This window comes from Gastrolobium bilobum, unplaced genomic scaffold (assembly GCF_033153095.1).
Source record: "Gastrolobium bilobum isolate Gb01-03AN ecotype WA unplaced genomic scaffold, APGP_CSIRO_Gbil_v1 utg646, whole genome shotgun sequence".
In the NCBI taxonomy this organism is placed as follows: Eukaryota; Viridiplantae; Streptophyta; class Magnoliopsida; order Fabales; family Fabaceae; genus Gastrolobium; species Gastrolobium bilobum.
In genome coordinates this window covers 230,848-284,583 of record NW_026897095.1, presented here as the reverse complement: position 1 = coordinate 284,583, position 53,736 = coordinate 230,848, and the positions used below count along the sequence as shown (strand labels likewise).

At 33.7% G+C, this 53,736-nt stretch overlaps 5 protein-coding genes across 7 annotated transcripts; 2 read left to right on the top strand and 3 right to left on the bottom strand.

Moving 5' to 3' along the window:
• Positions 1-2,767: 2,767 nt before the first annotated feature.
• Positions 2,768-4,306, bottom strand: LOC133304086 (uncharacterized). Its single transcript, XM_061504054.1, has 6 exons — positions 4,157-4,306; positions 3,995-4,067; positions 3,411-3,507; positions 3,187-3,311; positions 2,981-3,065; positions 2,768-2,885 (listed from the first exon to the last, which is right to left on the bottom strand). The coding sequence occupies exons 1-6, from the start codon at positions 4,304-4,306 to the stop codon at positions 2,768-2,770; spliced, it is 648 nt and encodes a 215-aa protein (XP_061360038.1).
• Positions 4,307-8,570: 4,264 nt separating this feature from the next.
• On the top strand, positions 8,571-9,419 carry LOC133304085 (AT-rich interactive domain-containing protein 2). Its single transcript, XM_061504053.1, has one exon. The coding sequence runs from the start codon at positions 8,571-8,573 to the stop codon at positions 9,417-9,419; it is 849 nt and encodes a 282-aa protein (XP_061360037.1).
• A 13,507-nt stretch (positions 9,420-22,926) lies between these two features.
• LOC133304089 (ubiquitin-conjugating enzyme E2 4) lies at positions 22,927-25,373 on the top strand. Its single transcript, XM_061504058.1, has 6 exons — positions 22,927-23,097; positions 23,232-23,311; positions 23,816-23,930; positions 24,049-24,101; positions 24,209-24,337; positions 25,071-25,373. The coding sequence occupies exons 1-6, from the start codon at positions 23,054-23,056 to the stop codon at positions 25,199-25,201; spliced, it is 552 nt and encodes a 183-aa protein (XP_061360042.1). The 5' UTR covers positions 22,927-23,053; the 3' UTR covers positions 25,202-25,373.
• A 1,196-nt stretch (positions 25,374-26,569) lies between these two features.
• LOC133304081 (ATP-dependent helicase BRM) lies at positions 26,570-39,399 on the bottom strand. 2 transcript variants are annotated; one of them, XM_061504048.1, is made up of 15 exons: positions 39,014-39,399; positions 38,717-38,924; positions 35,948-37,258; positions 34,471-35,787; positions 34,139-34,251; positions 33,839-33,926; positions 33,667-33,753; positions 33,353-33,445; positions 33,179-33,262; positions 32,891-33,094; positions 31,078-31,320; positions 29,449-31,002; positions 28,803-29,342; positions 27,908-28,141; positions 26,570-27,537 (listed from the first exon to the last, which is right to left on the bottom strand). In XM_061504048.1, exons 2-15 carry the CDS (start codon positions 38,894-38,896, stop codon positions 26,881-26,883), a joined length of 6,705 nt encoding a protein of 2,234 aa, XP_061360032.1. In that variant the 5' UTR covers positions 38,897-38,924; positions 39,014-39,399; the 3' UTR covers positions 26,570-26,880. The 2 variants fall into 2 exon arrangements, with proteins under 2 accessions (XP_061360032.1, XP_061360033.1); XM_061504049.1 differs by having other exon boundaries at positions 38,717-38,919.
• Positions 39,400-49,079: 9,680 nt separating this feature from the next.
• Positions 49,080-52,909, bottom strand: LOC133304091 (bifunctional L-3-cyanoalanine synthase/cysteine synthase 1, mitochondrial). Of its 2 annotated transcripts, XM_061504062.1 has the most exons (10): positions 52,621-52,909; positions 51,983-52,092; positions 51,420-51,477; positions 51,073-51,336; positions 50,740-50,877; positions 50,593-50,644; positions 50,285-50,364; positions 50,126-50,185; positions 49,869-49,949; positions 49,082-49,485 (listed from the first exon to the last, which is right to left on the bottom strand). In XM_061504062.1, the coding sequence occupies exons 1-10, from the start codon at positions 52,801-52,803 to the stop codon at positions 49,387-49,389; spliced, it is 1,125 nt and encodes a 374-aa protein (XP_061360046.1). In that variant the 5' UTR covers positions 52,804-52,909; the 3' UTR covers positions 49,082-49,386. The 2 variants fall into 2 exon arrangements, with proteins under 2 accessions (XP_061360047.1, XP_061360046.1); XM_061504063.1 differs by lacking the exon at positions 52,621-52,909 and having other exon boundaries at positions 49,080-49,485; positions 50,126-50,172; positions 50,245-50,364; positions 51,983-52,108.
• Positions 52,910-53,736: the final 827 nt, after the last annotated feature.

The following is a 53,736-nucleotide window of genomic DNA, read 5'->3' as shown; positions in this document are numbered from 1 at the left end:
GGAATAAAACAGTCATTTGTTTTAATAACAATGAATATCCCTTTTTTTTTCAAAAAACGTAAAGATTTGAATTAAACAGAATAAAGGTTTAAAAAAAATGATTAGATTACATGATCAACATCAATTATTTAAAAAACAAAGATGACGACAAAAGAGTGATTTAATAGTTATAAATGAGATTTTCATGGAATAAAACAGAAATTTTTTCTAATAACAAAATACTCATACCTGATTCCACTGAATCAAGAGGTTAATAAAAGATTCAAATTTAAAAATCCGAAAATAAGGAACAAAGGTCGGGATATGTATGAGTGTTTTTTTTTTACTAATTAATTTTTTTTTCGAGTAAATAGAATTATATTCTGTAAAAAATGTAAAGTTTTTCAATTAAACTGATTAAAGATTTAAAAAACAAAGATAACGACAAAGAGTGATTTAGTAGTTATAAATCAATGAATATCCGGTTTTTTTAACAGTCATTTCATGGAATAAAACAGTCATTTGTTTTAATAACAATGAATATCCCGTTTTTTTTTCAAAAAACATAAAGATTTGAATTAAACTGAATAAAGGTTAAAAAAATGATTAGATTACATGATCAACATCAATTATTATAAAAACAAAGATGACGACAAAAGAGTGATTTAGTAGTTATAAATGAGATTTTCATAGAATAAAACACTCATACCTGATTCCACTGAATCAAGAGGTTAATAAAAGATTCAAATTTAAAAATCTGAAATTAAGGAACAAAGGTCGGGATATGTATAATTATTATTATTTTTTGCTAATTAATTTTTTTCGAGTAAATAGAATTGTATTCTTTAAAAAATGTGAAGTTTTTGAATTAAACTAAATAAAGATTTAAAAAACAAAGATAACGACAAAGAGTGATTTAGTAGTTATAAATGAATGAATATCCCGGTTTTTTAATAGTCATTTCATGGAATAAAATAGTCATTTGTTTTAATAACAATGAATATCCCGTTTTTTTTTTCAAAAAACGTAGAGATTTGAATTAAACTGAATAAAGGTTAAAAAAACGATTAGATTACATGATTAACATCAATTATTTAAAAAACAAAGATGACGACAAATGAGTGATTTAGTAGTTATAAATGAGATTTTTATGGAATAAAACAGAAATTTTTTCTAATAACAAAACACTCATACCTGATTCCACTGAATCAAGAGGTTAATAAAAGATTCAAATTTAAAAATCTGAAAATAAGGAACAAAGGTCGGGATATGTATGAGTGTTTTTTTTTTACTAATTAAATTTTTTTTCGAGTAAATAGAATTGTATTCTTTGAAAAATGTAAAGTTTTTGAATTAAACTGATTAAAGATTAAAAAACAAAACGATTAGAACCTACTTAAAAAGAACAAACGAATACATTAATAAACACAAACGAATAAGCAATCTTGACCATTGATTTAAAAAACAAAGATGACGACAAAAGAGTGATTTAGTAGTTATAAATGAGATATTCATGGAATAAAACAGTCATTTGTTTTAATAACAAAACACTCATACCTCATTCCACTGAATCAAGAGGTTAATAAAAGATTCAAAATTAAAAAACTAAAAATAAGGAACAAAGGTCGGGATATGTATGAGTGTTTTTTTTTACTAATTATTATTTTTTTTCGAGTAAATAGAATTTACTTCTTTAAAAAAATGTAAAGTTTTTGAATTAAATTGAATAAAGATTTAAAAAACAAAGATGACGACAAAGAGTGATTCAGTAGTTATAAATGAGATTTTCATCGAATAAAACAGTCATTTTTTCTAATAACAAAACACTCATACCTGATTCAACTGAATCAAGAGGTTAATAAAAGATTCAAATTTAAAAATTTGAAAATAAGGAACAAAGGTCGGGATATGTATAATTTTTTTTTACTAATTAATTTTTTTTCGAGCAAATAGAATTGTATTCTTTAAAATATGTAAAGTTTTTGAATTAAACTGATTAAAGATTAAAAAAACAAAACGATTAGAACCTACTTACATCCGGTTCAGTTAAAAAATAAACAGAGATGTAAACAAAGGAAATTGGAGTTAATAAGGTTAATATAATTAAAGTTAAAATTTGTAGCTTGTGATGTTAAGATGAGTACGGAAATTATGTTTGTTTGGAAAACAAAAGAAATACTTGAATTCCAGTTATTAACGTTAATAAAAATAAAAGAGTGAATTATATCCCTTACACAAACAATGAATTATTTTTTTTCTTAAAAAGAAAAGCGCAAACGAATACATTAATAAACACCACGTAACATTTTGTTTTTGTTGTACTCAACATAGCAAAACATCACAAACTTGGACATTTAATAAACGTAAGTTAAAAAAGATGCAAACACTTAAAGATGTAACTCCAACAAAAAAAATGTCTATGCAAGAGTTTGTCAAATAAACATCATGTCCCAAGACGCAAAATAACACTCTTCAGTCACAGCAGCCCAATCTACAGCGTACTCTCATCTGCCTCTGCATCAAATCTATTTAAAAAAATAAAGAAAAAATAAATTATCATTGTTTTCACTTCGCGTAAAAATGGACACTTTTTGCATGACTTGTACCACCAGTTGTATTTGCTCTCAATTGCCTTTATAGTCCCGTATGTGATGCAGGTAGTTACCTTAATTAAAGCAATCGCAGTTTAACATAAAATATCATCAATACAAAATTGACAGAATTAAAGGAAAGTAAAAATTAAAGAAAAGTAAAAATAAAATTTGAACATTTACCTCAACACAAAGTTTCACATCACTGATAGACTTTTTTCAGTCTCCTTAAGAAAATCATTTTTGAAAGAATAGGATGACTGAGTAGACAATCGAGTCATCCTTGTACTACTTTCCACACCATCAATCGAGAGACTATAACGCAAAAATTAATAATTAAAAAATCAAAAAAATATGAAAATCCATTAATCAATAACCGAATAAATGAGCTGAAGAAAGAAGGTACACACCGTTTTTTGAACTCAACAATCTCATTCAGTTTTGAATCCATTACAATCCTTGTTGTATATTTTGTATTTGTTATCCCGACCTTACCTATTGAGTTAAAAGGTTCAGATAAACATTGAATACAGAAGCAAAATTAATTAAAATAACGTGCATAAAAACTGATTATAAAAGCAAAAATTAAAACAACGTTGTTTGGAAAAAAACATACCTCTAAAACACTTAATCCTTCCCAGTTGGACTATCAGGACGTTATGAGGATCGTCGTTGTCTGCCAAAAAAGATTGGACCTCATCCACATAATGCTCCCACAAAGTGCACTCCAACTTATGACCCCTACACGTGAGTTGCAGCAAGCACAACGTTAATACGCGTAAAATATAAGCTAACAGAGCTGGACAAAAATAATTCATTTAACTAAACATTTGTAAGTACCTCAGGTCGTCAAGCTCCAACACCACCATTTTTTTCTTCTTACCAGAAACTACACGATCACAAACTTTCCCAATTCTTGAGATTAAACCAATGACGTCTACAAAAAAAAGCGCAGCAAAGAGTTTGTGAAAAAAATTATGCAATAATAAAAAACGAATACAGAAACGTAAAAAACACAGTTAATGAAAAAAATAATGATACAGAATAAGATTACTCGTGACAAAACATTAAAAACACAAAACTATAACCGCAAAGAGTTTAAAAATAAGGAAATAGTCATGATACAGAATAAACCAATGACGTTTAAAAATTAAAAAAAGGCAGCAAAGAGTAAGGGAAAAAAATAAAACCCGCAATAATTAAAAAAAGGATAACAGTGAGGAAGAATCTATTACCGACTAAATAAGGGGAGTCAGACGTTTCTTTCTCAATGATGTTATAATCAACAAAATCAAAATCACTCGCACAAATATCAGAAACAACAATCGATTTAACATCAGTCCTCAAGTTGAAAGACAAACGATACTGATGCTTGGTTGGCCTAAACACTTCGCTATTGAATCCAACTCCAAATTTTTTTATACAATAGCACTCTCCTTCGTTGATTTTATTCCGCACCTGCAAGGTATCTTTGACAGTGGCGTGGATCCTACCACCCTACAAAAGAATGGAGCCAACTTATGTCAACAACGTTAACTAAAATGATCAAAACAAAGATAGAAGATTTTTAAAACACAGAACACAACCTGTTCACCCAATAAAACCATTTCAAGATTGTCCTCCAAATTTTTACGCTGAAAGTTAGGAACTTTCCAAGTCCGAACCACCTTCACCTTAATCCTCCAGTCCTCCTTGGCAGGATTAACATCCTTCAGAAAATCATATTTTGAACTCATATTTTGTGTAAGAAGAAAAAACAGAGAAGCAATCACCGACGTTGAAGAATAATGCGTATCAGGAATTGTATAAATGAGAGTGATTTATAGTTTTTGAATTGTCTTCTTTAAAAAATGTGAAGTTTTTGAATTAAACTTAATAAAGATTTAAAAAACAAAGATAACGACAAAAGAGTGATTCAGTAGTTATAAATGAGATTTTCATGGAATAAAACAGCCATTTGTTTTAATAACAATGAATATCCCATTTTTTTCAAAAAACGTAAAGATTTGAATTAAACTCAATAAAGGTTAAAAAAACGATTAGATTAGATGATAACCATCAATTATTTAAAAAACAAAGATGACGACAAAAGAGTGATTCAGTAGTTATAAATGAGATTTTCATGGAATAAAACAGAAGTTTTTTCTAATAACAAAACACTCATACCTGATTCCACTGAATCAAGAGGTTAATAAAAGATTCAAATTTAAAAATCTGAAAATAAGGAACAAAGGTTGGGATATGTATAATTTTTTTTTTTACTAATTAATTTTTTTTCAAGTAAATAGAATTGTATTCTTTAAAAAATGTGAAGTTTTTGAATTAAACTGAATAAAGATTAAAAAAACAAAGATAACGACAAAGAGTGATTTAGTAGTTATAAATCAATGAATATCCCATTTTTTAACAGTCATTTCATGGAATAAAACAGTCATTTGTTTTAATAACAATGAATATCCTGTTTTTTTTTTCAAAAAAAGTAAAGATTTGAATTAAACTGAATAAGTGTTAAAAAAACGATTAGATTACATGATCAACATCAATTATTTAAAATACAATGATGACGACAAAAGAGTGATTCAGTAGTTATAAATGAGATTTTCATGGAATAAAACAGTCATTTGTTTTAATAACAATGAATATCCCATTTTTTTCAAAAAACGTAAAGATTTGAATTAAACTGAATAAAGGTTAAAAAAACGATTAGATTACATGATCAACATCAATTATTTAAAAAATAAAGATGACGACAAAAGAGTGATTTAGTAGTTATAAATGAGATTTTCATGCAATAAAACAGAAGTTTTTTCTAATAACAAAACACTCATACCTGATTCCACTGAATCAAGAGGTTAATAAAAGATTCAAATTTAAAAATCTGAAAATAAGGAACAAAGGTCGGGATATGTATAATTATTTTTTTTTCGAGTAAATAGAATTGTATTCTTTAAAAAATATGAAGTTTTTGAATTAAACTGAATAAAGATTTAAAAAACAAAGATAACGACAAAGAGTGATTAAGTTGTTATAAATCAATGAATATCCCGTTTTTTAACAATCATTTCATGGAATAAAACAGTCATTTGTTTTAATAACAATGAATATCCTTTTTTTTTTTAAAACGTAAAGATTTGAATTAAACTGAATAAAGGTTAAAAAAAACGATTAGATTACATGATCAACATCAATTATTTAAAAAACAAAGATGACGACAAAGAGTGATTTAGTAGTTATAAATCAATGAATAAGCAATCTTGACCATTGATTTAAAGTAACAAATTCTGTCAATTGAAAATATAATTCTTTTTTGTATTTATTATATTCACTGATTTACCATTAAAGGAAACTTTTTTAAATGTTGTAGTGTGAACACATTGGTGAAATTGAACCACAGTGCGACACGTCAGCAAGGTTTCCACAGAATGGAATTCCTTTATAATATAAGATATATATAGAAGCTACAACCCATGATTCTCAATCGGTTCCTTGTCTCAATTCTTGTTGGATTTGTGATCTTTTACTAAAGTTCAATTAGGCTATTAGTACGAGAAGAGCCCAAGAAACTTAAAAGCCCAATGAGCTAGGATTTCTTGGAACCCATATAAATAGTACCACTTAATTCATCAGCCTCCCAGGTCATTTGTGAGAAAGAGACAAGCTCGGATCTGATTAGTGCCCACACACTTCCCCTTCTTCCTCAAGAGATAGTTTGGAAGGTTTACCACAATAGTTCATAAGTTCGTGCTATGACGCAAAGGACTCAAGCGTGAGGAGCATCATCATCTCACATCTGCGCCATCCAAGAGGTAATTGATAAAACCATGATTATTCTTATACATCCAAATCACAATGGTCTCATATGCTTCTGCAGATGCAATTGCTCTTACAATTGGTATCAGAGCCAGATTGTGTTTTTGGACGTGGATCTAGTTTTATTTTACTGCAAAATGAGCGCCAAATCATGGACCAAAATGACCCTCCCATCGGGTAAAGTGAGTGTGTATTTCATATTCAAAAATTATAAGAGGGTTATTTTCATATTTTTAACTCATTTTTTCATCAATATTTTACTTTCAAGCCAAACATAGACTCAGTAAACTTAACCAAATTTTTCTGGTAATATTTCGGCCTACCAAACAATTTTTTTTTAACTTTCCTATCAAACTCACTTTAACACATATTCCTAGTAATTATATTTTCCTGGTAAAAAAAATTTCTCTTCTACCAAATGCCCCTTAGGGGCGTTTGGTTGATGATAAATTTTAAGAATACTAAAGAAATGTAATTACTAGGTATCCATAGGGAAAGTTGAATAGATGAGGAAGCTAAAAAAAAGTAGTTTGGTTTGACAAAATTTTACCAGGGAAATATATGACAAAAAGTGTGTCAACAGTGCTTTACCCGGGTTTTCTCAAAAAACCACCCCCAAATCGGGTTTCTAAACAGTGCAAATTACTATCTTTCTCAAAAAGCCATGCATTTCACATAGATAGGTTTTGGTCAAAAGCTGTTGAACCAAACATTGGTTTTCTAAAAACCAAACTTCATTTACCTAGGAAAATCTCAAAATGCATGAAACCAAACGCCCCCTAGGGAACTTTTGATACAAGGATTTTTTTAGATTACTAGGAAAGTGCCATTAGGAATCCTATTTACTCACGTTTGGTACAAGGATTCTGAAATTTTTTCTAGAATTTTGATTTTCCCAGGATTTTGATTTGTTAACACTTTTTAAGGCAAAATGTCATCCAAGAATACTCGCAAGGGGGTGTATTCTTGGATTCCCGAGAGGTGGGAAAATACTTTGTCCTCCACGCCCCTAACGCCAAGCAATATTTTCTTCCTGCACCACTAGCGCCAAGTCTTCAAGCAATATTTTCTTCTCGTGCCAACAGCGTGGTAACGACGCTAGTCGCCAACAATGCAGTTTTTAATATTACCCTATATTCCTAATAATTTTTGACAATCAACCAAACATAGAATCAAGAAACTTGAGCCAACATTTCTGGTAATATTTTGGCCTACCAAACAACTTTTTGATCACATTCTCGGGAAACCACTTTCCCATAACATTCCTGGTAATTGTGATTCCCAGGAATAAAAAAAATTCTCTTCTACCGAATGCTCCCTTAGGTAATGTTTGGTTGAAAGTTTATTTTAGGATTGATGGGAAAGTGTAAGTGGATATTGGAAAATACCACGTTTGGTTCAGGTTTTTTCAAAAAATACCAGGCAAATAGGATAGATGTGAAAATGACTTTTGTGTTGATTTTTGGATGAAATTCACTGTTACAGAATACCACTTGAGATGTGGTATTTTGAGATAACTGAGGAAGTGAAAAAACAGGTGCAAAGTTTCTCCCGAACATAGATTTTGCATATTTAAATAAATTTCCCTGGTAATATTTGGGTCAACCAAACAGCTTTTTTTACATTTTCCTACCAAACTCACTTTCCAACCATTTCCCTATCAATTACATTTCCCTAGTAAAAAAAAATTTTTCCCGAACCAAACACTACCTTAGTTACTTGATTATCTTACCTGTTGTTTTCTAGTTTTAAATGAAAATATTCATATTGTTAATAAACTACAATCGTCGAGTGGACGGAAATCAACCGTTGAGATAATGAATAAAACTTCTTAATCTTACATCGGAGTAAAAAATTCTCCCATTTTAATTTTCTTCTCTTTGTTGATTTTGTTTTTGTTTTTGTTTTGGTTGTTAAAGAACTATTTTATGCTTTCTTTAATTATGGTGGAATAAAATTTTGTCCGGATGTAATTATTATTTTTTTCCCGTTTCATATGTGATGATTTATATTTACTTTGAGGCATGTTTCTCTTGTGAAATATATAAAATGGAAATCGAGTTTGTAAAATTCTGCAAGTGGCAGCTCTAGCTACTACTTGAGATTCCTTGAGTATTCGTCCAAATGTTGCCACTTGTTTTTCATTGAACCAAAAATGGAAAATATTTTGCCATTTTGTAGGGTCAGAAGATGCATCCTTCCTTGTATGATGATGGTCACCAAGGCCTAACCTACAATCTTAGAAAGAGGTTGAAACGTGACAAGAGGCATTTAGTTGGAAAATCTTCAACTAATGGAGTCTCTTCAGGAACACAGAGAGGTTTGGAGAGAATCCAAAGTCCTCATACTGAAGTTAGTGCTGTGAAAAAGTCACTTGATTCATGTACTGCACGCTCAAGTCTTGATAGAAGTGCCAAAGTGCCTATCCCTTTGGGGCCAGCCCACCAAGCTGAAGTGCCACAATGGACTGGCATGACTTATGAGAGTGATTCTAAGTGGTTGGGGACACAAATATGGCCAACAGAAAATGTAAATTCCAAACGTTTTTTTGAAAGGCAACGGCAACCCATTGGAAAGGGAAGAGGAGATTCATGTGGCTGCCAAGTACAAGGTTCTGTTGAGTGTGTGCGGTTCCACATTGTTCATAAAAGGACTAAACTGAAGTTGGAATTGGGTGAGGCTTTTTACAAGTGGAATTTACATAAGGTAGGTGAAGAAGTTAGGCGTTTGTGGACACGGGAAGAAGAGAAGAAGTTCAAAGATGTGGTGAAATCAAACCCTCCTTCACTTGAAAGATGTTTCTGGGATCATATTTTTAAAGCATTTCCCATGAAGAGCAGGGAAGATTTAGTTAGCTACTACTTCAATGTCTTTATTTTGCAGCGCAGAGGATACCAGAATAGGCATACTCTAAATGACATTGACAGTGATGATGATGGATCGGAATTTGGACCATCGAGGAAGGTTTTTGGACATAAATCACGTAGCTCCACCTTATTGCCCCCCAAAAGCCAGAGACAGAGGGAAGATAGAAAGTGAATGTAAGTCCAAATCATGAGCTTCATTGAGAATGGATCTTTCTCTCCTTGCTTAGAATATCAGAATCATCATTTCTTTTGATGAGTAAAAAAGATTTGGACTTAAAAGATGATGGGTTTGGTGTGGCTCAATTCCAGAGAGATGAGAAATGATGTCTTTTGGTGATGGATGCAGCTAACTATGAATTTCTGACATCACATGAGTTAGAGTTGCTTTTTCCAATTTTGAGACATAACATTTGTCTGTTCACATTGATAGGCACAGGCACTTTTAATTGCTCATTTTATTTGTTATTTTCACCTGGTTTTGATCACAAAAGTTACTTTGAAAAGTTACAACAACAGCATCAGGAATTATAGCAACATTTTATTGTAGAGGATCTTCAATGAATACAGCAAAGTGGAATTTAAATTTTGGCCTTTCATCTGATGTGATTTTCTTTCTGCATGTTTCTTTCAATGTAAATTGTTTTGACTCAGGTATTTGTAGGTTTGTCTAATACCTTTTTTATGCCAAGTAATTCTAGGTTCTAGGTTGTTTTGACTCAGCCGGGGTGTGAGATGGTTGGTACTAAAATCATTTAATTTGTCCACACATAACAAAGCATGAATATAATTATTGAGTAGTTATCTATATCTTCTTCATATTCATCCTAAAATTGTTAAAATCATTTATGAATGTACATATCCTCCGTGCTTCTCCATTAGTGGTGATTTTACTAGGCTAGCCCGTGCTCCAAAGTAACGGTTGGTCCAGATGGGGGATTTCTCTTTTTTTATACTCCCCTTGGAGGGTATTTTTGGTGCTTCGGGTGCACTTTCACCTTTCCCAAAATTAAAAATAAAAATATCAGCACATGAAAGTAAATAAATAAAATAATATAGATGGAAATGTCATAAAAATATTCCTGTTTTGGGAAAATGGAGCACCGAATGCAAGTGTTTTCGGTTCACTTTAAAAATTCTCCACGGTGCATCTTCTTTCTATATAAAAGAAATTTTTATTTCAATTCAATCCAAATGTTTTTTCCTATTTTCCTTTGACTGTTCACTTTTTTTTTCCTTTTTTTGAAAAGGATGTTAGTACATCCAATGCACAGAAAAGTTCTCATAGATGAAATAAAGTCTTGATTATAGCCTGTAGAATAGGTTGATTAAAATTTTTAAGGTGAGTTGGTGGATCAACTCGCCTAGATTTGATTAAACCATGAACATGTGTGTCTTGAAACATTGTGCTTTCCTTTTACACAACCTAGCCACTCCACCTACCTTAAATTGGACTTGCTTCATCTCTTAATAAATATTATCATACATTCATAAGAAAATTATCTTCAAATCAAATATAAGAATACAAATTTCTTGAGAATGTATCTTCATCAAGGAGGCACGGACACTTGTAAAAACAGGAAGAGTCGGGTCCGACACGCTCCGACACGGCGACACGCTCCGACACGGTGTCGGACACGTGGTTGACTTTTTCTGACACGTTGACCATTCCAACACGCGAATTTGACCGTGTCTGACACGGTCAAATGGCATTTTCGTAATTTTTTTTATTTTATTTTTTTAAAAATTTATTTTTTTAAAAGTTAAAATATATTAATAAAGCTTCCACCTGATCATATCAATTTTATCATTTTGTCTTTTTTCCCCTTAAGTAGATAAGAGATCATCTCAGTATCATTGTTGTCAATTCCTATCACGCTCTTGTTGTATCTTCTTCTCTCTGATCTCTCTAATATGATTTGATTTCTATATCTGATATTATATCTCTCTCATCCCAGTTCTTATTTTTTTTATTAAAGCTTCCATCTTTATAACGTGTTGATGGGTATTATTAATTTAGTTTCATTTTTTTGTTAAATTATTAAATATTAAATAAAATATACACTATATAAATTAAAAATATTATTTAATATTAAAATGTGTCTCAACGTGTCGAAATCCATAATTTTTTAGGATTGACGTGTCAGAGTGTCGTGTCGTGTCGTGTCAAGTGTCGCGTGTCGTATCGGTGCTACATAGATCTTCATAAAAGGAGGGATATTCTTACTACCAAAAATTTTCACTACCAATTCACTATTTATTTAATTATCATTGGATCAATATTTTCTCTCTTTTCAAAAACTTTTTAGCATTCTCTCTCTTTGATTCAATGGTGATTAGATAAGTAACAAGTTAGTAGTGAAAATTTTTGATAGTAAGAATATCCTCCTCATCAAACAATTCTCACAATGTTAAAAATCAACCAGATGTGCCCTGAAACTCCTTTCCAAATAATACCATCATCATGAGTCATGGAATGAAAAATTAAGTTCAGAACCAATTGTTCAACATTGTTGCATATTTGATTAATAAAGCTCGGCAGATGAACTCAGTCTCGTAATGTGTTCAGCCCAATGTTATTTAATCGGGCATGGTTATTGATCCGGTTGAGGTATTGGATTACTGATTCAATCGTATAACTCAGTAAGTATATGTAAATCTATAATTTATATAAAAAAACTATAAATATACTCAACCAGTAAAAAAATGATATCAATTTTAAATATTTTAATATGAAAAATAATAAATTACACATCATTGTCCAACAAAAGATCAATCAAACATATAATACTTGTGATACTGGTGCTTTAGGTTCATTAGACGACATCTTCAAATTAAAATTCTCTGCATATTACGTAACCAAGATAATATATTACTATTGTAGGTACATAACCTATGTAAATGAATAAGCAACAGATCACTCAAATATTTCAAAAGAAAACAAATCATTTGTGTGTGTGAGTGAAAAAAGAAAAGCATCAATTGATGAGAATAAACCATTTTTTTTATGAACCGGATCGGGTCACCAATTTTTACAAAAACCGACCGGGTCGCACCGGTTCCATTACATGGCCGATCAAATATAAAAACCAGATCGATTATATGATCGGTTCACCGATTTTCAGGTTGACTCGACCGAGTTGATCCGATTCTTATAATATTGGTTCAATCTATTTTGATCCACCTTTATATATGTGTATAAATATAACGTAATAAATTTAACGTTATACATATAAGTAGTTTACTTTATAATAAAATATTATACGTATTACTATAACGTAATAAATTTAAATAAATATAATAATTTTTCAGTAAATAATATATTTATAATGTTAACTTTTAGTGTATCACCATTTATATAATTATAATCCTATATAATATAATATCTTACACAAAGTCACATGCAGGCATAATATTAAAATTTATCAAGTCTCTTATACTACTCATACATACCAAATATGACCAATGCACTCATCCACATAGATTTTATTGTAAAGTATTTTACAATTAAAATGCGGAGCATATTCAAGTTGTGTCATGTTTAATTATACGGAAATATTATTTTCCATCCGCAGGAATGTGAACGGTAACTCCTGCAGAAAGAGATTGATTTTTGAGTTTTTTATTTTTTATTTTCTTTAATGATAAATGATGGGACCCGCATACGTTTGTATCTGCTGGAAAATGGTGTTATCAAGTGCAACATAAGAAAATTCATCCCCTTAATTATATTAGCGTAAGAATTTTTCTTGACAGGGCGGCTTAATATATGGAAGAGAAATGATGTTGAATAATATATGAGAAATATTTTTTTATGTTGTAGGGAAATCGTTATCTCATGTTATAAAAATAAAATTACAAGTGGGATCCATTAAAAAAAGGAGAGAGAAAAAAAGAGTGATGAGACCCAATTCTTTTTTGTGTGTGTAGAAAAATTATTTATCTTATATAAAATAAGATAAACATCACTCATAATATATTATGATGTTGAAAGACAAATAATATATTATGAATGCAAACATAATAGATTTTGATTTTTGATTGATGGAAGAGGAAACACATACATTGATATAATTATTTTTCTAAAAAGGGTACCCTCCGTTTCTATACCCAACAACGTGCTTCTACCACTCAATTTAAGATATTTTTGGACACAGAAACAAAGCCCGGGACACCCAAAACACAAGCATATTTTCGGTAGTTATGGGGTAAATAATATAATTTTTTTTTTTATATTTAGTTTTATATTTAGTAAAAAATATACCAAATGCTCGGTACATACTAAGTAAATACCATAATCATAAAAGTAGAATTAATATAAATATTATTTTTTTAATATTTAATAAAGTGAAAAGTTATAGGGTTTGTTTTTTCTCATGTTACTTTAGATAAATTTATCTAATGTTCATCAAAACGACGTCGTTTTGGGACGGAAATCATGGTATTTTTGTAATTTTAATTTATTTCAGGGTTATAATAGTCTCTATCACTCTAATTTTTTAATTTTTCAACCCCAAAATGACGTTGTTTCGATGAACATTAGATAAAGTTATCTAAGATAACATCGGAAACTTTTTTCCCAAAGTTATATTTACAAACTTTTTGTTTACAAACTATATTAAGTATGACTTATTTCAATCAAGAGTACATGATCGAGATCATACTTAGTGTAATTTATAAAAAAAAAAAATTGTAAACGGATCATTATCCTTTAATAAAAAATATACCGAGTGCTCAATACATATTTAGTGAAAATATTTTCCCAATACACGTTCTCTTTATACATCTACGGGTTTAGAAATAGAGAGAGAAAGAAAGCACAAAGCTTTATCTTTCCAAAAGCTACAACCCATGATTCTCAATCGGTTCGTTGTCTCAATTCTCACCTTGAATGACCCAGTTTTGCTTCATTTCTTCTGCATTTTTTTTTCTCATTTTTTTTGGCGGTGGTGGGGAATAAAAATGGAAACTTTATAGCATGATTAAAAGTTTGTGGATTTGAATTTGATATATAGATGGCCTGGTGACTAAAGGCCGAGGTCTTAAGTCCGAGCATCGATTTATGATTTGCTTCCACAATATTTGAGGGACCGATGTCCCAACAAATTTAAGTTATTAGGTACCATATCTTAATCAAAAAGTTTAAGGTATTGGATTTATGGTACTTTCACTTATATGTTCATGCTTAGCCTATTTCTTTCTAATGTCAGATTTTTTAATTATTCATACTTGAATTCTTGGAACAGTGACTGAATTGTCACTGTTCATGAAACTATTGACCAGAATATCACGCGAACAGTAAAAAATTTTGAAATGCCACGCACCCTAATTTGCTACACATAGCAGCGGAGTATGTGTGTTGATGTGGCACGTTTCTGTTGGCCACGTAATTCGCTACATGTGCCAGCGAATTACGTGGTCAAATGTCAATCCTTGCTCAAACTGTGGCAGGACATGTGTCAGCACCCCACATAATTCGCTATACCAGGTAACGAAGTACACGTGTATAATTCGCTGTGACTCATAGCGAAGTACATGTGGCTCTGACATAAAAGGACACATGTCATCCCCCTAGGAATTCGCTAGGGGGCACAACGAAATTTGTTTGGGTAATTCGCTATGTAGTCTAGCGAATTTCGTAGTATATAATCCCCACCCACATTTCCTTTTCTGGTGCGTCCACACTTAAAATTTCCTTTTATATATAAAGATTTATTTCGATTGTTTCATCCTTGGTTGTTTTTTTTCTACTTTTGCATAATGAGTGACAGTAGGAATGATTTAATCGCCACCGTTTATTATAGTGGGAGGAAATATTTTTGACCGAATGGTCAAGTTTTTGAAGGTGATGCAAAAATGTTTCGCATGAGCCCAACATGCAATCTTCACGAGCTGAAGAAGATAATATACAAGAAGTTGAGATTATAACGAGGTCAATCTTTTTCTCGATTGACTGCTAGATGTGCCTCGGGTAACCCCGTGTAGTGAGTTAGTGTGGAAATTGTTGAGGATGAAGATGTAGCGTTAGTAGTAGATGTAAGCACATCCGAACATGGAGAGTCCAGATTTATTGAATTATATGCGGAAGTGAACTACGGTGGACAATCAAGCAGTTAACTTTCTTTACCATCCATTGACTCCATTGACATAAACATGGAGCCGCTGGTTAATCCGGAAGATGAGAATGTGTCACCCCATAACAATGCGGAAGTGAACTATCTGGTACAATGAATCATGTGAGGTGTTGACATGTGTCCTGCCACAGTCTGAGCAAGGACTGGCATTTGACCACATAATTTGCTGGTATCTGTAGCGAATTACATGGCCAACAGAAACGTGTCGCATCAGCACACATACTCCACTGCTATGTGTAGCGAATTAGGGTGCGTGGCATTCCAAAAAAAATTATTTTTCGCGTGACATTCTGGTCAATAGTTTCATGAACAATGGCAATTTGGTCACTGTTCTATGTGAGTTCTCAACAATCTCCTAGTCAGATGTGAGTTCTACAATCGTTAACTCCTCCTCAAGTGGATTCTTCTTCGAGTATTGATGGGATTACCAACCAAGAGTAGGTCAGGTTCTTGGTCCACAACATGGGTTTGTGTAGCCTACAAACCTAAACATCAATCACCATCTCCAAATATTCGATACACCCAAACCAATCAATTCTGAATACAAATAGTTCTTTACAGAATATGAGTTGACTATGAAGGTCAGTTCCTATGTTGAAGGGGTTTATAATAAGCACTTTAGAGACATGGGTAAAGAATGTTGCCGGCAGTAAGTTCACTGGGTGTGGTTTAGTGGATGATAGAGTTAAATTTGGTGAGTGTTTAATGGAGGTGTCTTGTTGGATGATTATGGTGAGGAAGAGGCTGGGTATATACTCAATAGTGTATATGAATATCAATATGGGAGGAAATTATATGGTACTAATAGAGTAAAGGGCATGAATCCAAAGTCAAATGTGGCCGAATGTATAAGCATGCAACTTTTATAGCCCTACACTCGAACATACTACAAATGGGCGCAGTCAATTTATCATAGAGAAAATAGTTTCTCCTGTTGTAGGAGAAACTGTTTTCCATCCAATAAAGAAATCAAAATTTGAGTTTTTTTTTAAAAAAAATATGATAGCATTCACGTATACTTGTGTCTGCATGAAAGCTGACTCATATGCAGTAACATAAGAAAACTTATTGCCCAAACGAAAACATTGGCTGAACTCAACATATATTTATACATAGGATGAAAAGTTTTAAGGTTGATTTTGGTCTTTATAGTTATTTCTCATTTGAGTTCTGGTCTCTGTAATTTTTTTCTTAGATATAAATTTTTTAACGTCACAATTTCCTGAGTCGGTTTTCAATTGGCCACTGGATTTTTTAGTGGCGGTTTGAACTGTTGCTAAATCTAAAAAAAACCTCCGCTAAACCCCATTTTTGGTGTAGTGCAAGGTTTTGATCTTTCGAGGACCAATATCTTAATAAATTAAATTACAAGAATAATTTCTTTATTAAAAAAAAACTAAAAACTAAATTACTGAAAAATGTAAGAGCTGAAGTGTGTATAAAACAAGTTTAAGCTTGACTTTAGGTTTAATTATACAAATTAACTAATTAAATCCAAGCTTTATAGGCTTGACATTGAAAGCATGTGATTAGTTGGAGTGAATGTGTATATATAATGACACAAGGAAAGCATGTGTATAGTGAATGTGTTAAGCCATTAGAACTGGTCTAGTCATGATGAGAAATTTGAGATTGTATGAAATTATAGGTTCAAATTTCAGTGCCACCATTATATCTTAAAAAAAAATAATGACAAAAAATATTAATTATAGATAAGAAAGGAGAAGCATATAATAAATTTTGGCTTTTAACTTATCATATTATTGGAGAAGAGCAAAACTTCAAGTATACACAAGTTTTGTGGGCCCACACTTGTAAAAAAAATGCACATAAATCGAAGGGTCATTGGCTGGAAAATACATTTCTTATGTCAAAGGAAAAAGTGTTTTTCTTATAAATTTTATGCATTTCTGTTATGTGATTAATTATAAATCTATCCAAAGAATTATAACCTCTTAACTTTCATATTTAATCACTCTCATTATCTTTTTATTTTTATTTCATCTTCTAAAATGAAAATGTCTACTAAATACTAAATAAACTTAAAAACACTCTAAGAAGATTAATAAAGAAAAAGAAAATAATCCAGTTATAAACGAGCAAAACAAGTGGAGCTCCTGCCTTGTATTTTCAAAGAAGTCAAGTCGAAACTTTGGGACATTTTTCCTCTTTCAGTATCAACTGCAACTGTTTTTGAACAGTCATACTATTAATTATGAGATTTTAGGACAGGGAAGGATATTGTAATAACTAATTAGTGTTATTATCAATTAATTTTACTGTCAGATCGATTATGTTGATCCAACAATTATATTTATTTTTATCTTTGTATGATTATGATTCCTCATATGTAATACTTTATATTTATTTTTACCTTTGTATGGTTATGATTTTTCATATTTAATACGGGAATTGATAAACCTTTAGTTTATCTTATTTTATAGACTAAATTAATATAAAATATCAAGTTAAATAAGTCAAAAACTAGGGTTTAATATAATAATCATGAACATTATCTGAATTTTTGTTTAATGGAATCATCTTTGCTATTTTTTAGGGATTTGTTGACAAAAGGAGTCAAAGATGAAGATTGGATAAATAGAGATCACAACTAGAAAAGATGAGATCAAGAGATGATAGAAGAAGATCAAAAAAAACAATAAGATTGAAGATCTTATCAAGTTGTTAAGAGTGGGAGCTTAAGCCCCCATTCAGAAGCTTAAGCTCCCTAAAAACGCAAATAGCTACTGTCTCTGGGCGCTTAAGCCCCCAACTCAGGGCTTAAGCGCGCCACAAGAAGAAAAAGTTGTCGCGAGGAGCGCGCTTAAGCGCCCTTCAGAGAGCTTCAGCGCGCAACGCGAGTCAGAAATCATTGTCCTAGGGCGCTTAAGCGCGCTACAACAGGCTTAAGCGCCCCGACAGATCCAACTTAGGCACATTCGAGTTTTCTACTAGGATACGAACTCTTGGCCAATAAAAGGGCCATTGGGGACCAGAAATACATAACTTTTACATTGCTAAACAACTCTTGGGTGCTCAGAGGCTGAAGGAACGCGGAGGAACATCAGATTCATGTTCGTGAGGGGCGGAGACGGATCAACGTCAAGTGTTCACTGGAGATATTGAAGATCCACCAATTATCTATGGAGTTTGGGGGAGCTTTTCTATTTTCTTTTGTTCTTGATTTTGCCATGTTCGGCTAGTTCTTTAAGTAGTTAGGGTTAGATGGATTTTAGTCGATTTATTATGTTTTGAACAATTCGCTGTGTTAATTTTCCTTTATATCATGAATGAAGTTATCTGTTCTTAATGCTTTATATAGGCTTGAATCTTATGTAATGATCATCGGTGAATGCATGACAATAGGAATGTTGGTGTGTGATCCATATCTGATAACTTCATCGTAAACGTTATGATTCTAGGGATAGACATAGGGTTTGCGTAATCTTTAAGATTCTTGAATTTAATGCTTGCATGCTTGGGGAATAACCGGGGAACTAGGGTTCTTCCAATCTTGTAAAGGTTTTAGAGTAACAAGGGATTGAACTCTAATAACATGCGAAAGAATTGATTAGATTGATACTAAGGACAATTAACATTAAGAAGGAATTCAAACGTAATAAGGAGATTAAATGAAATCGAACCCCTAGCTACGTTTTTATTTTATTAGTTAAATCACATCTTTAATTTCTTGTCTTTAATTCTTGCAAGTAATTAGCTTAATATTTAATATTTTAATTTTGCAATTCAAATCCTGTTTCCAAATACACTTTCGATTGTCCAACTAAGTTTGCGATAGTGAATTAGAGCTTGAACCGTAATCCTCGTGGGAACGATCTCTTACTTAATCATATATTACTTGTACGATCGGTGCACTTGTCGTGAGTAGCAACAGGAATCATAGTCATACAAAGATAAAAATAAATATAACTGTTTGATCAACATAATCGATCTAATGGTGAAATTGATTGACAGTAACATTGATAATAACACTAATTAATTGTTACAATATCCTATCCTTTTTAGAATATGAAATAAAATTTAGAACACCATCAACTAACAATTTTGGAACTTTATAAAAAATCTTCGTTTTATATTTTAAAATCCCAAAGTTAACAGTAGGAGTTCAAAACTAGTCATTAATAATACCAAGAGTGACATGGAGAGATGATGTACCTTGATGCGTTATATTTAAAACCCATAGTCAGTTAAAAAGAAACACAGATGTCAATTTCAATTATACACAGTAGCGTAAAGGAGAAATTCCACTGTGTAATTATATAAAGGCCAAAGAATACTGGTGACGTATTTGGCGACGGAGAAGTGGCCGACGTATATGGCACCGTAGTTATAGAAGTATAAATGTTTTTAATTTATTTATTTTAAAATCTTCAATTAAGAATATTAATCTAAGATTTAATTTTAATTAATATTTTCTAAAAAGCTTATGTTAATTTAAATTTCAAAATTTGAAAATATTATCTATTGATTCATCAATTACTCGACTAGTCTGATTCAAGATGTGTAGGACCACATGAGCCTTGACAAAACTTTCAGAGGAACTTGAATTCGAAACTACTAATTAAGTTGTATTCGTCGATTTATCGGTTCATCTTTGATTCGAGTCGAGTTGAATCACATGAGCCCTGGTCAAATTTTTTCTTATCAAATTTTAACACAATTATATTTTCTAGAACTCAAACTCGACACTACAAATTAAGTGGGAATAATCCTTTATATGTTGATTCACATACTTGGTGGTTTCAATCAGTGTTAATCAAATCGGATCGACCCGACCGGGTCGACCCAAAAACTGGTAAATCGATCATACATCCGGCCCGGCTGAAGCAACGAACCGGCCATGCATTAGAACTGGTGCGACCCGGTCCAACTCGGTCGATTTTCATGAAAATCGGTGACCCGGTCGGTTAACAGGTGACCCGACCTGGACCTAAAAAAAAATTCAAATTTTTATTTTCAAAAAAAAATCATAATGGACATATTTGAATATTTTTTTGCTTATTGACTTACATAAGTTATGTATCTACAACACTAATATTATCTCAATTATGTACTATGCAAAAAAAATTGATTTGATTTAAAGTTAGAGATGTCATTTTCTGAACCTAAAGGTCTGGATCACGATCATTATATTTTCGTTTGTTCCTCTATGGGATAATAATATGTGATTTATTATTTTTTATACTAAAATAATTGAAATTTTTATCATTTTTTTAGATATTTGAGTATGTCTATAATTTAATATAAATTATAAAATTACATATAATTATCGGGTCATACGGTTGAATCAGTGATCCACTTATTGAACTAGTGACCCACTAACCCAGTACCTCGCGACCGGGTCAATGACCAGGCCGATTTTAATAACATTTGTTTCAATTATTAATTCAAATTTTAGGAGTTACAATTTCAAGTATTAAATATAAAAGTTAAAATTAATATTCTATGTACATACTTTAAAAATCATTAGTTGTTAAATTTGGCAATCATTATTATTGGCACCGACTACCTCCGATTAAAATTTCAAACTGTAATTCCAAATAGAAACGGTTAATCTTATAATAAATGTTCAAATTCAATGCCCTAATTACAAAAATCCAAAGAAAATTGGTTTCACTTGAAGTAGAATGATAAAGTATCAATATAAATGAGTAACATAATAATATTTTACGCAAAATATTATTTGAAAAAATATAAATTTACGATTTAATTTGAATTAGATAATTTTTTATATTAAAAAACAAATGCAATCTGATTTTTTTTTCGGTTTTTAATTTATCCAATTTCTTTATTTTTTATACTCATGTTTTTTTATATAAATTGTTTTGATTTTGAATACCCCTATACTTCTGTGTAAACTTAGACAAGAGACTTACTAAGAAAATGATATTCCAATGTGTAATACCTAGGAGATAAAAAAATTTCATACATATTTTTATGTGTATGTAAGAGATAATTTTATTTGTTACAAGTCACAACTTTTTTTTGTGTTGCATAAAAAAAATTATTTCATGCTATGAGAAAATGTTTCCGCATTTTTAAATGGAGAATGATCCGTTTACAAATTTTTATAAATTACACTATATACTCTCGAAAATACATAGTGTAACCTAGTGTAGTTTATAAGAGTTTGTAAATAAAAATTTTGTAAATATAACCCTATTCTTTTTAAATATATGCACCTATGAAGCACCGACACTTCAAAATTCCTGACGTGTTGTGTCCGACACTTTCCGACACTCACCGATACTCCGACACTTCCCGACACTCCAATACTCGTTGCAAAGACTCAAAAAAGGTTCAAAGGTTACGTTGTGTTGTATTTTGAGTTCTAACAATTAGATTTATTTATTTTTGGAGTTACCCAACCCTAATTACCTCTTTGAGGCGAGTTGGCTCCCTCCGGTATCCCCACAAGCTTCGACTCTTTGAGCCGGCTATGGGACTAATCCGGAGTGCGGAGGAGCAGTGATGGCTAAAGGTTCAGCCCCCTCCCCAAGAATGCATTCAGCAGGAATCGAACACATGTCCAACCCCACTAACTCAGCGTCAAATTACCAACTGAGTTGCACTCATTTGGTACAATTAGATTTATTAGATTATGATTACTATTTTTTTGAGTTTAATATAAACATTTTGGATATCTTATGTGTTTTTACAAAATTGATGAACATTATAAGTTGAGTGAGGATATTCTAACTACCAAAAACTCTCGTTACTAACTTACTATCAATCACATCACCATTGGATCAAAGAGAAAGAATGTTAAAAAGTTTTTAAAGAGAGAGAAAATGTTAATCTAATTAGATAGATAATAAGTTGGTAGTAAAAAATTCTAGGCTAAATTATACATTACCCTCTTATACTAAGATTGTGTTTCAAGAAACCATCTCATACTTTCAATTGTTGCAATTAACCTCCTTTTACTATGTAATTTTAACAATTAAATATTTCTGTCAAATTTTTTACAAACACCGTTAAATCTTCTCCATTTCTCAAAATTATGTCTCCTCCTATGAGTTTAGTTTTATTTTTTTTGTTAAATTATTAAATATTAAATATAATATACACTACATAAATTAAAAATATTATATAACATTAAAATGTGTCCTATCATATCGGTATCGGTGCAACATATATAAAAAATAACACTGTATTGTTGTCTGACTTATCGAAATTATTATTAGTTAAAAAATGAAGAAGCTAATTACCGTAACAACACCCCAAATAAAAATATTTTTGTCTGTCGTAATCGGAAATCTATCACTGTATCGTTAGAAATATACCGCTGTATCATCATCATCATCGTGAGTATTATTATCATTATGAATATATACTTGAAAGAATTATCATTAGACTAATTATACTTGTTTATAATATTTCTAATTTTATATTTATTTTTATTATATGAATTTAATTTAATTTAACAGGACTAATGATCATTAATCCAATAATAAATTACCGATTAGTGCTTAATAACATTCATATGAAACAATTTTGCTTTCTTCAGTTGTGTGCAACTGTGTCCAACACTACTTTAAAGGCTTAAGCCATTCCCAATTTCCCATCTCTTTCTCAACTCTCTCCACTTGCTAAAGTCTAAAAGAAGAGAAGAAAACCAAGAACAACAAAAAGAATACAGAGAAAAAAAACCATGTCTTCTCCAAGCAAGCGGCGAGAGATGGACTTGATGAAGCTGTAATCCTCAAAACCATTTTTTTTCTTTATGATTTTATTAAAGCTTCAATCTTTTTCCAATTGGGTTTCACGTAGTCTCTCTTTTTTTTATTGATTGATTGATTGATTTATTTATTTATTTTTTGTTCTTCTAGGATGATGAGTGATTACAAGGTGGAGACGGTTAATGATGGAATGCAAGAGTTTTATGTCCATTTCCATGGACCCAAAGACAGTAAATTCTCTTTTTTTCTGTATCTTTGTTTCTTGTTCTTGTGCTTCTGATGAATTTTTTACCTATTGAAGATGCTTTGCTTTGAAGGGTCTTTGCCTTTTTTCTTTTTTCTTTTTTTGTTTGGTGTTTCTTTCTGGATATAGTTATTTGACCATGTACAGAATATAGATTTTTTGGTGTTCTGTTTCTTGTAATGATTTCTCTGTGCATTCTGCAAATAGATTTGGGAAAGATATTGTTTTTGTTTCTTTTTTTAATTCTACAAAGAAATCTCTGTCAGTTTTCTTATTGATTTCCCTTTTGCTTATTGTGGAGTTCTTAGTCTGAATTTTTGGTATAGTTGAATTTTTGTTGGTTGTTAGCTGTACCGAATTTAGAATGATAATTGCCTATTTTCCCTTTGCTTGTTGTGCTGTCCTGGTTTGAGATCCTTATCAATCTTCTTGTTATGCACCTTTTTTTTTTTTTCAATATTCTTTTCTTCCATGTGATGACTTGTGGCAGGTCCTTATCATGGTGGTGTGTGGAAAGTAAAAGTTGAGTTGCCGGATGCTTATCCTTATAAATCTCCTTCCATTGGCTTTGTCAATAAGATCTATCACCCAAATGTTGATGAGAGGTAAGCATATACATTAGTAATGCTCTGAAAATGTTTGTGTTGAGTAGTTTACCTTTGTATTTAGTTTTAAGAATAATTGCACGTCTGATCTGATCATCTTGGGTAACAATAATTTCAGGTCAGGATCAATTTGTCTGGATGTTATCAATCAATCCTGGAGCCCCATGTTTGGTAATGAAATTTGTTAAATTCTGTGAGAAAATTTGTGACTTTGTTCAAAGATTTACATTTTTGCATTTTTGGTTCATTTTATAATGTCAAAATCTATTTTCTTTCAGATCTTGTTAATGTATTTGAGGTGTTTCTACCACAACTTCTTCTGTATCCCAATCCATCATCCCCCATGAATGAAGAAGCTGCTGCTTTAATGATGCGTGACAAAGCTACTTATGATCAAAGGATTAAAGGTACTGACCCTTTCTGGTTTCTTGTTTTCTGAATATGCATTTCTTGTATTAGTTTATGTGTGTAAAATAGAGATAAATTTCCAGTACTCCTCTAGCACCAAGGATTCAGTGCTACACTCACTAAAATTAGAAAAACATGACTCACCTAACTGCATTTACTCCACCCAACATACCACAAGAGTCCACTTACTTCTAATTTTAGTGAGGTAGCATGTACAATATAGTAGAGGACATAAATACTCTTTGCGCATAATTTTATCCCAAACTAGTTGAGGTCGACAGTCTATGAAGCCAAATAAAAGTATGAATAAATTGAGGGAAAAGAAATAATAATTAAGATGTTAATCATGCCCAAATTGTTACAAAGGTGCTCCATCGTAATCCCATTAACTGCCTTTGAGAAGATGTAAACTATTTGTTCTAGAGTTCTAACATGTCCAGTTGATACAAATCCTTGTTGAATGTTTTCCCAAATAAAGTGGCAATCTGCATCTACGTGTTTTGTCATTTCATGAAACACTTAGTTCGAGCCAATGTGGATGGTGGCTTAATCATCACACCAAAATTTCATGGACAGGAAGTCTTTGAATCCAATTGTTTTTTTTTTTTATCTAGCCTTGAATTCTTCTGAGAACACCAATTTTGGTATAATTTTTGGTTTTTATGTCAGAAACAATGAAGTTCTTTTCATTTAATTAACACTTCACTGATGTGTCATTGGCTTCAATGTCAGAGTACTGTGAGAGGTATGCTAAACCGGAAGACATAGGGGAAGCCACTGGAGAGAAGTCTAGTGATGAGGAGATGAGTGAAGATGAACATGATTCTGATGATGAACAGGTAGCTGGTAAAGCAGATCCCTAGCTTGATATGCTTGCCCTCTTTCATAATTCTAGTTCTGTTAATTCACCTCACTACATGTAATGAACTTGATTGTGGATAAGAGGGAAAATTCCCCTTCCAGTTAATTTTCTGTCACTGTAAATAATGTACCATTGATTTCCTGATGCAATGTTATTTCAGCTCTTTCAAGGCATGGATTGTGCTGTTTGGCCTAGTATATTTTGTTTTTTGTTTTTTGTTTTTTGTTTTTTTTTTTTAGTTTCCTCAATGTATCCATCAACCGACAACTGAAAACTAATCTTTTCGAGACGTAGAGATTACCGAAGTGGATTTTGGTTCTACCAACAAAGTTTTTTCCATACATATGGCCTAGTATGTTGTGTTTAGGATTGAATAAAATTAAAGTTAATTAACTTACTAGCTTATACTTTAGGAAATTTTTTAAATAAGTTCTTACAGATTAGTATAAAAACTATATATCAGTCATGATAGAGTAAACACTAACAATTGGGACCCGGTATTTTGAACTATAAGGATTTACTAAAAAAGTACAGGACTTACAGGTTAATTTAACATGAAATAATGTATTCTTGAAAAATAGAGTGCAAATCTTCACTAAAACAAGGATGCAATTGAGAAAGTTAATTCTTGCTTGTGAAATAATTGTAGTAGCTCACAAAAATGTAAGACAGCGATGGGATCCAAATGTAGTAAACTATCATGATATTACCAAACTGGTAAAATCAAAGAAGTTACCTCTCGAGTATGGTGAAGCTTACCTACTTTTATGTTGCTTTGGAATACATGTTAGAAGTTGGGAAAAGAACCCTCTTAAAGTTCCACAACGATTAATTTCTTACGTCTATATTCTTCACTTGCCAAACTAAACCCTTTTAAATAGAAAAATAAAACTGAGTCCCCTTTGACTAACGTAATATGTGAAAAGATAGAATACTCTTCTTCACCCCAACAATTAATCTTAGTTTGCTTTTGATAGATGTACAATTTGCACGAGTCTTATAATGAAATGTAAATAATTTATCACCAATTGTTGCTCATGACCAATAACAATAATTCTTTGCTTTTGCATAATTTTGAGGATTGAGTGGTGAATACTATTTTGTGTAAAACCTTTTGAAACTGATCAGGAAATGGTTAAAATGCAAACCCAATTGACGAGTCATTGTTTGTGTGAAGATAATTTAAACGGTCTTGTGCTATGTCATGCTCATTAACAATGCAAAGGGTTACTAATAGAAACTACATTAAAAGTTTGTTATACTTGATATTATCTCAAGAAGACTCAAATCCACAACAAAATAAAACTTTAGGCTGCTGGTTATTCCAGTGGCCATTTTAGAGGATTTAGTTCCTCTCACTATCCTCCAAGATAAACAAGACATCATGTTTAACCATTAACATGAACTAATATGATTATGAACTAACCAGTTACTATACAAGAGATTCTGAAGCCATCTTTAATAAAAGAACCAGTTCCTGCAAGATGCAGACACCCAAACAAAAACTGTAGATCATTGTAATTTAACCCCTTGAGGTAACTGTAAAATACATAGGAGGACCTAACTCTATGCTAACAGTATGGGCTAAACTCTATCAAAGGTAAAGGGCCACTAAAACTCTTTTTCATGAAACTAGCTGCAACATTTCCATTATATACCATCCTTGCCTCCTTGAAAAATCTATATATGGCTTGGTCTCCTCTTCCCAGAATCTGTTCTATGGCGCTTTACATGTTTTGCCCAGCCAACTGACCCACCAGACCCATTTGGTTGTTGAGATGGCTGGCCAACCCATCCCTGTGCAGGAGGGGGAGTTTGTTGAGCCACTCTAGCATCCTTTGGGGTTGAACCTGACCTTGGACTTCTTATAACAGGACCAATGCTAGGTGGTGAAACAGGACCAGCTGATCCAGTCCTAGCCTTCACCAATGTTTTTTCCCTGTCATTTCTTCTCTTCTTGCATACAACCAGTTCACCTGGATGAGTAGGCAGTGAAGGATTATCCTGCTGAAGTTGCTCCCGGGCACTGCCACTACCACTTCCAGTTCTTGATTCCTTCTGTGGCAAATGGCCTTTGATCCTGGCATTTTCACTGTTAGAAGCGGATCCGCGTTGCAGTGGCTTTTGTGAAAGGCACGGATCAGTTTCCACGTCATTTACCACTCTCTGCCTCTTGCTTGGGCAAACAGTCCCTTGCCTTGGGGATGCTACATTTTTGGCAGAAGTTTGACTAGAGAAAGGAAGTGCACTTTTTGCTTCTCTGAAGTCCATATCCCGAAATGCAGTTTTCAAGATCTCAAAGAAGAGATCATGAACCTTCTTTGCTTCAGATCTTACCTGAGAATAATGATCACCCAGAACTTTTAACATTTACACATCACATTAATGCTTCCCTAGGTTTAGTGAGAAAAAACAAAACATTTATGATATGACATGATTAACACAGCTTCAAAAATTGGCGTGGTTTCTAATGTGTGTGTATCAGTTTTCATTTAAAGGATCCAAACATGTCCTCCATAACTCATGATGATACATGCTCAAGTTCTTTGAACACTGTGTACCCAAAAAAATATATATATATGCTCGGTTGTCTTCGGACACCAATTCATTTCCATCTCCAAAAGAGGACATAAATACAGTAAGTCAGTGCATGTTTCCACCAGAAGCCAAAAAATGAGTTATTTTGTACAATAATAAGAAATCTCACCTCATATGAGCACCCATAGAATTGCATTGTACTCCTCAACAATGACTGCACGTCAGACACAATCTCCATGACTCCATTATACTCCAATCTATCAATCCGCTGGTCAATCTTCCGTAAATCCAACTGACTGTTCCCAGAATTCTCAATCTTCTTCCACAAATCTGTTAGCAAAGGTACAATTTGATGACCTTCCTTGTCTACTCTCTTTTGAAGATTGCCAATTACGCTTTTGCACTGCAAGTGCATAAGTTGTATGAGTTCATATACTAGCACTAAGTGAGCAGGCAGACAATAAAACTACAGGAAATATCTCCAACATAGACCATTTAACATGGAAAGGGGGTGAGATTAAATTCAACATTTCCAACAGAAAGTTTTAGTGCAAATCAGAACAAAGGTGAGTAATATTTTTAGGATTGCAGCTTGTAAAGAAACCTACAATCAGATACCTAAGAACATTATAATGTTGTATTATATTAATTTTTTATTGTAATTAAGCTCAAGATTAATAAGCATTTCTGCTTGCAGTACTTACAACATGCAGTAAGATCCACTCTGTTATTCAGTCGGTTATTTTGTTATCCAGCGAGTTATTCAGTTAGAATCACAGATATCAAGTCAGCTACTTTGTTTCAGTTAGTTAGGTTTCTGATACACACACACACACACACACACACAGAGAGAGAGAGAGAGAGAGAGAAAGAGAGAGATATCTAGCTAACTGTAACACAATAACAGTTCACAGGATTCGCTTCTCAGAAACTCTCTATTTAATCTCAATTTCTCCTATTCATTTTCCTTCCTAAGCTTTCTAGCAAACCCCATTCAGTAAGAACATAAGACCATCACAGGCAGAAAAGAAGAGAGACAACATTGATCACTTAATGACACATACCTTGCTGTGGATGATTTCAGTCATCTTAGTGCCATGAGCTGAAGATCCACTTAAATTGATAGGCTTCTCCCAACTTTTTCTAGACTGTTCACCCCCATCCTCTGAAGGAACAGATGCGCAATTCAAACGACTAGACTTAGATGAGCCATGTAATTTGGATGAATTAGCTCCTTTCCTTGAAGGTAAATTTCGCTTATTCTTTAATGAGGATCCACTCTTATCATGTTTACTGGCAATGGAATCTCCAAATGATTTTGATTCTGGGTCCGTCTTTGTTTGCACTTGATATTTATTCTCTGCTAAAAGAGATGATGATTCGCCACATTGAAGAGATGCCATCTCACTGCCAGACTTGTCTTCAGGCTTTTCCATGGCATGACGGGGTCGAACACGAAGACTACGTTTACGTTTAATCTTGGGTTGCTGCAAAACTTGTTCATCCTCACCTTCATCACGATCATGAATCCAACTTCCAGACTGTTGATGATCAACGTGAGAATCACCAGAAACTGCAATTTCCCCTTCCTCTAACTCATCCCCCTGGCAAAAGTTATCAAAATAAATTTAATCAGTGAAAGAAATCGAACAATGACAGCCAGCCACCCAACAAAAGAATAAAATATTCAAAATACAAAGTAAAGCTTACCATCCTTTTTGAAATGGAACTTGGCCTGGAATCTAATGCTGATAGGGAACCAAATTTCTGCGAGGAAACTGATGGTGACACTGTCCGTGTCAATCTTTGACCATCTGATGATGATCCTGAGGAACCAGCTTCTTCAACCAGATGATTATTTCTACCAATTTCAGAAGATCGAGGAAATTCATATCCAGCATCAAAAAGTGGACCATCTTCCAATTGATCTTTATCCATGGGCTGAGCTCCATCAGCCCCACTGTACCCATCATCTTCAAATTCTCCGATTTCCCCTTCTTCATGTGCAGAATATCCATTTCTGTCTTCAGAGCTTACTTCAGAGTATTCTCCATTTTCATCTTCCAATTCTTTATAACTAGGATGCTTTTTTCCTTTGGGCCGTCCCCTCCTTCTCTCGGATCCCACTTCACCAGATTCCATGCCAATACTACCACCCAATAAAATGTTCTTTGATGGTTTTTTTGATAAAGCAGCAATTGCTGCATTCACTTCTCTTGTATTGGCTCGAAGCCATGGAGGCACCTGATCATACCGAGTCATCTCCTCAATCCAATCCAGTTCTTCGTCCATTTGATCAAACAATTCAACTTCCTCTTCACTCCTAGCAATCATGCGATTTACCTCCTGTAGTGAAGGAACATCATGGACATTTTCTTGATACCTTTCTTCATCATGTAATAATGTCTCCAGAGTCAAACGTCTCTCTTCGTGTGTTGTTCTTTGATCAAAACGTCCAGCATTAATAACCTCATCAGCCATATCTATCTTATATTGTTGAATATTGTTCCTTATTAGGCTCTCAATGGATCCTATATAGCGATCCTTTCCTGCAAGTTCATCCTCCATATCAACAGTGCCTCCATTTCTCAATTCATCCTCCTTCTGATGGCTAGGGATTTTGTCAACAACAGCTTCCATGTAGATAACTTTGACTTCTCTTCTCTGTCCAATGCGATGAGCTCTAGCCACAGCCTGCTCCTCATTTTTAGGGTTTGGATCAGGATCATAAATGACAACTGTGTCAGCAGACTGAAGGTTAAGGCCTCTCCCAGCAGCTCGAATACTAAGCAAGAAGATGAAACAGTCTGAGTTAGGGCTATTAAAGTCCACTATAGCTGATTCACGATCTTCCAAACTTGTTGTCCCATCAATTCTTCTGAACACAAGTCTTCGCCATTGCAGGTACTCTTCCAAGATGTCTAGGAGTTTAGTCATGGTACTAAAGAGCAGAACTCGATGTCCAGTTCTTTGAAGTTTTATAAGGATCCTATCCAAGATCCACAATTTCCCACAAGATTTTACAATGAAGTCTTTAGATAAGTCACTATCGAATGAGTAATTAAGCAAAGGATGGTTGCAAGTTTTACGTAGCTCCATGCATCTGTTATTTAAAGTTTTATACTGCTTTGCCTGATAGACTGGATTTTTTTCAATCCTACGTTGCTCATCCTCAGGATCAAGACGTAGGGTGCCGGTTGATTTGATCCAGTCATAAATGGCACTCTGGACAGCTGACATTTTACATTTCAAAACTATACTGACCTGCAATGCAGCACTGATATTAGGATCACATCATCAGATAAAGAGTAAAAGGACTAGTAAGAGTCATAATCAAACCTTTGGTGGCAGCGAGCCTTCAACATCTTCAACACGGCGTCTGAGCATGAAAGGCTCAAGAATCTGATGAAGTCGATGGATAATGATAACTTTCTTCTCTGTCTCAAGCCAATCATCCTCTGCATTTTGAGAGGGACCTTCCTTTTGAAATGGTTTTGAAAACCAATCATGAAAGGCTTTCCTATTGTCAAAAACCTCAGGAAGCAGTAAATTTAAAAGTGACCACAGTTCCTTCAAATCATTCTGCAGAGAAAATTACACCATTAATAATTTCATCAACACGACCATGTATCTATATGACATATCAATTGACAATATGAAATTTACATAAAATTAACATCTAGAACACAAGTCAATATTCTAAACATGAACTTACGTATTTTATCAAGACACGTTAGAATTATGAATTACTAGTCAAAGAGCCTCGACTACATTCCAGTAACAACTAAACAACCACAACTAGCATAACATGATATATACTTGACCAAAGGTCATGGTTACAAAACAAGAGGCCTTATTTGAGATTTTGACTTCGTAATTAACATTCATGCTTCAATAAAAATCTTAATTGCATTTAATGTATTAAGTTATGACTGTAAACAACTAAATGAACCATAGATGACTGTTATTTGGCTCAAACCCCACCACAGCATCAGTCATCAGGCAGGCATGACAAGACTCGGACTTGAGTTCCGTTAAAGCTGAATCTTGCCCTATCAGGTAATTTTGACTCCTCTCACTCAAAAAGGGAACCAACAAATTAAAATTGCTCACATAAAGGAAAAATATATAACATATCTCCAGCTTATCTAAACAGAAGATATGCTTTGTACGGATTCAGATGCAGGTAAAGTAATTCTTAATTCATAGCTCAGCCAGTTAAATGGCTCTGCAGTATTCGTTGCCAGCATCTTCTACTAGTCTTTGCAAATATCTGAAATGTCAAAGACTAAAGAAAGATTTTGTTACTATCAAACCCTACCACTCCTAAAAGTTTAAGCTATTAGATGAAGGTATATCAATGGTTTTAATATATATAACATGCCCGCTCATAGAAGATCCCTTTGGCCTTGAAGCTGGACAATGCAAAGACTCACTCTATCTTGTGCTGAAATTTAACTATATTTAGAATAATTAAAGCAGCAAAATTCAAAGATTTAACTTATAAGCACTTTGTCATAGAGGATTTGATACCAAGCATGATACAGCTCTGGATTCTTTAGAGAATGGAACAGGCCGGATAGAAAGGAAGAAGGAAAGAAACAAATGGAAATGGACAGAAAAATCTGTTTATTGATGAGAAATTCAAATGAACATACAAGAGACACTTCTCTTGCCACGGGGCATTGCCCTTCAACTGATCTCTTTCAGCTTCAGCCTAACATAATCTTTGTCAAAACTTCTAACCAAAAGCATATTCCCTTACATAGTTGGGGAAGCTAAAAACTCCTAACTGCCTATCCTCTCAACTAACCAACCAACCACCTCCTAGCTTTCTAATCACTTGGTATATTCTTTCAAGAATATTCCTTCCCTAATAATGATACATTCCTTGAAGAATATCCTTTCTCTCTTAAAGTTAGTCGTATCAATGTATCAAGGACCGATTCTCTGTAAAGCTTAAGCTATTAGGTGACAGCACATAAATAGTTATAATATCTTTAACAGTTACCAATGGAAGAACCAGCTGTGCAACAAAATAGAAAACTGCAAACATCAAGATATGGTAATGTTTGGTTAAATTGGGTCATGAAAGACTTTGAGTACATACAAACTACAGCGACAATGCATATTGCATCAAAGCAAAACAGACCTGTAAAGGTGTTCCAGTAAGAAGAAGGCGTCTTTGACAACGATATCTATCAAGATCACGGGCTAGAACTGAATCTCTGTCCTTCATTCTCTGAGCTTCATCAATTACGATGTACTTCCAATCAATTTTTGAAAGTTTTGACCGGTCAAACATGATGAACTCATAAGTAGTCACAAGGACATTAAATTTCATAGCCATAACTTCCTGTAAAAATAACCCAAAGGAAACTCAGCACTTATTATTAAATTACTCCACAGAGTATAAGTCATTAAGCTGTGGCACACTTACTTGAGAAAATAATTTTGACCGATGATCCTTAGTTCCAACATAATAAATGCATGACACAGATGGTAACCAAGTATGCAACTCACTCTGCATGATGAACACAAACTTTTGGGTTAAAAGGCACACATAATCAAAAAGAAAAGGAATATCATTGAAATGAAAGAGTTGAAAGCTCACCTTCCAGTTAACCAAAACTGCATTTGGGACTATTATAAGATGTGGGCCGTAGTTCCCTTTATATTCCATCAAGTAGGCAATTAATGCCATAACCTGGACAGAGAATAAATAATTAAGTTTATAGGAGGTTTGCACAACTATCACAGTAAATAATTGTGCAGTACACTTGAAATAACAAAAAAAAAAAGGACTAATTGTCTTACATCTTCCATGTATGAAGTAACAAACTTAAGTGTGAAATCACTCAGCCGAAAAAACACACAATAGATGTTCTTCCCATTTTAAGGAAGGACAAAGCAAAACATAACACTAACCTGTACAGTTTTACCAAGACCCATCTCATCCGCCAAAATTCCATTTAATTTGTTGTTATACAAAGAAAGCATCCATTGCAAACCAACCTTCAAAAACAACATGTCAAATACTTAGAAACATCATCAAAAAACCAAGCAATTACTGACAATTCCATCAAAGTTAGCAACCTACAAGCTGATAGTCTCTCAGTGTTCCAGCCCTTAACATTGATGGTTGCCTTACAACCCTTTCATGCACGGCATGAGCAAGGTTGTAATACCTGGTATGTGGCAAATAATGGTAAACATCAGGCACCAGATACATTGTTATACAACCAATAAAATGATCTAAAATCATAATTTACAAGAAAAAAAAGGTATTAGCCCATTTCGAGCCAACACCTAGCATTAAAAATACACCTGACCTCAAGCATTTTATGCCAAAAACCCAAAACTCAATTTACACATTAAAAAAAAATTGAACAAAACTCACTTGCTGACAGATGAATTGTCTCTAGGAGCATTCATCTCCATAAAACGATTTCTGATCGTCACTTCATCCCCAGCACAAGCTGCTGCTGCTCTGACTTCTTCTTCAGAAAGACCCTTTAGTCATAAAATAAATAATGGATCAATGATAAATACTGGATTTCAAAAAGTTAAAACACTACATTACAAAACATCAAAAACAGAATCCTCAACGATAAATTGTACGGAAAAAAAAAAAAAAAAAAGGCCCACGAACATAAGACTTTCTCTCAGGCATTAGAATATTTTTTATTTTATTTTTTTGGGGAGGGGGGAGGGGGGGATAATGAAGCATGCCTGCAATCGTGCAGCAGCTGCAGCAGCTTTTGCTGCCTCCTCCACTTCCTGTTGATTCTTTGCAGCAGTTATCTTACTTCCTAATTTATGTAGATAGTCTTCAGTCTGGGATAAAAAAGTTGAAAGAACAGCATATCTTTCTGCAGCATCACCTGGGATGCTAGTCTGCTGCTCCAGCAACATCTCCCTATATCTGTCAACATCATTGTTTTTTAAGGCTTCCATCCTTTTGTTCCTGTCATCATCCTTACGTTTCGAGAACTCTCTCAACATCCTCTCATGATATTTGGCCACCCCCCTGTTGCGAGCAGTACGGGCATCACGAATGGCCCAGTGTGCTTCAAGAAGTTTCTTGCGCCATTGAAATATAGATTTGAGTTGCTTCTCCCTTAGAGCTCTCTGAGATGCCTGCACTTGTCTAGCAAGTTCCATACGCTGACGTTCACACAGCCTAACAAACTTGCGATATGGCCGATCTGGCATTGCCATTATCTCTTGTTGCTGTTGATCAATCTCATCCCTTAGACGTGCCTGAAGATCTAAAAGGCGAAGCTTTTTCTCTTCAATTTGCAACTTCAACACAAGATCTGGCCTAATTCTTTTCCTCTCTAAGTTTACCACCAGTAAACCCTCAATCTTCTTTAAATTCTCTGTCCTTCGGCTATTAAGGACTTCCATGCCTTCCTCATAAAGAAGCTCTTTCACATCGTATGCCAGTGACAAATTATTGTTGTTGTTTACCATCAATGATGACCCAAAGGAATCATGTTTCCTAGTGAAGAAAGGAAAATCAAATAGGGGCCCATGATATTTTATGGTGGGTCCCACTTCCTTTGGCTGGGCAACAGTACTTGTTTGTGCAGGTTTGTTAACTTGCATTGTGTCATTTATAGAAGCCTGGGGTGCAATAGCCTTTCCCCTATCTAATGCCACCTCATTTCTAACAGGAATTCTGCTAATTCCACATTCACTTTCCTTGTCTGACTTAGCGGAGCATTCAACATATTGCTGCTCTTCCTTTCCAGCAGATTCCTTTGTCACAGGAGACATAGCTTGCATATGAACTGCTGTTACAGTGGATTTCTCATCTCTGACAAAGCCTTCGTGCTTTGAAGAACTCTTTCCATTAATTGTTGGGATAGGCTGTGAATCCTTGGAATTGAACTCATTCTGCCTTGGTTGTTCCGCCACAATATTTCCAACAGATTTCTCTTGATTTTGTCTTCCTGCAGAATGAACTGGCTGCTGTATTTGTGAATCAAGTGGTGGTGGAACAATGGCCTGAAGAAGTTCTTGGGGGAGTGTACCTTCTCCTTTCTATCAACCAAAATGAAAAGAATATCTGTGAGCACAATCTCCATAAAATACTATATAGTACATCTTCACTAGGACTATATAAATAAAATATACACAAATGAGGCAAATAGACAGATGCTGACAGACTCAGACAAAATGAGTAAGGAAGCAGAGATCAAACCTTCAGTCGCCTAAATGCTAGTATCTGTGCTTTAAGAACATGAAGCTGTTGTTTGGTAAAACCATTTTGTTGTGTAGGCATCTGAGATGGTGCTCCTTGAGGTTTGGTGTAATTTCCTGAGCCCCCTTCATTTGTCAGACCTCCAGCCTGAGAAGCATATTGGTTTAATTGCCTGGTGTACTGCATTTGTGCAGGTTCTGGACCAGATGATGAAGCTTTTGCATTCAAAGGATGATTTGCACCAATGTTTACGTTAGCAGAAGACTGTTGTGGATGCATAGAAGGCATTCCATTTCCAACTATAACTGGTTGCCTCAAAGATCCTTGAGCATCTCTGCCATGAAGACTGAATTGCTGCACTGCCATGTCACCGGAGTTACCAGATATACCAGCATTAATTGGTGGGCCCAAATGGCTTGGTGGAGCCATCTGCCTGGATTTTGCAGAGCCTGACTGTGCAGACACATCACTAGATGAATTAGCATGTGCTGAGCCCTCACTTGCAACTGCTGGAGAAGTAACCTGCTGGTTTGAAACAGGGACAGGTGATGACTGAGCCACAGTGTTAGTATCATTTGCCTTTGACTGTTGAACCATCCTTGATTGCGCCAGCGGGATGAACTGAGCCATTAAGTTAGCATTTGCAGGATTTGATAGATCAATATTTCTTTCATGTGCCCATGCCTGCATAGCCCGCAATTGAGCAGACAGTGCAATCTGGTTGTTCATAGCATTTGGGATGCTCTGTTGAGTTGCCAATGCTTGCCCAGGTCTTATAATATTTCCAGGCACCAAGTGTCCAATGGCTGGTCCCTGGATTGATGGCTTTCCTTCACTCTTCTGATCAGGTGCTAGCTGCTGTCCTTGCTCTATCTGCTTTTCCCCATGAGCAAAATGTTCAGATGAATTCCTAGAGGATGATCCTTGGGCTTGATTCACTGCCTGCATAGACATAAGGTCTTGCATTTTCAAATTTCCCATTCGCATTTCCTGATCCTTCATGGATGAAGGGCCTAACATTCCCATTTTAGGTTGCTGCTGTGACTGCATTGCCAAAGCAGACTTTTGTTGAGAAGCCTGGAAAGCATATTGAAGGTATGCTTGTTGGGCAGGATTTAGCATTTGCTGCTCAACGCCTTGACCCTGGTTGGAGCCACGCTGAGCTAAATCCATAAATTTTTGAGACTGCTGAGGCAGTTGCATGGCACTAGGAGAAGAGAAATTGTTACTCCCAAATCCTTGAAGCCCTGCTTGATATGCCAAAAATGCTTCATTCCCTTCAGATTTTCTAAGCAGATGCTGTTGAAATGACTGCAATATAAAATTTTGAGTAAAAGTCATCATTTCGTAACACAATGATATGGGGAAAGGTTGCAAAAAAAAAAGATATGATTGCCGAAAATAATATCAATATTTTTTTATAAGATTACAATGCAAATTTCATACACAAATACTTGTCAAAGTATAACATAAGCTAATTTGGTTACCAAAACTTGCAATCCCACATCATAAAAGGTATGACAGAAATTTCACAGAGATTTACGAAGGCTACTATCTACATAAAATAAATACGAAAAAAGAAAACTGTGTCCTCTACTGAAGTAATATAACCATGAAGGCAGAAAGTAGACCATAGTTGTAAGTTATGACAAATTCTTAAGTACCATTACCATATAACATAAAGAAAATGAGTCATATATTAATTATCATAGCATTTTGAGAAAGAAGTCGATATAATGATTATTTTCCCATTAAAACAGCATTTGATAGAAAACTAATAGTCAACAAGAAACAGACGAGCTCAATTATTGATATCATACATCTTTTACTAATAATAACAGAAGTAACAGGAATGAGAGACAGCAGGAACAGTTAACACAAACTGACGATATACAGAAGGTGACGAAACAACACTTTTTATCAAGTTGCAACTTCAGCTTGTTTGGTTACAATCCACAATTAATCAATGTTTTTCAATTTAAACAATTTGTTAGAGAGAGAAAGAAAAGGCAAAAAGGAAACTCATGATCCAAAGTTAATCAGAGTGATTAAATTTCAACAATAGCACCTGAAGAAAGAAAGAAAGGGGAGAGACGGAGTTCATTAAACAAAAACACAAACCTCAAGGTTTATTACCCTGATGTTTCATTATCATCATCAACTTGTAAAAGGAAATACAGTAGAAAAGTGAAGAAAAGAAATACAATATGCACAATAGTCGTATTTTCCTATAATTGAAACATAACATATGAACAGAAAATAAAGGCAAAGATCAATAATTAGTAAAAAATTCAAAGTCTAGAGAAAGATGCATGTTGTTTGTGTGATTAAAAGGAAGCTTGACTGGAACTGACAACGTTAGCAACACACGATTGCACCCAATCATTTTCAGGTTCAATGATTCCATCAGTTTCCATATTCTACTTAATTAACACATCTCAAGTTTCACTCCTTGAATAACTGAAAATCAATTGGTTCCCAAAATTAAAAACAAAACCAAAAAAAAAAAAAAAACCAACCAACCAACTAACTAAAGACATTCTTTGGTAATTAACCCCCACTAGCAAAGGTAATAAATGCAAATTCCACTACAACCCATTTTTCCAACAAGCACCACACTCCAATTTCCAAAGCCCACCATGTTTTCCAAAATCAAACCCCATTTTATTACCAGCACAACTAAGTACCACACTTGCCAGAACTAGTCATCAGAGTACATGTTCCATCAAATTATCACAGAAATTCAGCCAAACGAATCAAAATCCACACCTGCCTAGAACCTATCTGCTGCTGTTGGTGTTGCTTCTGCTGTTGCTGCTGCAAAGAATCCAATCCCAAGTGAGAGGCCGCCGAAGACGGAGAAGACGGAGATGCCGCCGCTGACGACGTTGATGCCGCCCGCCCTGCCGGGTTCCGGCCGGGCCCACCGCCGCTGCCGCCAGATTGCATGCAATCAACCCAGAATTCAACACCTACACTACACATGCAGATAAACCAAAATTCAGATCACTCCCACTGGTAAAAATAAAAAATAAAAAATTCAAACTTTGAACAAAATAAAAATACCCAGAAATGCAAAAGCCTCAGAATCCCTCCAAATTTGAAGAAAAAAGCCCTTTTATTTTCCCTCCGATCCTTAACGTTCAAAAAATCACCATTCACCCCATTTTCTCTCTCCAGCTTCAGCTACTGACACCAGCTTTCTCGCTCCAAAATCCGCAAATTTCGGAGCAATTGAGGATAGATCTTCCCCCACAGAGAACCGAGCTTGACGGAATCGGTGATTCCACAATTTGGGTCACGCGCGATTTCCCAATTCACAGTCAAACCCTAAGGGAAAAAAAAAATTCTATTTTCCTATTTTTCTTCCATTTTCTTTATAAAAATGACGTTTGTGTTTTCTTTTTTTTTTTCCTCAGGTTGGGTCACAAAGCTTAAAGCTTTCTTCCACTCTCTCTCTCTCTGTGTATTCTCTCTCTAACACACTGTACACACTATACCATTTTTATATGCCAAAACAACTACGGTTACAGATTTACGGAAGGTAGCAATTCAGATTGCCCCTCGGTACCATCAAAATTACAGACAAATCCCTAAATCCTGAACATTTTTTTTTTTTTGAAAAAGTATCTCGTATTAAAATATATAAAGTTATGTAGAAAGAGAAAGAGATTCATGCTGAATTCTATGGGTGCAGTTCAGTTGGTAACTTGACGCTGAGTTAGTGGGGTTGGATATGTGTTCGATTCCCGCTGAATGCATTCTTGGGGAGGGGGCTGAACCTTTAGCCATCACTGTTCCCCTGCACTCCGGATTAGTCTCATAGCCGGCTCAAAGAGTCGAAGCTCGTGGGATACCAGAGGGAGCCAACTCGTCTCAAAGAGATAATTAGGATTGGGTAACTCCAAAAAAAAAAAAAAGGAGATAGATAAAAAAGGAGGAGAGTTGATAAAAAAAGATATAAATCTCATCTCTTTGTAAGAGAAAAATGACACAAGTTAAATATTTTCCATTTTTTGTAAGGGATTAACGTAGATAAAATTATCTTCGCTAATTTTAAAATTACGTCGTTTTGAGATTTATGATAAAAAATAAAGGGTATTTTAATAAAGAAAAAATATGTGTCCTTTTAAATAATACAAATTTATGTTCTTTTAAAAGAGATAGACATAAAGAGGTGTAGGTCTTATTGGAAAAAAAATCATTTTGTGTTTATCTTTCACTTAAAATGAGCTAAGTTTGTGTTAGACACATATTTTTTCCTTTAATAAAATATATGTTAGAAAGTAAAAAATTTAAAATAGCTTTTACGTTCTTATTCTAAACCCTAAACATTGTTTTAGAATTATAAAAGATAATTTTATCTCATATGCGAGGAGAAATATTTTTCCCTTTTTTAAACATGACAAAAAATATTCAAAATCTGTTATATAAGCATATAAGGGTGTTAACGAGCCGAGCCGAGCTTTGATTTTAAAAGGCTAAGCATGTGTTTAAATGTCTCATCCTGACCAAGCTTGTTACCTGTTATGAATATAATTTCAGCCTGTGGCCTGTCTTATTTACAAAAAACTAAAACCTGATTTAGCTTGTTAGCCTGTTTAAAACAAAATAAGACAACAAAAATTTATCCAAACAAAATATACAGTCAACAACACTAGTAATTCCATAAATATTCATAAATTTAATGTATATCCAAAAAGCATAATATAAAACAAAATCATTAAAAAAATTGTTTAATTAATAAAATGGGATGAAATGAATTGATGAGAGAGAGGGCTATCACAAGTAGTATAAAAGAGTATAAAATAAAAATAATTAATATATTAGGCCAGCCTGAGAAGCTCTAAGGCCGAGCTTTTAAATTGGAGCCTGAGGCCTTTTTATTAAACGAGCTTTTATACAGGTCCTAGCCTGCTTCTAACAATCAATTTTAGACATAAAAGCTCAGGCCTTCACGAGCTGAGCCAAAGGCCCCTGGCTCGTTTAGCACCCCTAAGCACACACACATATATATATATAAGAAAATGTGTGTATCATTTTAAAGGATGTAAAGTTGTGTCATTTTAAGTGAGAGAAATAGATAGATAAAGAAGGAGAGAGAGGACAAAAAAAATATATATATGGGTCTCACTTCTTTGTGAGAGTAAAATGACACAAGTTGTGTCATTTACAAGGACATATATTTTTCCCTTATATATATATATATGAGAAAAATATTTATGAAGTCACTTGAAATAATCTTATTCCGTCCGCCCCAAAACTATATCGTTTTGGGTGTTGGGAGAATTAATTAGAGGTGTTTTGAGGTACCCTTCATTAATTCTCCTGAAATCCAAAATGACGTAGTTTTGGAAGGAACGGAGCTAAGATTATTTCAAGTGACTTGAGAAACGATAAACCTTACATATATAAAAATAAATAAAAATATTTCTCAAGTCACTTGAAGTAACCTTATCTCCTGCCATTCCAAAACTACATCATTTTGAGTGTTAGGAGAATTAATTTAAAGATATTTTGATATTTTTATTTGTTTATTTATTATATAAATTTTATCAAAACACCCTTCATCAATTTTCTTAACACCCAAAACAATGTAATTTTAAGGTGATGTGATATAATTTTGTGTCATCTGACATGACAAACAATAATATATATATTGGGCCAAATTCGACAAGATGGTGGAGAGCATTTCCAGTACATCCGATTTACCAATGACTTTCAAAAAAATTCTCTCTTTTTCGTACACACATCATAGAAAATATCTCATTTTAATTAGTCTATCACACCCGAGTCAATGTTGTGACCAGTGTACCATAAATATTACGCTAATTTTTGAAATTTGGTTATCTAATGTATGTAATATATATTTGGATTTATTTATTTTGTACTTAAACTTTTAATACCTTATAATAGAGTTTAAAAAAAATAAAAATAACTATTATTTTCTCAAATCTATAACTGTAAGAATTGGACCAGAAGTCCACATGTGAGATTTGGTCAGATTGGATTCTATAAAAATGCTTTTTAATTAGAAAAAAAAAGTTGACATAGTTATGTACTTATGTTGTTGAAAATCTACTGTCAATAGTGAAGGAGAAGTACTAACTTCAATTTTAAAATATAATATTTGTTTTGGTAGACAAAATATAATATTTTAAGTATTTTTTAAGAGTTTTATAAAAATTATATTGTAGGAAAAGTGATTGTGTCATGTTATAAAGATTCGTTTTTTGTGTCTTTTTTTTTTTTTGCTTCAAAAAATACGGGTCACAAAATATTGTGTGTGTAGGAAAATTGATTGTATCATGTTGCATGATGAATATAAACCCCATTTTTTAAAGTGGTTAATATTTTAAGTAAAAAAAAAAAATTGGTAGACAATATTTCAGGTAATTTAAAGCATAGGGTTTGGTTAAGATACACTTTTGAAATCAAGTAATCTCTTAATAAATATGTACTTCTTCTTTCACCAAAAAAAAAATATATATATGTACTTCTTAGCTACAGTTTTTGAGTCTGCCAAATTAACCTTTTATGCTATAATAATTTCATCTATTTCGTTGAAAACTTGAAAGTTTATATTAGTCCCACACAAAAACTCAATGAAAATTAATGTTACTCTCTAAATACTAAATTATTGGGACAATAATATTCATTATATCACCAATTTGACAATTCAAACTAAGGTATACAGATACCCCACGGATTTGAACATTTTTTTACCATTAAATGTGTATACCTTTGACCTTAGGATCAAAATAGCATTAATAAATATAAAAGCTATTTTTATATACGGACACTAATTATTTTTTTGAGGCGAGTCGGGCTCTCGATATCCTACAAGTTTCAATTTTTTGAGTCAGCTATGGGACTAATCCCAAATCACCATTAAATTTCTTCGTCCCTCCCTAAAGATGTATTTTGTGGAAGTCGAACTTAGGATCTCTCTCAACCTATTTAGCATGTGTTACCAAGCCCTACGTTATCAGCTAAGTCGTTGCAACAGAGTCACATGTCTAGATCTTATTTAGTTATCAATTAGTCAATACACTGAGTTATATATATATATGTGTGTGTGTGTGTGCGTCAATCATTGTAATCAGACTTATAATTCATTTTCTCATTTTACTGCAATACAGTTCTTTCAGCATTCTCTTTATTTCTCTCTCTCTTACCTTTCATTCTTAGTTCTGATACCTTACATGGTATTAGAGCACTTTTTTTATCCATGGAGACTAACAACGCTTCCGCGCAACCTATTCCACACATAATGGAGGTCAACAATGCTTCTTCGCAACCTACTCTGCACACATTTTCCAATCCAATCTCGTTCAAGCTAGATGAAGGAAACTTCCTTCCTTGGAAGCAGCAAGCTATGACAACCATAAAAGGTTTCAATCTGTAGAAATTCATTGGCAACGAAGTTGAGCAATCTTCTCAACAGCAAGATCAGCTATTGATGTCCTGGCTCCTTGCATATATGTCTGAATCCTTGCACACAAGGATGATTGGATGTCAATCCTCTTATCAAGTCTGAAACAAGCTTAAGGAATTCTTTGCTTCTCAGACTCTTGCCAAGGTGAAATAATTGAAAATTCAGTTAAGAAACATCAAGAAAGATTCCACAGTCTCAAAATATTTGTTGCAAATCAAGAAAATAGTTGATTAACTAGTAGCTACAGGTTCTCCAATCACCTCTCAAGATCACATAATTTCGATTCTTGATGGTCTAGGTGAAGAATATGATGCTTTCATTACATCAGCTATCTCAAGAACTGATCCACACACTGTAAGAGAAATAGAGGCTCTACTCATACGCCTAGAGAAACATGGAAAGAATGAAGTTGGTGTGTTACAAGCCAATATGGCTCAAATGCATTTTCGAAGACCTCATGGATTTGCTGCTGGACGAAATCCTCAAAACTTCAATAGAGGTCATTCAAATAATTTCAGAGGAAGGTATGGCATAAACGGATGGAGATCACACTAGCAGATGTGAAAGCCTCAGTGCCAAATGTGTGGCAAAATAGGTCACATAGACTGGGAATGTTACAATAGATTCAACCAAGGATATCCAAATCCATTCAATCAGTTCACCAACAGATCTGAACGTGGTGAATCTTCCATTTCAAATTTGCAAGCAAATGTTGCAGTAGCTGGAAATGCTTCATATATTAAACAAAACGACAATGCTTCTAAGTATTTCTCAGTCTTTGACCCAACGTGGTACCCTGACTAAGGAGCATTGAATCATTTTACTCCTGATGCATCAAAACTACTACCAAAGGCTACTTCAAAGGGCAAGACACGATTCAAATAGGAAATGGTTCAGGTATAAAAATTCAGCATGTAGGGCACTCCATTTTACATTCATCATCCAACTCTTTATCCTTCACCATGCCTAATCTGCTTAATGTCTCTGGCCTTTCAAAAAATATTCTTAGTGTATCACAGTTACCAAGGATAATAATGTTTTCTTCGAATTCCATACTAACCATTGCTTTGTGAAATCCTACGCTACTAGGGAGATTCTTCTCCAAGAAAAGCTTAAAGATAGACTCTATGCCTTTGAAGGAGTGAACTCAATAAAAGCTTCTAAACACTCAGCCTTTTAAGTGCAAACTAAAGTCAAATCTGTATCAAATAAATGTCATTCCAATTCTATACTTGAAATATAGCATATTAGATTAGGACATGCTTCTTTTTCAATTGTAAAATTTGTTCTTTCTCATTGTAAGATACCATTTAATAGTACAAAATCTTCCTTATGTTGTGCCTGTTGTATGGGAAAGATGCACCGACTCTTTTTCTCCATTTCTAATATTGTTTATCATGCACCACTTGAATTAGCTTACTTTACATATGTTTTATTGATGCCTTTAGCAAATATACATGGTTATATCTCATGCGATCCAAATCACAGGTCCATACCATTTTCATTCAATTCAAAACTATGGCAGAACTTCAACTCAACACTAAGCTCAAATCTTTACAAATAGACAATGCAAAAGAGTATCTTGCTCTTAAACCTTTTCTTCAAACTCAAGGCATCATTCATCGTCTCTCCTGTCCTCATATCCCTCAACAAAATGACACTCCTGAACACAAACATCAACACATAGTTGAAATGGGCCTGTCTATGTTAGCAGCTTCACATCTGCCATAAAAAAATCTGGGAAGATGCCTTTGTTTCAGCTTCTATCATCATTAATCTCCTCTTTTCACCTAGTCTCAAAAATATATCTCCATTTCAAGTTCTTTTCAATAGAGAACCAGATTATTCCTTTCTGTGTACCTTTGGTTGCCTTTGATATCCTTATCTACAACCATATAACTCTAATAAATTAGATTACAAATATGCTCCATGTACCTTTCTTAGTTACAGCCCTTTATCTAAGGGATACAAATGTCTCACACCATCAGGTAAACGCATTATCTCTCGTCATGTTCTATTTGACGAACAACATTTTCCATACCAACACAATCAAGTTCAACTATATCTACTCCTTCTCACTCTGCTCCAAATTCAGTTCCCTTTATTCCTACTGTTATACAATCAATGTCATTAAATAATATACATGCTAAAATTTCTGTTAATCACATTGTTAATGATACTATTTCAACCACTAGTATTACTTGCAGGTCCCCATCATCTACTTCTGCTACATCATTGGAACCTCCTTTGTTAACAAATGAATACTAGAGCCAAAGCTGGTGTTTTTTTAGGCCACATCTATTTTCAGCTTCATTGGAACCAATCGATGTCCCTCAAGCTATGGCTATTCCTCAATGGCTTAATGCAATGAAGGAAGAATATAATGCTCTTATCCGCAATAACAAATGGGAACTTGTCTCCTTTCCTCCTGGCAAAAATCCCATAGGGTGTAAATGGGTCTTTCGTGTAAAATACAATCAAGACAGTTCCATTCTCAAATATAAAGCTTGCCTTGTTGCAAAAGACTTCCATCAACGTGAAGGTCTTGATTATGCTGAAACATTCAACCCTTGTTAAACTAGCCACCATTCAAATCATCCTCACACTTACACTCTCCAAAGGTTGGCCCATACATCAACTTGATGTGAACAACGCGTTTCTTAATGGTGATCTAGCTGAAGAAGTGTTTATGTCCCAGCCATCTGGTTTTTCTATTACCAATACTTCCTTTGTTTGTCGACTGAGTAAGGCTTTTTATGGCCTCAAACAAGCCACTCGGGCTTGGTTTGAGAAGCTCACTACCACTCTCACTCGATTTGGATTCACGGCAACTAAGTGTGACTCATCTCTATTTGTATCACAAAATCATTCTGTTGCCACTTATGTGCTTGTATATGTAGATGACATCCTTATTACAAGATCATGTTGCACTGCTATTTCAACACTCATTTAATCCTTATATACTGCTTTTACTCTTAAGGATCTAGGTAATCTTCACTACTTCCTCGGTATTAAAGCTAAATCCTCATCAAATGGTGTCCTTCATTTGACTCAATCCAAATATATCATCAATCTCTTGAAAAAGGCATAAATGACTAATTGCAAACCTCTACCAACACCAATGGTGTCTGGCTTAAAAACTTTTGCTCGAGATAGAACTCCTTTCCACGACCCTTCCTTGTATCAGTCCATTGTAGATGCACTTCAATATGCAACTATGACACGTCCTGACATCACCTTTTGTGTGAACAAAGTCTGCCAATTCATGTGCTCTCCACTTGATACTCATTGTCAAGCTATCAAACGCATATTAAGATATCTATGCGGCATTCTCCACCTGGGCTTAACCATCACTCTTTCCTCACAGCTTCACCTTAAGGCATATTGTGATTCAGATTAGGGGTCTGATGTGGATGACAGATGCTCCACTTTTGGGTTTTCCATCTTCCTTGGGGGGATTTGGTGTCATGGTACTCCAAGAGACAACTAGTGGTGAGTCGATCCAGCACCAAAGTTGAATACTGATATCTCGCTGCAACTGTTGTTGAGCTCACTTAGATCAAGTCCTTGTTGTATAAACTTCAAGTCACCTTGCCTCAAACTCCCAACATCTATTGTGACAATCTAAGTGTTGTTCTGCTCACTGCCAATCTTCTCTTTCATTCACGGACAAGCATTTTGAGTTAGACTTGCACTTTGTTTGTGAAAAAGTACTAGATAAGTCAGTTTTAGTATATCATGTTCCCCTGTCTGCTCAAATAACATATGGTCTTAGAAAATTAGTATTGCATTCCAAGTTTCTGGACTTTAGAGACAAGCTTAGTCTCTCCATTTCTCCGACACTGAGCTTGCGAGGGAATGATAGATCAATTGATTCAATTAACTCCTAACAAGCCATGCGTTATCAGCTAAGCCGTTGCAACAGATTCACATGTCTAGATCCCATTTAGTTATCCATTAGTCAATACATTGAGTTGTATATATATATATATATATATATATATATATATATATATATATATATATGTCGATCATTATAATTAGACTTAGAATTTATTTTCTCATTTTACTGCAATACAATTCTTTCAGCATTTTCTTGATTTCTCTCTCTCTTACCTTTCATTCTTGGTTGTGATACCTTACATACTTTATTTAAATAAATGAAGCTCGAATAAGATAAAATGAATAGGTTATTCTATCTACCTTTTCCTACTACTCTTAATCACCATTACATCAGAATCTTAATAAGAGAGAGAAATGATAAAAGTAGTTGAGATTTTGATCTAACGATGTTGAAGAGTGGTAAACAAAAGTAGATAGAAAAAAAAGGTAGAATAACATGTCACATTTTTTGAAACCACTTTAAGTTGTGATTACTAATCGAGAGTGAAGTGAAGTAAAACTTGAATCCAATACTTTATTTGAAGTAATTGAACTCAACTAAGATTCAAAACTCAATATCAATCCCATCTCCCAAGTTTGTATGCACACACACACACAAAAACTACCATTAAGCACATGGATGAACCGACACATGGTTGTTTTAGGCTAACCAGTGATTTCAAGTTCGAGTCTTGTGTACGCAACTATGTTAAAAACTTGGTAGGAAGAGCTTTGCTACCTTTGTGGTCTTGTCCAGCTAACAAATTAGACAATTAATTGATGAACTGATGGAGAAATTTCAAAAAAAAAAAAAAAAAAAACTTAAGATAACTTATATGACTATGTGAGAAGATGGACATAAAGTTATTAAGTAATTCAGTCATAAACATTCTTTAATTTGCCGATATATAGTTTCAAAGAAGTTATCAATATTAAAAACCAAAGCAAATAATTTTTTATGAGTTTAAGATCAAATTCATTACAAGCAAATCAAAGATATAAATACTCTTTATTTTGCCAACTCGATAGTTCCAAATAAGATATTAATTAGAGCCGGCAAAACGGGCTCGGCTCGGCGGGCCAACCCGTCCAACCCGCTAAACGGGGCGGGGCGGCTGAGTTTTTCAACTCATCTAAAAAACGGGACGGGGTGGGGCGAGCATAGGCGGGCCAGTGTAAAATAGGCTCGGGATGGCGGGCCAACTCGCCCAACCCGCCAAACGGGGCGGGTTGAGTTTTTTAGCTCACTTTCAAAAAGCGGGGCGGGCTGACTCAATTTTTGGCGAGTTGATGGCGGGGTGGGACGGGGCGGGCCGCCCACTTTGCCACCTCTAATATTAATATAGAAAACCAAATACATCTTTATAGAGGGGTGAAAAACTTTAACTGTGACTGTGACTAAACCCCGACTCGGGATTAGTCCTATAATCAATTTAAAGAGTTCAAATTTGTGGGAATACTCGAAGGCCCACTAGCCTGAAAAAAGTAATTAGAATCGATATATCAAAAAAAAAAAACATATAAAACTTTGTGAGTTCAACGGTTATGTTTGACCTTAAGAACAAATTCATTTCAAACAAATTTTAATTTTTTTTTTAAGAAAGATATTAAATGAGAAATGAATTTGATCTTTTTTTTTATTTGAACCATTGAGTTTTTCAAACTACTTTGAGTTGTGATTACTAATCCAAATTGAAGTGAAGTAAATCTAGAATCTAATACTTTATTTAAAGAAATCAAACTAGGCTAAGATTCAACTAAAATTCAAAATCAATCAATTACATCTCTCAAGTTTGTATACATTCAAAAAAATCTGAGGATAAGTGACATGTCTCTTTGAACAGAGAGACAAATTAAAATATTTAAGTAATAGAGACATGAGTATTCTGTAATTTGCCAATCGATAGTATCAAAGAAGATATCGATATAGAAAATACAAAGCATTCAGATAAGATTATTGTAAGCTGTATAGAAACATAACTTTAGTTGAAGAATTCTACAAGGGCAGGGTTGTAAGCTGAATTTGACAATTTTTGCTACAACATTATTGTAACAGCTAGGTTGATCCATGTAACTCAACCAAAAAGCTTTCTAGTTGTATTAGAGCTCATGGAAGACATTAATCAACTGGCACTGGCTGCATGTTTTCAGCTTCTTTACGAAGATCTTCAAACAGGACAGATGACAGGTATCTTTCCCCGAAACTTGGATGAACAGTCTGAGATTCAAGTCATCAGTAATTTTCACAATATCAGCAACAAAGAGAAAAATTTGCTGGCTAAAATCATAGTGCTAAGCATTTTATTTTATTTTTACAAAATTATATGATGGACAAACCCCGATGCACAAGACTCCCTGACTTTGTGAGGGTAAGGGTAAGGATCGATTATACGCAACCTTACCCTTACATTTTTGCAAAGAGACTGTTTCTCAGACTCAAAACCCTTAACCTTTCGATCACAAAGGAGCCAACTTACCGCTGCTTCAAGGCTCGACCTCTCCGGAATTATATGATGATAAAAAAAAAAATTGTGCAGATGATTGCATAGTGTTGCTGCCTAGCTTTATTTTGTTTTATGTTTTAAGGAAAACTGTTCTTACCACAATAAGTTTGCCTTTGTTCTCAGGCAGACTAGCCAATCTGAGAGCTGCAACTGTGTTAGCTCCAGATGATATCCCAACCTGGAAAAATAGTTGCAATTTCAAACTTACATTTGCAATTTAGAAATATTTGTTGCCAGTTATTTAAGAATCATATGTAAATGTTAGGGTAAAATCCATGGTTAAGTGAATAAAGTTAGAAGCTTCTCATGCATTCTTGTTTAAGAAACTCCACAAAATTATCATTTGAAGATTACCATGAGTCCTTCCTTCAAGGCCAACACCCTAGCCATGTTAACTGCATCTTCACTGCTAACCTACCATATAAGTTTCCAATGACAATTAGGAGAAAAATAAAAATTTTAAGCTAGCAAACATAAAATTATAGAAGAAAGTAATATTCTATTAATACTTACTTCAAGAACTTGATCCATTACATCCATGTCCAATATGTCTGGTTTGAATCCAACCCCATTGCCAGTTATATGATGAGGACCTATATATAAGGACAATATCAGAGTTTGCAATCTATAGTTAGAAGAATGGACTTCTGAATATCACAGACCATAGTAATCATTTTCATTACTTTAGATCCTTATTTTAAGTGACTTTTACATTTATATTATTTCATCACTGTACTAACAATGCCAGAAATGACTATGAAATGTAAAAAAATTAGAGACTTTGAAAAAGAATATTCAAAGAAAAAAAGCATGATCTTTACCAGGTTTGCCACCATTTAGCACATTACTTTCAGCTGGCTCTACTCCATATATCTAATATGATTGAAAACAGTTGAAGGGATTTAATGAGCAAATCTAACAGAATACTGTTCAGCTTGTAATTTGAATTGTGTTCCGAAGAACATCACCTTAACATTAGGATTTTTGGATTTAAGATATTGTCCAACCCCAGAGACTGTGCCTCCGCTTCCAATTCCCATAACAAAAATGTCAACTTGTCCATTTGTATCCTCCCATATCTCAGGACCTGTTGTTTCATAATGAACCTGCTTCCCATTTTGAAGTCAATTATATATATATAAACTCATCATTACAAATGCCAAGGATTTCAAAACTATATCTAGTATTAAATTTAAGGGCAACCAAGCACTGCACAAGTATAGCAATGCATAGTTTTTATAGATAGATGTTTTTCTTAGTAAAAGTTTTCAAACAGAAATAATAATTTAGGTTCAGGTAACCTGAGTATTGGCCGGGTTTGAAAATTGTTGCAGCATGAAAGCATTTGGTGTGGATTCCAGAAGGTCATAAGCCTTCTTCACTGTTCCTCCCATTCCTTTGGTTGGATCAGTGAGGACTAATTCAGCTCCAAATACTCTCATGGTCACCCTTCTTTCCAAGCTTGTGTAAGAGGGCATGGTCAAAACCATCTTATACCCTTTCAAGGCAGCCATAAATGCCATGCTGATACCCATATTTCCAGATGTAGGCTCTATCAGAGTTGTCTACATCATCAATCAAGGTAAATATGAGAATCCATATGTGAATAACTGGGAAAATTTTGGTGCTCAGAATCAATTCAACTAACCTTTCCGGGAGATATCAGATTCTTTTTCTCAGCATCTTCAATCATTGCAAGTGCTGGTCTGTGACAGCTCAAGAAAATTACAAAAGTTCTATAAGAACTTGAACTTTGATTACTATTAAGATATAAGAATAGTATGAACTCTGATCAAATTCAAAGCAGAAACAAAAGGAAATTCAAATAGGATTGGAAATAAAAAAAGTGTAAAGAACTAATTCAACCCAAAAGCTTAAGCTCTTGGACGAGACTATATTAATGGTTTTATATATATTAACACAATTCAACCCAAAAGCTTAAGCTGTTGGGTGAGGTTATATTAATGGTTTTATATATCTCAACACGTCCCCTCACACGAGAGCCCATTGAGCTTGAAGGGTGGACAATGCACACACCCACTTACCTGTGTGAAGAAAGAAATTCCACTAGAAAGAAAGTGGGGGACGGTGAGGATCGAACCCGGTACACCGAGGCTCTGATACCATGTAAAGAACTCATTCAACCCAAAACCTTAAGGTGTTAGGTGAGGCTATATTAATGGTTTTGTATATTTCAACAAAAAGGTTGACCTGTCTTTGATGCTGGCAGTGGGCTGCATCATCTCTTGCTTGACAGCAATATAAGCTCCACATCCTTCAGTGACTTTGTTAAGATAAACCAATGGAGTCCTCCCAATGAGCTGAAAAATGAATTGTTGAACTTCATATAAGCATATTTGAATAAGTGACACTGGAATATATTCTCCAATAAACAAAATGGTGAAAAAAATGAAATAAACATCAACTATTATGCAAAGTGGTTTCTTCTTCAAGTTTTGTTAAGAAAAAGAAAATAGAAAATAGAAAACTGATAGAAAAATTTAGTGACAACTCAAACTTAGTTTTCTCTTCAACAGATTCTACTAATATCATGTAGCAGAATAATAATCACGATTTTGCTAAAACAAAATTTAAGCTGCTATTATCCCAAGATCTATACTAAGAATATAAGACAGCTTTTCAAACCAACCCCACATGGCGAAAACAAAAAAAGACCTTAAAAAATTTGATTCCAATTTTGTTTTCACTTTTTGCATATGATGAAATGATTGAATTGGATAGGCAGTGAAAAATTTGTTGCACAAGTGGCACGGTATGAATGAACAGAAACATCAAAACCAAGTCGCATGTTGTCTCATCAGATTGTAATGAAAAATAGAGAGAGTTACCTGGGAAACATGCTTCTTTATGTGGGTTCCAGGAAGATCCTTTGGTAAATCTCTGATTCTCTGAGCCAAAGAAGGAGAATCAATAATAGTAGAAGTTGAGAACAATCTCCTCATCATGAGGTGGTGGCATGCAACAGCATATGAAGAAGACCTTTGCTTGAGGAAGCTCTTGAAAGAAGCCATTGATGCATGAATTGGGTTGAAGATCTCAAGGCTCTGAAGTATGCAAGACACTGCTCAAGTTTAACACTTATAAGTTATGTTATTTCCCACTTGCAAGTGCGAGACTCCAATTTAGGACATCATGTTCTGTGTTATATATCTCTCGTTCAACAAGTGATATTTGAATAAAATATATTTTTCTTTCCTTATAACACTCATTTTTTATTTTTCTATTAGATAAATACACTGAGTGAATGGTATATCAGTATTGTAATAAATATTTCACCAATTTTGCTTTGAGAATGTGTTACCAAAGATGACCAAATGAAAAGACATGTCTTTTCAATAAAAAAAGAAAAAAAAAGAAGACATGTTTTACATTGTACGTACGTTGTCCCAGATCTCAATAGCCATCCACGGTGGATACTATGATGATTTGGGGTGGGTGGGTGGGCTAGGTACACACAAACAAGTAAAGCCAAATTTGTTATGAATTCTGAAGAAGTAAATGTATCATAATTGTCATTAAATAGTGAAGATTGAATTTATAAGATAAAATATTAGATTTTATGTAATGAAATGATTTTTAAGATTTGGAAATATTTGTTTTAAGTCTAAATAAATCTTTAAGATTTAATTTTAACTCAATGTATCTTGTTTTTCTTCTATTTCTTTCCATAGTGATAGAAAAACCAAAGAGTAAAAAAAAGGAAAAAAGAAAAAAATTAAACATATCTAAATAAAATAAAATAGAATAAAATATTATTTTCTGCTTTTTAGCTTTTCTTTATGTATATAAAAAAAGAATAAAATAGACCAACAACAAAAAACCAAATATATTGAAAACCAACAACAGTGATTTATTTTTATTCTTTTTCTTTTTTATCCTAATTTTTTGTTTTAATTTTTTTCATTTATATATATTTTTTTAATTTTAGTATTTTCTATCACTAT

What these genes read in the sequence shown, in the direction of transcription:
- LOC133304086 (XM_061504054.1), bottom strand. Translation starts at nt 4,306, where the DNA reads ATGAGTTCAAAATATGATTTTCTGAAGGATGTTAATCCTGCCAAGGAG. An exon ending in TGGTTTTATTGGGTGAACAG is followed by an intron (nt 4,068 to 4,156) that starts GTTGTGTTCTGT and finishes ATTCTTTTGTAG; the next exon opens with GGTGGTAGGATCCACGCCAC. An exon ending in AAGGATTAAGTGTTTTAGAG is followed by an intron (nt 3,066 to 3,186) that starts GTATGTTTTTTT and finishes TTAACTCAATAG; the next exon opens with GTAAGGTCGGGATAACAAAT.
- LOC133304085 (XM_061504053.1), top strand. Translation starts at nt 8,571, where the DNA reads ATGCATCCTTCCTTGTATGATGATGGTCACCAAGGCCTAACCTACAAT.
- LOC133304089 (XM_061504058.1), top strand. Translation starts at nt 23,054, where the DNA reads ATGTCTTCTCCAAGCAAGCGGCGAGAGATGGACTTGATGAAGCT. An exon ending in GAGATGGACTTGATGAAGCT is followed by an intron (nt 23,098 to 23,231) that starts GTAATCCTCAAA and finishes TTGTTCTTCTAG; the next exon opens with GATGATGAGTGATTACAAGG. An exon ending in ATCCTGGAGCCCCATGTTTG is followed by an intron (nt 24,102 to 24,208) that starts GTAATGAAATTT and finishes ATTTTCTTTCAG; the next exon opens with ATCTTGTTAATGTATTTGAG.
- LOC133304081 (XM_061504048.1), bottom strand. Translation starts at nt 38,896, where the DNA reads ATGCAATCTGGCGGCAGCGGCGGTGGGCCCGGCCGGAACCCGGCAGGG. An exon ending in CAGCTGCTGCACGATTGCAG is followed by an intron (nt 34,252 to 34,470) that starts GCATGCTTCATT and finishes TTATGACTAAAG; the next exon opens with GGTCTTTCTGAAGAAGAAGT. An exon ending in GACAATTCATCTGTCAGCAA is followed by an intron (nt 33,927 to 34,138) that starts GTGAGTTTTGTT and finishes GCCACATACCAG; the next exon opens with GTATTACAACCTTGCTCATG.
- LOC133304091 (XM_061504062.1), bottom strand. Translation starts at nt 52,803, where the DNA reads ATGGCTTCTTTCAAGAGCTTCCTCAAGCAAAGGTCTTCTTCATATGCT. An exon ending in CAAACCCGGCCAATACTCAG is followed by an intron (nt 50,878 to 51,072) that starts GTTACCTGAACC and finishes AATGGGAAGCAG; the next exon opens with GTTCATTATGAAACAACAGG. An exon ending in CCTTGAAGGAAGGACTCATG is followed by an intron (nt 49,950 to 50,125) that starts GTAATCTTCAAA and finishes CTATTTTTCCAG; the next exon opens with GTTGGGATATCATCTGGAGC.